The sequence below is a fragment of the Oryx dammah genome, unplaced genomic scaffold (genome assembly GCF_014754425.2).
Source record: "Oryx dammah isolate SB20612 unplaced genomic scaffold, SCBI_Odam_1.1 HiC_scaffold_23, whole genome shotgun sequence".
NCBI lineage: Eukaryota > Metazoa > Chordata > Mammalia > Artiodactyla > Bovidae > Oryx > Oryx dammah.
In genome coordinates, this window is record NW_024070207.1 from 73,700,917 (window position 1) to 73,772,515 (window position 71,599).

At 46.1% G+C, this 71,599-nt stretch overlaps 1 protein-coding gene and 2 pseudogenes across 1 annotated transcript; all 3 read right to left on the bottom strand.

The window, feature by feature from the left end:
* Window positions 1–1,553: 1,553 nt before the first annotated feature.
* On the bottom strand, window positions 1,554–2,216 carry LOC120882036 (annotated as a pseudogene).
* Window positions 2,217–17,185: 14,969 nt separating this feature from the next.
* On the bottom strand, window positions 17,186–45,893 carry FAM155B (family with sequence similarity 155 member B). The gene is made up of 3 exons (XM_040265760.1): window positions 44,969–45,893; window positions 20,420–20,591; window positions 17,186–20,059 (listed from the first exon to the last, which is right to left on the bottom strand). The coding sequence occupies exons 1-3, from the start codon at window positions 45,833–45,835 to the stop codon at window positions 19,674–19,676; spliced, it is 1,425 nt and encodes a 474-aa protein (XP_040121694.1). The 5' UTR covers window positions 45,836–45,893; the 3' UTR covers window positions 17,186–19,673.
* On the bottom strand, window positions 30,356–31,411 carry LOC120882037 (annotated as a pseudogene).
* Window positions 45,894–71,599: the final 25,706 nt, after the last annotated feature.

The following is a 71,599-nucleotide window of genomic DNA, read 5'->3' on the forward strand; positions in this document are numbered from 1 at the left end:
AAGAGTGGTCTAATTTATTGCCTCCATTTCCTCTCCTCTCAGTTACTCCTCAGACCACAGCTACCAGGCTTCTGCTACTATGCTAATTGTACGGGCAATTGTCAGCACAGAAGCCACAGGGGCATTTGCAATCTTTCTTTGATTGGACCTCTTCTCTACACCATTTGTGCTAAGCACTACTGCCTTTTGAAAACCTACCTTGGTTCTCATGATTGTCTCCTAACATGGCTCACCTCCTACCTCTTTGACTGTCTGCTTCTTCTCAGTCTTCATTGCTGCATTGTCTATAGTCTTTTTAAATTAAGTATAGTTGATTTACAATGTGTGTTAGTTTCAGATAAACAGTAAAGTGATTCAGTTTTTATATATACGTACTTTTTCAGGCTTCCTAGGTAGTGCCAGTGGTAAAGAACCCACCAACCAACGCAGGAGATATGAGATGTGGGATCAATCCCTGGGTTGAGAAGATCCCCTGGAGAAAGGCATGGCAACCCATTCCAGTTTTATTGCCTGGAGAATCCCCATGGAGAGGAGCCTGACAGACTACAGTCCATGGGGTCGCAGAGTCGGACACAACTGAAGAGACTTAGCACACACACACACATGATTCTTTTCAGATTCTCTTCCATTACAGTTATTATAAGATATTGAACATAATTCCCCTGTGTAATACAGTAGGTCCTATTATTTATGTATGTTTTATGTATAGTAGTGTGTATCTGTTAACCCCAAATTCTGAACTTTCCCCCTCTACATGCTCTTTCATATGTATTTTTAAGTTGGCATATTTGAAAGTCCTGCCCTTAATCCTCATCGCTTGTCTCTATACCTTCTTGCTTTTGTTGTTGTTGTTCAGTCACTGAGTTGTGTCCAACTTTTTGTGACCCCATGGACTGCAGCACATCAGGCTTCCCTGTCCTTCACTATCTCCCAGAGTTTGCTCAAAATCATGTCTATTGAGTTGGTGCTATTCAACCATCTCATCCTCTGTTGCCTCCATCTCCTCCTGCCCTCAATCTTTCCCAGCATCCGGGTCTTTTTCAACGAGTTGGCTCTTCACATCAGGTAGCCAGTTATTGGAGCTCCAATCAGCGTCAATCTTTCCAATGAATATTCAGGGTTGGTTTTCTTTAGGATTAACTGTCTTGATCTCCTTGCAGTCTTTTGTACTCTCAACAGTCTTCTCCAGCACCACAATTCAAAAGCATTAGTTCTTTGACGCTCAACCTTCTTTATGGTCCAACTGTCCCATCCATACATTACATCTGGAAAAACCATAGCTTTGACTAGACATATCTTTGTCGGCAAAGTGATACCTTTGCTTTTTAATATGTGGTATAGGTTTGTCATAGCTTTTCTTCCAAGCAGCAAGCATCTTTTAATTTTATGGCTGCAGTCACCATCTGCAGTGACTTTGGAGCCCAAGAAAATAAAGTCTGTCACTGTTTCCATTGTTTTCCTTTCTATTTGCCATGAAGTAAGATGCCATGATCTTCATTTTTTGAATGTTGAGTCTTAAGCTAGCTTTTTTTTTTTTTTACTTTTGTTTGCATTTATTCCCGGGCCATAAGTTTTTGTTTCTTCAGTTTTTTCTGAGATATCTTTTTCTTCTGTGCAACCTCTTCTTCTGGTTTAGGAACAATCTGTTCTTTTTCAGTAAGAATCATCTCAATGTGGCAGGGAGAGCTCATGCAGGGGTTGATCCAACCATGAGCTCTGTAAGTCCTGTACCACATCTTGGGGGCTTTGTTCACTTGGGTGTGCCTAATGACCAGAGAACCTACATCTAAGCCCTTAAGTTCAGCATTACTCTCTGCATTTTTGAGCATATGCAGTTAAAAATTCAGCACTCTTTTTGGGCCACCAACCTTGCATCCAGCCCCACTGTTTGGCCTGTGCACACCTACCAACTCCATTGTTGTAATGACGGAATCCAACTCCACTGTTGTGATGATGGAATGGCACACATTGCTTCTTTAAAGTGACATCCTTCAGACACTTGGTGGCTTTTCAGATATGCATACCCTTTATGGCCTGGGCAATTTCATGAGTGTTCTTAAAGTGAACACGAAGATTTGAACCTCTTGATTTGCATGATTTTGTGGGGTTTTCTGGGTCGAGTGAATAGCACACCATTTTTAGAGGTAATCTCAGGCCACTTACCTGGAAAAAAAAAACAACTCAGCTAGCTTTTTCACAATCCTCTGTCACACCACCAAGAAACTCTTTAGTTCCTCTTCACTTTCTGCCATTAAAGTGGTGTCATCTGCATATCTGAGGTTATTGATATTTCTCCTGGAAATCTTGATTCCAGCTTGTGATTCATCCAGCCTGACATTTCCCAGAATGTGCTCTGCAGACAAGTAAAACAGGGTGACAATATACAACCTTGTTGTACTCCTTTCCCAATTTTGAAAGAGTCAGTTGTTCCATGTAAGGTTCTGTTGCTTTTTGACCCACATACAGGTTTCTCAGGAGGCAGACAAGGTGGTCTGGTATTCCTATCTCTTTAAGAACTTTCCATGATTTGTGTGATTCACACAGTCAAAGGCTTTAACATAGTCAACAAAGCAAAAGTAAATGTTTTTCTGGAATTCTCTTGCTTTCTCTATGATCCAACGAATGTTGGCAATTTGATCTCTGGTTCCTCTGCCTTTCCAGCTAGTACATCTGGAAGTTCTTGGTTCATGTACTGCTGAAGCCTAGCTTGAAGGATTTTGAGCATAACCTTCCTAGCATGCAAAATGAGTGCAATTGTCTGGTAGTTTAAACATTCCTTGGTACTGCCCTTCTTTGTGATTGAAATGAAAATTGACATTTTCCAGTCTTGTGGCCACTGCTGAGTTTTCCAAATTTGCAGACATATTGAGTACAGCATTTTAATAGCATCATCTTTTAGGATTTGAAATAGCTCAGCTGGAATTCCATCACCTCCACTAGCTTTGTTCATAGTACTGCTTCCTAAGGCCCACTTGCCTTCACACTCCATGATGTCTGGCTCTAGGTGAGTGATCATGCCATCATAGTTATCTGGGTCATTAAGACCTTTTTTGTATAGTTCTTCTGTGGATTCTTGCCATCTCTTCTTAATCTCTTCTGCTTCCATTAGGTCCTTACAGTTTCTGTCCTTTATCATGCCCATCCTTGCATGAAATGTTCCCTTGCTATCTGTAATTTTCTTGAAGAGATTGCTAGATTTTTATTGTTTTTCTCTGTTTCTTTGCATTGTTTGCTTAAGAAGGCCTTCTTATCTCTTCTTGCTATTTATTCTCTGAAACTCTGCATTCAGTTGGGTATATCTTTCCCTTTCTCCGTTGTTTTCACTTCTCTTCTTTCTTCAGCTATTTGTAAAGTCTCCTCAGACAACCACTTTGCCTTCTTGCACTTATTTTTCTTTGGGTTGGTTTTGGTCACCACCTCCTGTACAATGTTATGAAACTTTGTCCACAGTTCTTCAGGCACTTGGTCCACCAGATCTATTCCCTTGGATCGATTTGTCACTTCCACTGTCATTTAGGTCATACCTGAATGACCTAGTGGTTTCCCTACTTTCTTCAATTTAAGCCTGAATTTTGCAATAAGGAGCTCATGATACAAGCCACAGTCAGCTCCAGGTCTTGTTTTGTGACTGTACAGAGCTTCTCCATCTTTGGCTTCAAAGAACATAATCAATCTGATTTTGATACTGACCATTTCGTGATGTCCATGTGTAGAGTCATCTTTTGTGTTGTTGGAACAGCATGTTTGCTATGACCAGTCTGTTTTTTTGACAAAACTCTATTAGCCTTTGCCCTACTTCATTTTGTACTCCAAGGCCAGACTTGCTTGTTACTCCAGCTATCTCTTGACTTTCTACTTTGGCATTCCAGTCCCCTATGATAGGTGGCACTAGTGGTAAAGAACCCACCCGCCAATGCCAGAGACATAAGAGATATAGGTTTGATACCTGGGTTGGGAAGGTCCCCTAGAGAAGGAAATGACAATCCACTCCAGTATTCTTATCTGGAAAATTCCATGGACAGAAGAGCCTGACAGGCTACAGTCCATGGGGCTGCAAAGAGTAAAACATGACTGAGTGACTAACACTTTCATGATGAAAAGGGCATCTTTTTTTACTGTTAGTTCTAGAAGGTCTTGTATGTCTTCATAGAACCATTCAACTTCAGAATCTTTGGCATTAGTGGTTGGGACACAGACTTGAATTACTGTGACGTTGACTGGTTTGCCTTGGAAATTAACCAAGATCATTCTGTCATTTATGAGATTGCATCCAAGTACTTTGTGGCTCAGCTGGTAAAGAATCCGCCTGCAATGCGGGAGACCTGGGTTTGATCCTTGGGTTGGGAAGATCCCCTGGAGAAGGGAAAGGATACCCACTCCAGTTTTCTGGCCTGGAGAATTCCATGGACTGTATAGTCAGTCCATGAGGTAGCAAAGAGTTGGACACAACTGAGGGACTTTCACTGCATTCGGACTCTTTGTTGACTATGAGGGCTACTTCATTTTTTCTAAGGGATTCTTGCCCACAGTAGTAGATGTAATGGTTATCTTAATTAAATTCTATTCCCGTCGATTTTAGTTTACTGATTCTAAGATGTCGATGTTCAGTCTTGCCATCTCCTGCTTGGCCACTTCCAATTTACCTTGATTCATGGACCTAGCATTCTAGCTTCCTATGCAAATATTGTTCTTTGCAGCTTCAGACTTTACTCTCATCAGCAGACACATCCACAGTTGAGTGTCATTTCTGCTTTGGCCCAACCATTTCCTTCTTTCTGGAGCTATTAGTAGTTGTCCTCCACTCTTCCTCAGTAGCATATTGGACACCTCTGTCCTGGGGGGCTCATCGTCTGGTGTCATATCTTTTTGTCTTTTCATACCATCCATGGGGTTCTCGGGGTAAGAATACTGGAGTGGTTTGCCATTCCCTCCTCCAGTGGACCACTTTTTATCAGAATGCTCCACCATGACCCTTCCATCTTGGGTGGCCCTGCATGGCATGGCTCATAGCTTTATTGAGTTATGCAAGCCCCTTTGCCACGACAAGGCTGTGATCCATGAAGGGGAACTTCTCCTTAGCTAACTTCATACCAAAGAGTTCTCAAACTCTCATTTCAGTCGAGCCTTTTGCCTGAGCTCTAAACCTGTATATCCAGTTGTCTATTGGCTCTCTCTTCCTTCTCCTCCTAGTATTTTACATGTCCCAAACAAGCTCTTAACTTCCCTGAGTCTTCTCCCATCAAACTATGAAACCAGAGCCCATTGTTTCTCAGGTTTACTGGTGATACTATTATCCACTAAGTCTCTCACAACAAAAACCCAGGTGTAGTGTAGTTGCCTAGACTGCCCTCTGCCCCTCAAATCCTATCAATTTTACTTCCTAAATAGCTCTTCAATGTTTCTACTGCTCTCTGCTGCTACCACTTCCGATCTTTACATTTTGCCATAACTAATGATATGGCCTTCTAATTTGTTCCCTTGTCTATTGTCTTGCTCCTCAATGATTGCTTCCCACAGCACCCAGAGCGATTGGATCTTCAGTAGAGTTTTGTTGAATGAATGGAGGTCCAAATTCTCTCTCAAGTGATGCACAAAGCCTATCCCTACTTTTCAGCCTCATTTCTTCTCTTGCAATTTAGTTCTAGCTAGTGAGTGCAAGAACAACGATCTCGTAACAGGGCTTCTGATTCTGAGCTTGAGTGTTCTTTCAGCCATAGCCCAGCTGCTTCCCTTTCAGCCGTGGAAACCCTAAAAGACCTTCTACTTGGGAGCATATAAATACAGTCTCAACTGGAGACAAGAGGACAGGCAATATACCTCCCCTTGTCACTTCCCCTGAGGAAATGTTATGATGTTGGACACACAAAGGAAGGAAGGAGATAGATTCTGTCGAGGTGTAAAGCATGGAAGAATTCAGACCATAATTCTGCATTCATTAACTCACATTCATTTATTCAACAGACATTTACTTTGTGCCAGGCTCTGAAGATACGATGTGGGTTCTCTTACCTTCAGGAACTGGACAGCAATGGGATGTTTTTGACACAGTGGGAAGTGCAAGGGGATGAGCCATTGGAGCACGACCTTGGTAGTGGTGGGGAGTGAGCATGTCCCACATCCAAGACTAATGGCCAGAGGGCTGCTCTAGGATGTGTCCTGGCTCACTGCGGTATCATGACAGCATGGCATCACGAGATGATGGGCAGAAAGGGAGTCATGAGTGTAGAGCAAAACATTATCATTTTAGCCCCTCAATCCTTACTGTAACCACCTCTTAGAGCAACAATAAATCCTATATCCCTGGATACCTTGGATGTGGCCGAGTCAACCTTCCAAGATAGGTGGCAGCATCAACTTACCTGGGGAGATGTTATCGTATGGAACGGAGCCCTTTCACTGAGGGGCAAGTTGCCCAGGGTTCTTCTCAATCTGGGTTTCCTCCTATAAGCTTCTGCCTCTTCACTGGTGACTCACTCAGGAGTCCTCCAAGGAGGATCTTTTGTGTAGAATTTTGGAACTTCTTGGACAGTATTTGAAAAACAATTTTATATACCACACAACTGCTGCCAACATCATTGTTGGTGAAGGGTTGGTCTCTCACACAGTTAATGGCCTGGGAGGAACAGGGCAAGCATATTGAGGCTCCAAAGCTTAGCAGGTGGAGGAATGTCTGTACCTTGACCCTCTGCTTTCTCCCCAGGGGTCTGAGCCAGACCCCTACGCTGGTCTCCCCTGTGCCCCTCCCCTTGGCTCCCACCCTTTCTGGGCAGGGCTGTACCAGACCCAGAAGACACTGCCCCAGGGACTCATAACCTGAACGAGACAGTCCAATTATCTTCAATTTATAGAGCTCAATTGGAGTGAGTTCAGAAAAGCACAACCCAAACAATTAAGGGACCAGAGGGCTCAGCTTCTGGGGCAAGATGAAAGGCAGGAGGTCTGAGGCAGCAGTAGTGGTTTCAGGGGGAGTGGTGACTAAAGCAGAGGGTCCATGGGAATGTCTGCCAGCAAGTGAGCGTTGAAGGGGTCCAACGCCTGGGAGGAAGGGTGTGGAACGAGCAGGAACACGGCAAGGGCTGCAAGATCCAATGAAGGGCAGGCAAGAGGCTCAGCGCTCAGATCCAGCCTTTGGGAGTCAAGCTATATTGAACAAGTAATAAACTTTGGCTTTCTTAGCCCAGGCTCGGGCTTGAAGGAACCTCAGGATGCCCCAGAAAACAGAGCAAGCAGAAGGGTGGTGCCTCTGACAGAAAGAAGCCCACACCTGGAGCCTGTCAAATGCTCAGACCCCATAAGTAAGTCATATGATGGAGAAAATGGTTGAGCTCCAAAGTATCCTGGAGCCATGATCTGTTCTAGCCATGCTAAGATCCCACAGGGAATGATGCTCCTGCTGCTACTGCTGCTAAGTCACTTCAGTCATGTCCGACTCTGTGTGACCCCATAGATGGCAGCCCACCAGGCTCCCCCGTTCCTGGGATTCTCCAGGCAGGAACACTGGAGTGGGTTGCCATTTCCTTCTCCAATGCATGAAGGTGAAAAGAAAAAGTGAAGTCGCTCAGTCATGTCTGATTCTTAGAGACCCCATGGACTGTAGCCTACCAGGCTCCTCCATCCATGGGATTTTCCAGGCAAGAGTACTGGAGTGGGGTGCCATTGCCTTCTCCGATGATGCTCCTAGCCCAATGCAATTCTTAAATTGGATTTTGTATTCCATACTTATAGTAGGCATCACCTAGTACTGGTTGGCAGGGGGCCCTGCTTCTGGACCAGGCTGGGTGATCTTAGGTAAGTCTTTTCCTTTCCTCTGGATCTATTTCCTTTTCTGTCAGACAAGAACCTTTTAAAGCAGCTGAACCTTCCCACTTTTCATGAACTCTTACACAGAACCCTACTATATAAAACAGATCAAAGCAGCGCTTTGTGAATAAAAATGTGTTTAATGGGCTTCCTAGGTGGCTTAATCAGCAAAGAATCTGCAATGCAGGGGACTTGAGTTTGATCCCTGGGTCGAGAAGATCCCCTGAAGAAGGGAATGGCTACCTACTCCTGTATTCTTGCCTGGAGAATGCCATGGACAGAGGAGCCTGGAAGGCTACAGTCCACAGGATCACAAAGAGTCATATGCAACTAAAGAATTAACACTTTCCCCACTTTCCCACTTTTTTATTGAGTTCAAATTTATCTCATTTACCTTATTAGATTATAAATCAATCTGAATTACAGGGCAATTTTGATTAAATTAGTGATTTGAAATAAAGGGTTCCTGTCTGATATCTACCAACACATCCAATGTTTGCAGAACACCTAAAGCACATCTCTAAAGCCTGAGGCCTACGCACAACTCTGAGGGAAAGCCATCATCACCTCAGTTAACCCTCCAGAGTCTTTCCAACTTAGACTTTTCCAGAATCTATACTGTGAGTCTCTAGAAGCCAGGTGCTCTGTCTCCTTTACCTTGCTTCTCCAGTACCTCCAGACCTTTACACTGGCCCAGGGCTTCATGCAAACTTTTGAAAGAGAAAAAGGTAAAAGAAAGAAGTCTGTTGGATCAAACTGGAGACCTCTGGTTGGGTAAAGGAGGGGTACCTTGGTTGGGAGGGTACTCAGATGCAGGTACTCTGCCCACTTTGGAGCTCCCCCTCCCCCAGATGACTGGGAGAAACGCTTTTGGAGAAGTATGGTTTTTAAGTCCTGGTCTTCTGATCATTGCTCTTGCCAACCCATTTTCACTTCAGCTGAAATGCTCAGAAGGCTTCACTTCTAGGTGCCAAGGAGGCAGCCCAAACCTGGACTCCATAGAGGTTGAATAAAGCCAAGCCAACCAGAGTAGATGAGGTGGCCCAGGCAGGAAGGAGCAGAGTGAAACTAACTTAAATACACTTGGACGTGGAATAATGACTGTAGTAGTGACTTTGCCAAGTAGTTTACTAAGCAACGGTGCACTCCATCTGAAGAGGGCCAATTCTGTTCCAGCAGGCAATGGAGGCCCAGTACTATCAGAACTGCTGACATTTTAAGAAGAGAGAAATATGGATTTTATGTGAACATGCCTCAATTAATAGACAATAAAAATAGTAATAGTAACATGTATATAGCACTTGCTATATATCAGGCACTGTTCTAGGTGCTTTAGATACCCTAACTCAAAAATTGCTGTAGATCTATGAGGTGGAGGGCTATGGTGTATCTCCATTTCACAGATGAGCAAAGTGGAGGCACAGAGAGTTTTAAGTAACCTTCCCAGAGTAATACAGAACAAGGGGCAGAGTCAGGAGGCAAACCTGGGCCATGCTCTTAATGACTATCTTCTCACTGAACTTTCATTTAACATTCTTATTAAACCTCTTATTGAGGGAACCAAAGTCAAATTTAAGTACCGCACAGACCAACACTGCCAAACTGAACAAAATGTCTTTGGAAGCCTCTGACTGCAGACCTTGGCTTTAGAGGCTGTCTGGCAAGGCTGGTTCTTGCTTTGTTGGTCCTGTAAACCTTAATGTTCAGAGCCAGGGTGGGTGTCAGCACAGCCCAGGGTCCAGGTAAAAGCCCCTTCCTCTACTTCACTCACACTGCCTGCATTTTCAACCACTCTTGAAAACAGAGTGATGGTCCAGGGCCTCGGCTGGCTGGCTTACCTTTGGGTCCTCAATAGGTCACCAAATGGTGGGTAAAAGGGTGCTGGCACTGGTCTGGGAGATGAAATTCTTGGCTTCTAGTCCTGGCCTTTTGCTTTTCATTTTATTTATGGTTTTCTTTCTTTGGCAGATGGTAGGTGTGAGGGTGGGGCTTGTAGCCTCTCTGAGCCTCAGTTTCTTCATCTGTAAACTCAAAATGATAATCCCTGTTGCACAAGGTTATTGTGAGGAGCACAAGACACTGTGTGTACATGTTCAGTGCAAATGGAAGAGGGTATTCTTAGCAGTAGAGCTTGTTTGGGGAACAGAAAGCTGTCATTTCTTTGGGGAAGCTACCCTGAGATGCAGTCAGGGAAGATGAGCTGCCTCCTCTTATTCTACCCTTCTCAGGATTATGTTTTTGATCCCAAGCTCTTTCATCTATTAGGCCACTTTTAAGACCATGAATGAGCCATATCTAACTCTGGGCACAGATTTCAAGGGCACAGGGCAGCCTAGAATTAAACATCAGTGCTTTGTTTGCCAATACATCTGCCTTTGCCAATTTTCCTGTTCACTTGTATGCTTTTCCTTGTTAATTCCCATGTTTATGTGCCGGGTTCAACAAGGCTAAATTCAATATAGGCATCTCTAGCCTTTACTCACGAAGAGCTACCTATGGTCTTAGCATCTGCAAATATTAAGTTACTCAAGAAGAAACTGCTGAAAGTGAGACTGAACATCATGAGGAAACCTGGTCATGCATGTCATCAACCACTTTGTGAAAGGATGGTGTGCCCTTGTTGAGAAAGAGCCTCATGGACCAGCAAGAGGGGGCATAAAGGAGGGGGCAATGTGGTTGGGAAGGGGGACAGGGAGATGGCAGGAGAGTAGAACAGATCCATGGGATGAGGGAGACAAACAGAAGGGGCAAAGGAATGAACATGGATATGTTCTTATGCTCTAGGGCAGTGGTTCCCAGCCTCTAGTTTCTAATGCCTGACGATCTGAGGGGGGAGCTGATGTAATAATAATGGAAATAAAGTGCACAATAACTATAATGCGATTGAATCATCCCCAAACCATCCCCCTCCACCCCTGCTCCATGGAAAAAAACTTATCTGCCACAAAATCAGTCCCTGGTGCCAAAAAGTTTGGGGACTGCTGCTCTAGGGGAGGCAGGTGCTCCATTCTCTGCATCTCTCCAGCTGTGACAGTGTGATCATGAGTTAAAGCTGTTCAAACAGATGCCTACGGAGCCCTGTACAAAGCCCCACAGAGCCTCCCACTGTGTTCACTTCCCCTTCTAGCTCCTCTTCTACTCAGGGCAGCATACCAGGGGTAGGGCTTTTACTCTCGATGTAAGTTGAGGAGAGGCCAAAATAGTGAGGTCAGTGGAGGGTCTTGAACGCCAGCTTTCCATTTTTCCAAGCAATGGGAGCCATTACATGGGCAGGATGCCAGACTGGTGCTCCAGGAGGCTCCTAGTCCTGGGCAAGAAGTCTGGGCTGCAGGGGCAGGAGGCTGGAGGCAGGGAGGCCTGTTGGGAGGTAATGAGGCACTGGGCAGACAAGGATGGCAGGATCAGTTTAGGATACATAATATACACAGTTATCAGATATCTGGGCCTATAGTAGGGGAGTAGAAGGGGCCAAAGGAGGAGTCCTGGATGAATGATTTCTAGTTTCAGGGGGCCGAGAGGTAAAGCAGGGCTGTTCACACAAACGAGGAATTGGCCCTTTCATAGCTGGGGCCTCTTTTCAACAAAAGGCTATCCCTGCATCCCTGATATCGCTTTAATTCGGGTCTGGCTGGACTGGGTGGCGGGGCAGCTCAGGGAGATGGCTCTATCTCGTCCCTGGGGTCCAGGGAGACTTGAAGACCGATTGGGCAGAAAAGGGAGGGCGGCCCCGGGACCTCACGAGTCCCTGCATTCCGCTCGGCCCCCAGCCTCTGGCCCGCCCGCCTCTGGCCCCACTTTGGCCTGGCGGGTCGGAAAGCCGAGGAGCGCCAGAGGCAGAGGGGGCCCCCGGGGCTGGGGTGGAGGTGGAATGGGGGTGAGGATGGGGCTGGGGCGGGACGGGCCTGGACGTGGAGCAGCGCGGAGGAGGGAGAACTAGGCGGACTAGGAAGAGCCCGCTGGGCAGGCGCCGACGGACCCCCCGCGCCAAGGCCCGGTTCGGCGGTTGCGCCTCCGCCTTCCTGGCGCCTCCTGCCCGGGTAGGAGGAGCCACAGCGCCACCCAGCGGCCAGTGTCGGGGAACGGCTGTTAGGGCTCTTGAGTGGCCCCAGAAGAGGGGGGGGAGCTGAGTGGACCAGGGCCCCCATTCGCTTCGCTCACCAATCCACCAGGCAGGTGGCACTAAGTGAATCTTTCTTCAGGTCAGCTGATAATAATACTCCTCTTAATCTCAACCATCTTCCATGGTCCCCGTGGGCCCCCATATAAAGTTCACGTTTCTTAACGTGACCTTCAAGACTTTCCGTATTTTGACCTCAGGCTGTCTTTCAGTCTTCATCTCTTGCCATCCACTCCACACATTCAAGCACCACTCACTCTTACCCAGATGAACCACTCACCTGCATCAACATCCATTCAGGCAGTGAAGCTTTTCTAAGGCACTGGGGAGGCAGGGAGCAGACAGAAAACTCTTGTTTACTCAGAGCTTACGTTCAAATGAAAGAGAGGCAATGAACAAGAAAGATGATGTATAAACAAGATCATTTCAAATAGTTACCAGTGCTTGATCATGGAGAAACAAGTGGTATGATGCAGTGTCTGGGGGCAAGAAGGGCAGTACCATACCTAGAAGAGTCAGGAAAGGCCTTTCTGAGAAAGTGACATGTGAGCTTAGATCTGATAATAAGAAAGAGTCAGTAATGCAAAAATCTAAGGGAAGAACATTTCAGGCTGAGGAAGGACACATAGAAAGGTCTTGAGACAGAAACAGGCTTAGTGTATCAGAGGAAAAGAAATGAGGCCCAGCGATTGAAGGATACCAAAGGGAGTGTACTGGGGGATTGGAGGTGGGCAAAGGACAGGATACGCAGGGCCCTGTGGGCAGTGGCAAGGGGCTTCCCACAGATTAAGGTGGGAAACTACTGGAAGGTTTTAGCAGGGGAAAGACATGATCTGATTTGCATTTTTGGAAGATCACTATGGGTGGACTATGTGTGTATGTGGGGGCGTGGGATGCAAAGTTGGAAGCAGGGAGACCAGTTAGGAAGTCATTGCAGTGGTCCAGAAGAGAGTTGATGGTGGCCTGGTCCAAATGGAGGTGGGAGAAATTGTCATAGATTCTAGAGGTTTTTTTTTTTTTGTCTTTTTTTTTGTTTTTGTTTTCTTCTAGAGGTATTTTATTATTATTATTTTACTTTACAATATTGAATTGGTTTTGCCACACATCAACATGAATCCGCCACGGGTGTACACGTGCTCCCAATCCTGAACCCCCCTCCCACCTCCCTCCCCGTACCATCCCTCCGGGTCATCCCAGTGCACCAGCCCCAAGCATCCTGTATCCTGTATCGAACCTAGACTAGTGATTCGTTTCGTACATGATAGTATACATGTTTCAATGCCATTCTCCCAAATCATCCCACCCTCTCCCTCTCCCACAGAGTCCAAAACTGTTCTATACATCTGTGTCTATTTTGCTGTCTCGCATACAGGGTTATCATTACCATCTTTCTAAATTCCATATATATGTGTTAGTACACTGTATTGGTGTTTTTCTTTCTGGCTTGCTTCACTCTGTATAATCAGCTTCATTTTCATACACCTCATTGGAACTGATTCAAATGTATTCTTTTTAATGGCTGAGTAATACTCCATTGTGTATATGTACCTAGAGGTATTTTTGAGTGATTTCAGTTCATGAGTTTTCTTCCTGACCAACCCAGAAGTTTCCTGAGGGCACTTTCCCTATCTGAGTGATCTTTGGACTCCCACTCTACACCCCTAAACAGTCTAATCAGTGCTCAGTGTTTAGTGACTAGATCTCTATGACCCTCCGCAGAGAATGTGACAGGAGGGAATCACAGTAAGATCGAAACTTTGGCCTAGGGCAGAAGTTCTGGGTCTCCTTTCTAGTTACTCTGATGCATTTCTCCCTTTTTCCTTCTTTGTCCCTCAGTGTCTTCTAAAAGAATCTAAGAATGTTTTTGGAGGGAAGGAGAAGCAGGGATTATGAGTTCTTCCTCTGCACCAGACACTGTACTTAATGCTATCACATATACTACTTCATATGCTAATTTATTTAATTTTTAAAAAATTTATTTAGTTTTTATAAAAACATCTAACCCTATCCATTCATGTTAGAGATAAGTAGATCTGGGAACACGTGTATACCCATGGCGGATTCATGCTGATGTATGGCAAAACCAATACAATATTTTAAAGTTAAAAAAAAAAAATGTAGGCAAACGAAGGCTAGGATATTAAATGTAAATGAAAAATAATATTAAAAAGTTTTAAAAAAAAAAGCCCAAAAAGGAAAAGTGACTTTATGAAAGGTAAAGTCATTATTAGCACTAAATATTCACTAATTGAGTCCTATACATAAGTCCCTCTGCCTCCATTTCATAGCTTAATACTGTTTATCCAAACCCATTATGCTAAGGTCTTTTTCAGCCTCTTGTTAGTTGCTAGTATTATGCAATGCTAATGAATTTCAGAGTGAAACTGCAGGTCTTGAAAAAGATTCAGGGTTTCATGAAGACAATGAGAGTGACATAGAAGACAATCTCTAATGTCATGTAAAGTCCTTGAAAATGGGATTTGGCAGAGATAGACCAGTCACTACCACTGTCAGAAAAGAAAATTGACCTGGGTAATGACAGGATCAAGGCTTCAAAGAGAATGATTTAACTCATAAAGGATTACAGGAGGTCCTAGGGATAACTGAAGAAGCTCTCCAATTTTGGAAAAACAAAACAAAACTTTACGATTGTGTGGCAAAAGTCAATATTGTATTGTCATGCACTTTGGGCAAGAAGACTGTCATCCCCCAATGATTGATTCATTCTTTGTTCAAAGAATTAGTGCATATTTGCAATTATTTACACTTTTTAAATTTAAATAAAAATGTTTCTCACCTTTTCATTTTATATTTCAAGATAAAGTCACAGTCAAACCTTTTCTTCCTTTTCCCCCTCTCTGTCGTGAAATATTGGTCCCCACTTCAAATGGACTCATTGTAAGAGGCCTTTTTCTAGCACCACTTATCTGAGAATAACAAGGACTTCATGTAGCCCCAATCATCTCTTCATCCTGTGATTGGCATGCCTGGCTGCACATTAGAACCTCCTGTAGAGTTTGTTAAACAATACTGAAGCCGGGACCCCAACCTCGACTAATTCAATCCGAATCTCTGCTGGTGAGCCCAGAGTGGAAACTCTCCAGGTGATTCTGCAGCATGGCCAGGGGTGTGACTGCTGCCACCTCTCCTGCACGGGCTGAGACTGTAAGAGACTAAGGCTGCCTACAGTTGGACTGCTCTGAAGGGAGCGCACCAGGGCCCAGGCCCAGGATGAAGGAGCAGCTGCAGGGCAAAATCCAGGAGTCAAAGGGCTGGGAGGGCTGGAAGGGTCACTTCTTTGGCAAAGCCGTTGTGCCCTTCACTCTCTTGGCAATGTGGGTACATAGCCTCCCCCAGTCTCTTGCCTTACTTTCCTGTGCTTTGGTCATGAGAGCCTGGCTCCCTCATGGACATGTGGTGAGACAAAAACTTGAATGTTATAGTAAGTTGCTGAGCACGGTTGCTGAGCACATGACATCATGTTATCTTGTGGACCAATAACATGACTATGTGTTGTTACTGCTGTATGCCCAGCACATAGCATGGTATTTGACTTATAGTAATTCCTTGATAGGTATGTTTTGAATGAAAGAATGACTAAGTCGAATACAGGCAGGATGTGATAAGTACCATGATTCAGGTACAAAGTGGTGTAGAAGTACAGAAGAGAAGAGAGTGTTTAGCCTGGGAGAAAGGGAATAAGGAAGTCTTTGTAGTAGAGGTGGCATTTGAGCTGGACTTTGAAAACTAGCTAAGGCAGTGATGGGTAGAGATGGAGCAAAGACAGCCTGGTCAGAAGAAACCATGTGAGCCAAGGACAAGAGGTGAGAAGGTGCAGAGCTCATTCAGTGAAAGGTGTATGGGATGGGAGTGCTTGACAGTCTCAGACTGGTTGGATGGGAATCAGAATCCAAAGAGCCCTGAAAGTCTTGCTAGGAAGTTTGAACTTGATTCTACAGGCAATGTGGAGCCATCTGATGTTTTTGATCATAGGTGTAATATGTTCTCTTTGGGAAGATTAGATGTGTACTTTACCACAGCAGTTCTTTCACAAAATATTTAGTGTGCCTCTTAAGTGCCAAAGCATGTAGTGCTGGGGAAGATGGATCAGAATCAGAGCAATTGAATAAGAGATTAGTTGGGAGGTATTGTAGTAGACCAGGCAAAAGTTGCAGAGGGCCTGAAGTGGCTAAGTGGGGAGGCAGGGGTGGGAAAGAGGGGATGGATTTGACACATCACACCGGAAGAGTTGACAGAACTTGGTGACTGTTTTAGGTGGAGGTCAAGGAGAGAGTTGAAAGACTGAGACTGATGACAATAATAATGACCCATAGTTCAGCAGCTCCTTCATGCCAGCTGTTGTGCAGAGCCCTTGATATCTATCATTTAACTCTCACAATAACCCGGCTAGATAAGGACACTAAGGCTCAAGGAAGTCAAGGAACTCATGCCAAGTTGTGAACTCGGAGTCCAGAGACTGCACCCTAAACTCCGTGCTCTGCTGCTTTCTGGGGGAGTTGGGGGACTTGGGTTTTCTCAGTGAAGAAATTCGGCAGCTCAGTGAGGACACCAAGACTCTCTCCCAGGTCGCACTCTCCCCTGGCCTGGGTGTGTGAGAATGTGGCTGTGGGGGAGGGCTCTGTCCGCTGCCTCTCCTCTGCTACCTGAGCACTTTCCCAGCTGGGATGGGAAGATGGGCCTGGTGAGGTGGTGCAGGAGAGATGAGGCTGGGAGACTAGGAAGAAAGGCTGCCATGAAGGTGAAAAACTGCTAATCCCTAGGCCATGTGGGGCCTGCATATTTAGCCCACAGAGAGGTATGTGGGTTTTTTTGTTTGCTTTAGACTTGAGCCAACATTTCAACATTCAAGGCTTCACATAAAAATCTCAAGTCTTGATATCCCGTGAAGAATGAGATGACCTGTCATCATTGGGCCCATATTCCCACAAGTCAGTCCCTGACTTGAGCTGTCCATGTAGACGCCTGCACCCTGCACTTGTCACCACTTCCAGCCTTGGTGTCTGTACTTCAGCCCAGCCTGGCCCACTTCCTTCACTCACACTTATCTGCCTGATCCCTGCTGGAGGTTGAATTTGGACTCCCTTCTCTAGAATGGCCTGCTACAGAGGTTACTCTTTTTTTCTGAGACTTGAGCCAACAAGCAGCAGGGCAGAGGGGTCAGCATCTCCTGGTCCTGCCTCCTCTCCAAGCCATAGACTTTTTCCTCCGGCAATTTTGACGCCATGGAACAAAACCATGAAGGGAGGGTTATCATCAACTCTTTACCATTTATTTCTTTATGGGGTTAAACAAGAGCAGAGAGGCCTCTGCCCCACAATGCAATAAAACAGAAAGCGGTACACATACAGACTCTCACCGAAACACAGAGGCAGGGGTAGGGCAACAAGTGAATCATAGCCAGGTGAGGGAGGAAGCGATGGGGACTACTAGGAATCCGACTTGGAGACTCAGTCATAGGAACTAGTGCAAGAAAGTCCTACTCATGAAGCACAGTGTAGAAAATGGTGTAAGAAAGTTGCCCAGCTCTGCTGCCTGTGACGAAGGGCAGAGGCAGCTGGAGGGGTGGTGGAAGATCTGGGCAGTGGGGTGGATGGGGACAGTCAAATGACTTCAAAGTGGAGTGAGGTGCCCCTTTCCCCTGCCACTGGGCAAGGCCCTGGGCTGGTCTGAGCCAGGGGTCTCCTGGGCACTTGGTGAGGGGGAAGAAAGGGTGGAAGTCTCCAAGGGTCCATTTCCTGGGGCCCTAAGGCCTCCCCTTTACTTCCCAGTCCCTTTTCCCCTCTTGAGGATGCAGAAATTAGAAGGCAGTACCTAGGGTCTCTCACATCTACAGAAGCATCTCTGGAAAGGAGCCAGCACCTCTTACCCTCCCCAGCTGAAAAGAGCACTCTAGGGATGGGGTATGTGGCTAGGCCTGAAATGCTGAAGGCCGAACAGGGAGTGTGTGGGCAGGGCACAGGGCTGGGGGTGGGTGGAGGGACACGCTGTGAGAAATGGGAAACCTGGCATGGGAGGGCTCTGCAGTCTCACAAAGCCTATTTGGGGACCCTGCTGAGGCCCCTGAATGATTCCCTCTCTACTACTGAGGTCTCTTATTTATCCCGCAGCCAACCAATTCCAGCTATCCCCCTCTTGGTTTTGCCTAATGCAGCTCCAAGTCCACCACCACCCACCCCGCACCTAACTCACTGGCATCTCATCCCAGACACAGGCCCTTCTGGCACTGAAAGCCACCTGGCCTGTCCCAGAAACATAGTTGTGCCTCCCTTTCTTGTCTGTGCCTGTTGGTTTGTAGATGTCCCAGGCCTTCCACTCCCAGGAGATCAGCACGAGGCTGATGGCCCCCAAGGGTCTCTGCCTGCCTCTTCTCTCGTGCAGCACTGTAGCCTGACTAAACACTTCAAATCTCTTGGCCAAGGGACCACAGCACATTGTCTTTATCCAGTGGGTCCTCTTGCCAGTTTCTGGACTTTCTCCAGCAAGGGGCAAAGGTTGCTGGATTAGGGGACCCCGCTATAAGGTGAGGAGCAGTCTGGTGGTTCCACAATTAGGATAGTAACCCATGGGGTCAGGGATCGGAAGGGATAAATACTCTTTGGTAGGCTGGGAATGGGGACAGGCTGGGGATGGGGAGGCTCATCTCTGGAAAGCCCTGGGGCAACACCACCAGGGTTTCCTTCATGGAGGCCTGGGCTAGGGTGAGTTGGGGGAGTTTGGGGACCCAGGCCAGGCCTGACCCTCTTGGGCTTAAGTCCCTCCTCCCCGTGGAGATCAGAAATGGAAACATCTTTGGCCCCAAGGCCAAGATCTCCAGGGCAAGAGTGGCCCTTGGGAGTATGTGCACCTTCTGTAAGATATGGCCCTTCAGACAGTGGCAGTCTGACCGTGTGCCCTCAGCCTTCTGTTTCAAGGCCCAAGAACCCAGTCCCTGTGCTCTTTCCCCAAAGGGCTCCTTTTGCAACCTTTTCTGATTTGGGGCCGTGTCCTTGAGCCTGCCTCAGCACTGATCATCTGCTTCCCCAGGGCCAGGTGGCGACAGGCCATTCAGCCATCTTTTTAAGCCCTCTATGTTCCTCTCTCCTCTCCACTCCCGCCCTCCACTATTCCTATCACCTAGGGTGCTGGGGCACAGCTTAACTGGGGCCCCGACCTAGGCGCAACTGCATACACCTCGTGCCCCAGCCTGGTTCTTCCCTGTGGCGCCCCCCCCCCCCGCCATGGGACAAGGGGCGCTGGAGCGTGAGGAAGGCCACTGCATCGTCTGCCATTGCCTGTAGGAGTATGGGCAGTAGGGAATTAAGGATCGTGGCAACAAAAGGAATGCAGAGGGGGAAAAGAGTTTCTCCCCTCTGTGCCCCCCAACATTCCCTGCAGGGCCAAGACCAGATAAGCAGCCTTCTTCCCTGGGGTCAGGGCTCTCAGTAGGGGTGGGCATTTCCAGCCCCCACCCCCTCCCCTTTTCTTTTGGCTAAGCTCCATATATGGAGCCTGGGGGGTCGCCTGCCGCTCCTGCCTTTTTCTCGCAGATGAGTTTTGCAGTTTCCTGGGGCCCTTTGGCGGCTCTGTTGGAGCTGCTTTTGGGGTGGGGGTTGGTTGAGGGTGATGTGTGATCCCCCATTTCCCCCGCCCCCCACCTGGTCCTACACCTCCCATGGGAGGGGCCCCCTCCCCCTCCCCCTGGGGGGGCTGGAGTTGATGTCATTGCGTGGTGGAGGTCTGATCTCCCTCCCTGTGGTCACTCTTCCCGAGCCAGGCCCTCGTCTAGGGCAGGCAGTGCCTCCAGGCCCGGTCCCCCACCACTCTGGCTGCTGGAGAAGGTCACCATGGTATGCAGGAGCACAAGGACAAGGATGTAGAGCCGGATCCTGCTGGGGCTGAGGCGGGAGCCCCCAGAAACCGGCAGCAGGGAGGGCTTGTGGCCAAGACGGCCTGGGGGCTCGTGGCGGGGGTGGTAGTGGTGGTACTGTTGGTGGTAGTGGTGGAAATAAGAGTGGTGGAATTGCTGGTGGTGGGTTTTGGGGGCTTCAGACTCCTTGAACTTCTTCTTCTCCGACTCACAGGAGACCCACTGCACGTCACAGCACTTGGTTTCTGGCCGCTTTGGTGAAGTATCCAGCAACCCTGCCAATGGATAAGGAAGGCAGGGTGGGGTGCTAAGGGGGCTGCTGGCTATGCCTTTCTGAGAGAGGTGATTGTCAAAGCTGGGGCTGCTCTGGCAGTCCTGCCCAAGACTCTTCCCCCTGTCCCTTAGTACCGTCCCTTTCTGGACACTATCTTCCAGGGACCCCAGATAGTTTCTCTGGGATAACTCCCTGGCCCTATTCTACTTCATCCCATCCCCACCTGGGGCCTCACTACCCACTCCAGCAGCTACTAACCTTCCCCTAACCCAGCTTCCCTGTTGTTCTCCCCGACCACAAGCCTAGCCTGGTGCCTGCCTTGGGCCCCCACCTCCGCCCTCTCCCAGGGCCCTGTCTTTACCTGTACAGATAAAGCCAGGGAGCCCTCCGTATACCATTTCCTCATTGTCAGGGAGGATAAAGGGGCACCGGGTCTGCACCTCCAGGCAGTATTGCTTGCAGGGCACCCAGCGCTGGCATTCCTGCTGGGTCACGCTGAAGTATTCTGAGCACAGCCAGGCCTTGTAGACAGCCTGTGGGGAGAGGAAAGAGCGTCAGCCCAGGTGCCAGCCCCTTCCGGCGTCAGAGGAAAGTGATGAGGAGGGGTGTACCTGTAGTCTGTTGGGGGAGGGTATTGTGTGCTTACTAAGCCAACCCTAAGATCCAGGGGCTGGGGAAGAAGGGTTTGGGTCAAAACCACTACCCCCTACCCCAAAATCTCACATTTCATAGCCAGAACTCACAGTCCCCAGTCTGTAGTAACCGAAGACTCTTAATTTATTCACTGGTAAAATCACAAAATGACTCCTGTATCTGAGCTGGAAAAGGTCTTACCAGTCATCCCAACCAACTGCACCATTTTATAGCTGGTCCCAAGAGATGTCCTGACTTCTCTGAGGTTACTTATACTGAGGTAAATTTCACTTGCTTTAGATTCAGCAAACATTTCTTTGGCTGATGGTGTTAAGTTTCTAAACTCAAGAAAAGAGATGGAGAGGATAATTTTTGCTCTATCTCATTAAGGTGTTGTGTGGATCAAATATTATGACATGTATGAAAATGTTTTGTAAATTCTATAGCGCAGTACCAATGCGAGGGGTTATTTTCTAATAAAAACAGGAATCTGCCTTTCTAAGCACCAGATGTGCCTTCAAGCTCTACTTAATCCATGCTCTGTCCTGTTGGCTTCGGCCTTGGAGTGGAGCAGACACCACATTTATTTGCTTCAAACTTTGCTTGGCCATTTCACTTCATGTGTCTACTTTCTGCCCCTCATCTAGCCCTCTCCTACAAGGCACTGGGTCCTAGCTAAGAAAGGTTTCCTGCACTGTACTCTTTGGCTATCATCAAGATCAGAGTTCCTCAATGGTGACACTCCTGACATTTTGGACTGCAGGATTCTTTGTAGTGTGGGCTGTTCTGTGCACTGTAGAATACTGAGCAGCATTCCTTGCCTCTACCCAGCAGTTGCCAGTCACATCCTCCACCTCCCCATTGTCTCTGTCCATTGCCAAATATCCCCTGAGCAGGGTGGGGGGCCAGGGACACAAAACCATCTCCCATTGAGAACCACTGATCTAACTTCTTGCTCCTGAAAGTGTGGACCTGGACCAGCAGCATCACCATCACTGAGGAGCTTGTGGAAAGTGCAGATTCCCAGGCCCTGCCCCAGACCTGACAAGTCACACCTGCATTTTAACAGGATGCCCAGAGCCACGCCCACATCCAGTCCCCATGTCTTCAGCCGCTCCTTGTAGCGATGGCTCTCTGACTTCAGTGTGCCTCAGAATCCCCTGGGATACCTGTTAAATAGGCAGATGGCCCCCTCCAATTCAGCTTCGAGAAGACTGAGGAGGGCTCAGGAAGCTGTCTTTGGAGCAAGGGTCCAGGTCGTTTTGCTTCCAGAGGCCTTTCCACCACACTCTGAGCAACATGGTCAGAGCTTCTTACACAGACATTAAACATGTACACTCAAATGCAAATAACTCCACTGTGAACCTGGACTTTGGCAATGTAACCCCACACTGGTCTTTTCCAAAGTGGGGTCAGGGGTGTGGTGGTGGGGGATGGTGGTAGTGGGTTGTGGTGCAAATTATCCTCCTGAGGAACACGGCTTTGCTATCTCACTGGCCTCTCAAATTTAACATGCCCTAAATCTTAAAATTCAGTTCCTGTTTTCTTTTTTTTAACTCCAAATCTGCCCACACCACTAAGTCTTGACCACTTCAGTTAAGTGTCACAACCATGCGTCTGAATATTCAAGCCAGAAACTTGGGTGTCGGCCATCATGTCTCTCTTAATAGGCATTCCCACACACAGTCTATCAGCAAGGCATGCCAAGTCTCCCTCTATGTCCATGACTCTGTGCAGGCCACTGTCATCTGTCACCTGCATGACAGTCTCCTATGTGGCCTTGCTGCCTCCACTTTTGCTCTTTCCAATCTACTGTTTACACAAGAGGGATCTCAATATGACATTTGATCATGTTACTCCCTTGCTTCATATCCTTCAATGCATTTAGAATAAAATCCAAACTTTCAACCACAGACTTCAAATTCCTGCAAATGTGGCCTCTGTCTGTCTCTCCAACCTCATTTTCTACCTCTCCCTTCCAGCTCATCATGCTCCACATGCTGAGGTTTTCTTTCTTTTCCTTGAACATGCCCTACTTCTTCCCACCTTGGGGCCTTGGCACACACTGTTCTCTTGGCCTGATATGCTCTTGATTCCCTATTTCTGGTCTGCCTGAGTCCTTCTCAACTTTGAAGCCTCAGTTCAAATGTTATCTCCTCAGAGCCGGCCTTTCTGACCACTCTGGCTAGAGAGTGCCCCCTCATCATTCTTTTCCTTAACTGTTTCTTTGCCACAAGTAGGAGTTTGTCTGCATCCTTGTTTTGTTTTTCTGTCAGCCTCACTAAAATGTGAGTTGCATGAAAGCAGATGTAGGCGTGTCTTACTGACCATTGTGTACTCAGTGCAATATATGTAAAAAAACACAACTGTTAATGGAATGAACCAGACAAGTATATGAGGACATGTCCCTACTCTCAGAGAAATTTCGGTTTCATCTAACTTGAAACTATGGCACATTTTCTATGAGAGAAGTTAAATCACTGGCCATGGGAGGGAAGCAAATAGGAAAGCTGGGAAAGATTTCAATAAGGGGAAAAGAGTTGAGCAGGGATTCAAAGTACGAATTTAGATGGGAAGGGCAGAGATGGGACAGAGACAAAAGGGCATTTTGGACTGAGGCAACAGCTTAAGCAAAGGTACGGACGTGAGTGCAATGTACAATGTGTTGGAAGAACAGAGAATGGTTTTGTATGAATGAAATGCAAAGGATACCAATTTCTTGTAAATGGACATTTATTTCCAGGTTTTTATTATCACAAACAATGCTTCAGTGAATAGTTCTATACACATCTCTCTTAAATACTTGTGTTAAATTTTATTTACATAAACTCTTAAGAGTGAAATTATTAGGATAAAAGGTTTGTGCAATGGAGTGAGAAGGGAGTGGAAGGAGGATGGAAAGGGACAAGTAAAGGTAAGAGGCAGGGGAAGAGGGAGCTGGAGTGGTAGGAGAGGGGCTCAGGGGTTGGAGAGCGTGGTAGTGGGGTCAGCAGTACCTGGGAGCAGGAGAGGAAGAAAGAGAGGGCAACAAAGAGTGGGGAGATGGAGGGGGAGAAATGGTGGTACTTGCAGGATAGGAAAAAAAGGGTTGGGGAGGAAACAGGGGAATGAGAGATGGAGGATATAAGGGAGGCAGATAGGTATGGTGAGGGTAAGAGAAGATGAAGGGTAAGAAAGAGTAGGGGATAGTGGTGAGGTCCAGGAGAGGTGGAAGAGGGCCTGTTAAGAGGAGAGGCAAGAAAGGAGTAAGAAAAAGGGTTTAAGAGCCAGCATGGGAATATGGAAGGTGAAGAAGATGGGAGCAGAGGAGAGCTGAGATAAGAAAGAAGGATGAGAGCAGAAGGATACGGGGAAGAAAGAAAGAAAAGACAAAAGGAACTCCATAATGCTAAGGGCCCCAGGACCTCAGAGACCCCCCTCCATCCTGTTGGCCCCAGAGTTCCAAGAGAAATCTCTCTGTCCACAGCCTCTTCCTCAATCTCTACAGACTGGACCCAGAGTCTACCTCCACCCTCACCCTGGACTGTGTGGAACAGCACAGTCCTCCACCACTGGGGTTCAGAAGCCCCCTCGGGATTCTCCCTGGGCGATTCTGGTTCAATGTTCCTGCTTCCAGGTGAGGAGGTTGCAGTGGAGGGTCAGCCCTCCTCCCAGGAAACTGCAATTAGCCTAACAGCAGGCACTGGTGGCTGGCACTCCCTGTCTCTGCCCTAGGAGAGAGGGAGGGAGTTGAGGGAGGTGAGGCAGGGAGAGGGGTGGCCTGATTGTGGGAGGGAGGCCTTTCTCCTTAGTTAGATGACCCTCCCTCAAGCCCCACCCCCAGAGTCACCATGGCAACAAGTGGGAGAGCAGATTGCCTGAGGAAGACACCAGGCCTGTGGGTGGCAAGGCAGGAACAGGCAAGGAACTAGTGAGGGGAATGGAGGAAGGGGCTGAGAGGTAATCCAGTTCCTTGGCTCAGCAGATGGCCAGCTGAGGTCACTGCACTGGTCCACATGCTTTAAGAGGGGCTGGGGTCCTTCTCAGATGAAAAGTCTGGCTTTCAGGGCAACCACCTGCCTTAGTCTCTGCAGCCCTCTTCGCTAGACAGGCCTAAGTCGCTTGCCTCCTCTCATCAGTGTTAGGACTGAGAGAGGGGATTGTGTTGCTTAGGCAGCTGCAGGGGTCCTGGGCATTCATCCACAAGGAAGGGGCAGAGCTGAGAGCCAGGTTCGAGACCTGTGGGGCTGGCTGGAGACGGGGCATGCAGGGCAAAGGAAGACATGTCTCAGAACCAGACAGCAGTCAGTTGGGAGACCCTTGGAGATCTTTTGCTCGTTTCTCAATTCTGGCTGCATACTAGAATCACTCAGTCTTTTAAAAATGCTCCTGCTTGGCTCACATCGCACTCCAGACCAAGCAGTTAGAATCCCTGTGGGTGGAACCTACAAATCTAGAGTTTTTCAAAACAGCTCAGGTAATTTTCATATGCAGAGATCTTAGCCTTGCTTTATTTTATAGCTGAGGAAACTGAGGCTCAGAAAAGGGGGGAAGGACTTGTCTACAGTCACACTAAATAGTGGCAGAGAGAGGAACTTGAAACCCAGTTTCTCGACTCCAGCTCCAGGGTTCTTCCTACTGGACCATCCTATCAGTGACTGCATTCTAAACTCAGGACACAGGTGTGTGGGGAGGGGAGGACAGCTGAGGAGAACCAGGTCTGCTCTGGGCTTTTCTTCAAACTCCAGCTCTGGCAGGAAAGGCTTCTTTATCATGCCCTGTACACTGTGCTTAAGCATCCTGGACCCTTGAAGTAGCAGCAGACGATGGGTGGGGTGGAAGCTTTGACCTGGCAGTGCCCTCTTTTTCCCACAGAAGCCCCTTCCCCATGTCCAGCAGGCTGCTGCTGGGCTCACTCAAGTTCTGGCAGATACACCAAGTTGCTATGGGAACTGGGAGGGGAAGGAAGCAGAGAGTGACTAGAGGGAACACCAATTAACCCAAAAAGGAAGCGGAGAAGGCTATCCCACCCCTCCTCCCGGCTGGGCTGTTAAACCACTCTTGAAATGGGAGCGGGTAAAATGAGAGGGATCCCCACCCATCCTGGGCTCTGCAGCTGCTAGTTTAGGGGGGAATTGGAGGACCTAAAGAGCCTTAACTTCCTGCTCCCTGGTGTGCAGCCCTGTCCCAGGCATTCTCATTCCTATGCTCTTCTGGGAAGAAGCAGGTGACTTGTCCAGGCCCCCAGGGTGCTGCGGGAATGCACACAAGTGTGTGTATACATACACAGCCCACAGCCAAGACTCAGGGCCAGAAGGTTTAGGAAGAGGGAGGCCACCCTGGACTCCTTGTTTTGGGGGCCAGAAAACCCTCCAGAAAGGAGACCTTCAGTTCCTGCCAACCAGAAAGGTGGCAGTTTCCTTCTTGGATTCCAACTTGCTTCCCTCCCTAGGGCCTGTTTTCCCATCCAAATACTCCCAATAGACCTTCTCTTCATCATTGCTGTTGTCCTAATGCACCCCTGGGACACTTGGCCAGGAGCTGCAGCTGCAGAGACTGTGCAGGCAGAGTGGCAGTCTGGGCTGGGCTTGGGGATGAAGCCCACAGCACACAAGTAAACCACCCTGCCCCTAGATTTTACCTAAGGGGAAACTGAGGCCCAGAAAAGGGATTAGTTTTAGCCAACTCAGAAACATGCAAGAAATCAACTATTAATATAAAGCCAGGACTAGAAGGGAGTTACTCTGATGACTAATCTGATGTCTCTTTGCACTGAGTCCACACCTAGCATTGTGTGAAGGACCTCCGTGGGCAGGTCTGAAAAGAGCCACGTGCCCCTATTCCTGATTCTGGGCTTTCAAAGAGTTGGATCAGAACAGGGTAAGGTTAAAGTCAATCTCTCCAACCCAGGGGAGGGAGATAATGGACATAACTCTGGGAGTAGTTCTTTGGGACTGGCAAAGTCAGACTGAGATTAGAGGCATTACAGAGCGAATGCAGGTGGGTGACATGGCTTTACTTAAGTGGCTGTAAAAATAAGCAATAGCTTTCCTGCTGCTGAGAATGAGCAGCCATGAGTCAGAGTGGCCTGGCCTGGCCTGGAGGAACGACAGGGGAGATAGCTGGAGAGGTATATAAGAACCCAGAGCCAGTGTAGTTCCAGAGGGGCCAGTTACCTCCAAGCCTCTTAGGCCACCTGCTCCAAGACCAGGGGCAGCCTGGTTAGTGCAGAAGTGGTGTCCCTGGTGCAAGAGCAGCTCTCTGAAGGAGCATAGATGACCCATATCAATCAGGTGAGCAGAGGAGGCAGGTTCATGACCGTGCAAGAATGGAAAGGACTGTGACGATCATAACCCCACCTCCCTATCTGCTGTTGGAAGCTCCACTCCAACATCACTGCCACATCGTATGCAGCTACTGACTGTAAACCTCTTGTCGTAGCGCACATTCTCCTAGGGAAGTCCGTACCTTCAGACAGCTCTCGCAGTAAAGAATCCTTCTCCTTTGAGCTGACATGACGCCTCTCTGTGGCACTGCTCATGGCTCCTGCTGGCTCCTCTGGGGCCAGAAACTTCCTGTCTCCGTGCCAGCCCTGCAGGAGGTATTTGTGAACTTCCTTGAATCAGGTCAGCTCTTCCGATGCATTTTTTTCCTGCAATGATCACTTTTTGAACATGTTTGAGTGCCTGGCACTGTGCTGGAGAGCTAAAGATGATAGAGTTAGGGAAGACAAGATTGCTATCTTTAAGGAGCAGGAGAGACAACCTTGTGTATCAATCATTAGAAATCACTGCAATAAGTAGTATGTACTTGGTACAAGTGATCCCATAAAGGGAGGAAGGATCAACTGTATTTTGAGGGGTGAGGCATGAGAAAATATCTCCATATGGGAGAGGCTAGAGTTGGGGCTTGGAAAAAATGAGTTGAGGTTCACTGGATAGAATATGGCAGGAGTAAGTGCACTTAAAGCAAAGGAATAAGCAGGTATAAAGGCCTGGGGCTTTGAAATACTGCCAGGTTCAGACACTGTTGGTAGTTCAGCATAGTTAGAGGGTACAAAGGGGGCCATGATGGGAGATCAGGTTGCAGAGGAAGGCCATGCCCATAATATCATAATATATTATGATATGTTCTGGATGCCAGGCTTCATCCTGTAGGCAACAGAGAACCTTTCGTGAATTTTAAATAACTGCTTTTTAAAAGACTGCTTATCACTTCTATGACTAACTTTTTAGATTTATGTTCCGGAAATGTGGATGATGGATTATAGGCATCAAGACTGGAGGTAGAGAGATCAGCTAGGAGACTACTGCAAACAATCTGAGTGAGAGATGATGGGGGCCTCAAGTGAAGCAGTAGCAGCAGAATTAAGAAACAGAGAGAAGGGGATGGATATGAGAAGAGATAAATTAGGGATATGGGGATTGAGGGTGAGGAAGGGGGTCAAGATGACTACCAGGTTTCTTGTTTGGGTGGCAGGATGAATAGTAGTTTCATTCATTAAGGAAGGGAAAGCAGGAGGTGAAGTAGATTTAGGGGTCAAGAATTCAGTTTTTGTTCATGCTGACTTTGAAGTATAGGTCAATATATACTAGGCAAGGTAGAATGTCAAGGAGGCAGTTGGACATAATGGTCTGAGTTCAGAAGGAGGGTCTGGGCTAGAGATAAAGGTTTAGAAGTTACCAATGGTTAAGGAGTTAATCTTCAGGAACATAGTAGGACTATACTTTCCCATACCTTTTGAAATTAGCTATGGCCATAAGACTTTGGCCAATGAAATGTGAGTTGAACTGACCTGGATTACTTCTGGGGAGAAGCTTTAAGAAGCTGGAGTATGATTTGCCACATTCTCTTCCCTCTGCTGCTGACTGTGGAAGTGATGTTGAAATGGATCTTTTACTAGCCTAGGTCTCTTGGTGACCATCATGAATAGATGCTCCCTGATGACCTGTTTTGGACATGTATTATGAGCAAGAAATAACTGCTGTGATAAGCCTCTGATATTTGGGAATTCCCTGGTGGCTCAGACGGTAAAAGCATCTGCTTGCAATGCGGGAGACCTGGGCTCGATCCCTGGGTCAGGAAGATCCCGTGGAGAAGGAAATGGCAACCCACTCCAGTACTCTTGCCTGGAAAATTCCATGAATGGAGGAGCCTGGTGGGCTACAGTCCATGGGGTCACAAAGAGTCAGACACGACTGAGCTACTTCACTTTTCTTTCTGTCACAGCACAACCTAGCTCACTCTGACTTATAAAGCAATGGTGGAAGCCAAAGAAGCAGAGGATGTTGCCTAGGGAGAATGAACACATAGAGCAAAGGACCAACAGTGGATCCCTGGAAAACATTAACATTTAGGGGGTAGGTAGAAGAAGGGAGTATGATGAAGATGAGGGGGTGGTTAAAGAGCTTGGAGAAAAAACAGAAGAGACTGGCATTCTGTAAACTAGGGAAGGAAAGTTTCAAAGAGTAAGAATGCTCAGCAGATGAGGACACGCTGGCAGTTTCATCATGGTGAGAGCAGTTTCAGTGGAGCAGTGGGGACAGAAACCAATTTAAAAGGGAATGTGAGGGAAGAAAAATGGAGAGAGCTATGTGTACACTACTTTTCCAAGAAGCCAAACTAGTTTTTCAACTATTTTGGGGGATGTAGTTTCCATTTCTGTTTTATCCTGGTTGTTCCTATTCAGACAAATTCCTATTTTTTTTTCTTTTTTTTAAACAAATTAACTTTATTAAGTTACCGCTTCAGTCCTTACATTGATTTGTTTACAACAATATCAGTTTGAAATACATTATTGAAAGTGAATTCACACAATAAATAGAAAATAAGGATGCATGGTGCTGTAGACATATCAACCAACTTATCTTCATTTATTGTCCATTGCTATAGATAAAATTTGACACTGATTCAGCATTATTAAAATAGCAGTCAAAGGACTGGGGAGAGGGTTGCAAACAAAGAGAAAAGTAGCTTAAAACTCTGGACCACTCAACAAAAAATTATTTATCTGGAAGCTAAACTCAGTTTAACATTGAATTATCTACACTACCCATAGGAACAATTTAAAAATAAGAAAGGTGCCAGGGAACCTTCATTAACAATATTTTTAAGTCAAAGTTTTACTTTATCTGATGATCACTCAATATCCTAAGCCATGAGGCAGGCCCTAAAACAATAAGTTATAAATAGTCTGAATTTAATAATTTAAACATGATATGGTTAATATTATACACACTTCATGAGTATCTCAACCAGCCTCTTCATGTGACATGATAATTAAAAGGTTTAAATTTACAGTTTTGATTTCTGTTCAGAAGAGTGATATCGGTATTCTGGCAACAGTGATGACACCCCATTATTATAAATATGCTAATATACATATTAGTCTGAATTAAACTTGATTAAATTCTACATACACGTGGTTCCATATTTCAAGTGCAAATTTTCAATGGTACAAGTTTATAATCAAAGCTGGGTTTGACAAATGCTTTCTGACTTCCCTGTTGGCTCAGATGGTAAAGCGTCTGCCTACAATGTGGGAGACCTGGGTTTGATCCCTGGGTTGGAAAGATCTCATGAAGAAGGAAATGGCACCCCACTCCAGTACTCTTGCCTGGAAAATCCCATGGACAGAGGAGCCTGGTGGGCTAGAGTCCATGGGGTTGCAAAGAGTTGGACACGATTGAGCGACTTCATTTTCTTTCACTTTTTCTGACTTCTAAAAGCAAATGATGAAAGCACTTCCTAAAAGTTAACAAACTAGCTGCAAGTAGGTGACCACTTTGTTTTTTTCTTTATGTGCGATGAACTTCATGAAGCATTAATTCCCGAAGTATATTTGTTTCTGGACCATACAGCTTACATGCTCTTCTTTCAAAGGCAGACACCATCTGCTTTACAACTTCATTGAAAAACCATGTGGCCAGCTGTGGTAGAAGTTTGCAAAATTCAAGAGAAATTGAAAAAATCCAAAGTACAAGTTCTTGGGTAGCCAGGAAGACCTGGACTAAAATGCCAAACAGTCTCCAAATGATTGAAGAGCTTCCCATCAGCACAGTATGCCTTTACCAAATCTGGTTACACTAAGGTTACTACTGATATATAGTGCTCCACTGCAGGTAGAAACCCAATTTTTAATCATGTTTTGCAGTATTCAGATCTCCTTGATATTACATCTGGTTTTTTGCACCAAGGAGCAAAATGCTTATTATCCTCCATTCCTAATACTACATCATACATTTCCTGCATAGAACATCTTATAATTCTCCTCTCTGAATATTCTTTTGTTTATTAATGGTGCAGTAATTCTGAAGAAAGTTCTTGCACATATCTCCTTAGGCAAAACTGAAGTGTGTAGTGGAAGAGTTCTTCTCATCAGTATACCACAGGGAGCTAAATATCTCACATTCTGCACAGGCCCCTATGCTGGAGCCGGGGCTCTGACTGCTACAGCCAACTTTGGACAACATCCCAAGACCACCGTTTTCAGGGCCCTCTGACTGGTCCAAGCTGCCATGCCATCATCATTTTCTGACAAGTTCCTATTTTCCATGTCCCTTGCAACTGAATGCAATCCCTAGACAGAGTTTATCAACAGAGTCAAGTAGAAGTATCAGCCCTCCAATCATAGAAGCTCTGTTTCTGTTAATACAGTCTAAGAACACATTTGCTCTCTGGGAGACTATACTGTATTCTTCTGATAACCTAGTGGAGATGGAGGGAGGAAGTTCTGCCTAGAGTGTGGGATCAAAGATATAGCTTAGATCAAAGTCCCTGGAAGGCGCTCAAGCCTTCTGGTGAGATATCTGAATAAATTATTTACATTCTTGGGACTGTAGGCTCCCTGAGGACAGGGGTTGTATCTTACATATCTATGTATTTCCCTCAGGACTTCACAAGGAACTAGGTGTACAGAAGAGATGCTTGCTAAGTGCTTGAAATCCAAGCGCTTAAAAGCCAAGCCTCCAGCAACTAGTCCAGACTAGAGGAAGGTGGAGATCCCCAAGAAAAGGATGGAAGCAATGGGTTATGTAATGTGTTACATGAATTTTACAGATTTGATGGAGAAATTGGGAATGCATTAGCAAAAAAAAAAAAAAATCATAGAAAACTAAGCAAATAGGGGTAAAAAAGAGGCAATTATTAACTCCAGGAAAACAAGTTGGCCAAGGAAGAAAATATAATCACAGTATTCTACATGAGTCAGCTATGAACAATATTTATAATCCTAATAATATAAATATGGAATACTGTTAAAACCAGAAATTATGGTATGACAATATTGGATATATATGAGAGGAGTGTGCATACGGTGTTGCTGGTAGTAAGACAGCTAAATCCCCCTCTATAAAAAGTCAGTACATATTTAAATCAGAAAAAAATCAAGAAATAATAAAATTGGCATACTATTTAGAGATGGGAGGTAAATACCAGAAGAAACAGCTAAGAAGTTTAGAAGTATTTGACTCTGAAGAATGAGGCTTAGGGTTGGAACAGAGGGCTTCTGCTTTAATTATAAGCATTGAGATTGCTATTTATTATTTAAAATATATTTTATTATATATAATTTAAAAGACAGATGCTACAAGGATATATATGTATATATGTGATAGATATACATATGTATATATGTATATGTGTGTATCTTCACGTGCAGATATTTCAAACAGAAAAGTCAAAAAATATCAGTAGTATTTGCACATCATGAGAAATGTGACAATAAATATCAGAAGAAAAAGCTAAGTGTTTAACTGAAGATTCAGTATATATGTGTAGCTTATATGTCTTTTAAAATTATGAACATATATTACTTTGATAAAATAAAATAAGAATATAAACTAATATGCAGCCATGAACTTCAAAAACAACAAAACAAAGTCCCCAACACTTGACCTGATCAACCTTACCAGACTCAGCCCCAAAACCCCAGGTCCTAGTGTCTAGTCGTGGATCATCTATTCCATCACCACCATGGGCTTGGGCCAGGTTAACAGGCCAATGAAATTAATGAGTGGTCCCATAGCCAAAGAGAAGAACTAGTGTGAGAGGAGGGGAACTTTGGTGGCCTCTGTACCCAAGCGGTGCAGGCTACCACCCACAGAAATGGTACCACTGTGACACTGACAGCCATAGCTTCATTTGAGCTGCACACAAATGTGCTGGGCATGAAATCCCACTGCCCACTCACAGGCATGCCTGTCTGCCACACGTTGCTAATCCTGGGCTCAGGCTCAGGCAGGTATCTCCAGCTTCCTGCAGGTATTCTGAAACCAGCTCCTTGCCCTTACCTTACTTCCATCCTCAGACACAGGACCTTGCTAAACAGATGACAGGCTGGGGAGAACAGAGACCTAGTGAAAGGACCTGTCAGTTGTGCTTGGTCTCTGAGGGTGAGGGAAATAAAGGCTTTGGAGTCTTCCCATCTCTGGCTCTTCCCTCTCCTACCTGAGTATATCTCTGTGTTCTCACTCACTAGAATCTATCCAGTTGCCTTCTGGCTCCTAACTTTCCACCTCCACACTGAACATGTCACCTCCTGCTCCCAAATTACCTTTTGACTAAGGTCCGTCTAGCCAAGGCTATGGTTTTTCCTGTGGTCATGTATGGATGTGAGAGTTGGACTGTGAAGAAGGCAGAGCACCAAAGAATTGATGCTTTTGAACTGTGGTGTTGGAGAAGACTCTTGAGAGTCCCTTGGACTGCAAGGAGATCCAACCAGTCCATTCTGAAGGAGATCAACCCTGGGATTTCTTTGGAAGGAATGATGCTAAAGCTGAAGCTCCAGGACTCTGGCGACCTCATGCAAAGAGTTGACTCATTAGAAAAGACTCTGATGCTGGCAGGGATTGGGGGCAGGAGGAAAAGGGGATGACCGAGGATGAGATGGCTGGATGGCATCACGGACTGGATGGATGTGAGTCTGAGTGAACTCCGGGAGATGGTGATGGACAGGGAGGCCTGGCGTGCTGCGATTCATGGGGTCACAAAGAGTCGGACACAACTGAGCGACTGAACTGAACTGAACTGAAGGGAAAGTGTTGTTGATCTCAATTGAGTATTAAGCAGTCATTTAGACTAAATACATCTAATTAAGGTGAGAATAATAATAGCTACCATTTATTAAGTGCTTACTATATGCCAGGCTCTGTTCTAAGAAACTGACATTTATTAACTCATTGAATCCTCATAACCACCTCCTGAGATGGAGACATATTTACAGGTGAGAACAGGAAGGACCAGAATTTAAATAGCTCATCCAAGGCCACACAGGCAATAACAATAATGATGGCTACCATTTCTTGAGCACTTTCCATTTCATAGGCACTGTGTTCTTGAGAGATTAGCATGTTATATGTTATTGAAACCTCTCAATGACCCTATTTCTTAGTTTTGAATTCAAAGAAAGTGAGGTTCCAAGAGAGATGAAAGGTCTGAACAACTGTTTTATGTAGTACACAGATTTTGAGCCAGAATTTGAAGTCAGGTTTACCTGGACTTCAGTGTCCAAGCTCTTATATATGATATTGCCTCTTGGATGGTCCCTCCATTTCACTATGACCATTGAAGTAATTAGCTTGTTACTCAAATCTTTTTGATGGAATTTCAGGTCAAGTTGGGGAGAGATTTCTAGGACTGGATGGGAGAGTGATTTTCTAAAATCTGTGTATGCAGCTCATTCCTGATATAAGTTTTCTTTGTAAGGGGGTGTGGGGTGAAGAACATTCAAGTACAAGGGGCTACAAAAGACCATTTCCATTCCTCCATCAAAGCACTCCCTTTCCTCTTTTCTCTAAATGTATGCATGTGCACAAGCACAAACACACACATACACCCTGGGAGTGTTGAAAAGAGGCAACTGCTCCTGCTTTAGCAACTGGTGATGGGAAGGCAGCTGTCTCCTTGTAGAAAGGTCTTCTTGTCTTTGGACATGAGATTTCCTGTCCTAGGTCTTATCATGTAGGGGCTCCTGGAACTGCCTTGCTCTAGAAGGCTCCAAAACCAGAGTTCATTCCTTTAGAAAGGTTTCAGGGCAGCCACACACTCTACCTAATTGCTCTTTCCCCCCAGTTTGCTCTGTAAATATTCTTCATCAAAAAGCCTTTGCTCCAGTCAGGTAGTTAGCCAGAGCTGGGTTCTGCCACTAACTGGCTGTATGAAACTTAGACAAGTCATCTGTAAGGAGGGAGAGACTCAGTCACTAATTTGCTATGTGACTGCAAGCAAAGTACTCTCTCTCTCTGAGCCGCAATTTGTATCCAAGAAGATGGTCCCTAGGGAGGCAGCATGTATAGGGAGAAGACAGGGTCAAACATCTTTAACCTCAAACAGTCCTGTGGTCAAAGGTCAGGTCTGCTCTCACTAGTTATGAAACCTCACACAAGTTACTTAAATTCCCTGATCTATACTTTCCTCATCTACAAAATGGGAGATAGTAAGAGCATATATCCTTAACCTTTCTGCAAATAATGTCTGTAAATCAACTAGCACAAAGCTTTACCAATAGTAAAATTACACTAGTACAGATTGGGTAGTACCATTGCCTTCTGGTAACTAAATCACTGGATTTGACCTGAATTCAAATTCCAGGTCCAACTCTTACTAGCTGGATGACCTTGAGTTAGTTACCTAACTCCTCTGAGCCGGTCTTCTAAGTAAAACAGGGATAAATATATAGGCAAAGACAGACGTAAAAATTAAGTGAGATAAAGTATATAAAAGTGCCTGGGATAGTTCCTTTTCTTCCAATGCACCCCTTTCAGCTCCAAGAGTCAAATAATAAATGAAAAAAGAAAACTGCCATAAATGTAATCAGAAAAAACTCATTAATACACATAAAAGAGTACATACAAATCAATAATAAAAACATGAGACATAAACAGACAATTCACAAAAGAAGCAATACAAATGGCCCATAAATAAGAAAAACAAGTGTTTGACCTAAGGAATGCAAATTACAACCAATGATATACCATTTTTAGCTCCAAATTAATAAAGTTTTAAAAAATATGATACTCAAAACTGGACAAGAGTGGTAAATTAGTCTCACATTTTTGGTGAGGGTTTAAATTAGAATCACCCTTCTGGAAAGAAATTTGGTAAGAAAGAAATTTGTATGCCACAAGCTTTAAAAAGGTTAATACTCTTTGATTCTGTAAGACTCATCCCGAAAGTTCATTCTGCAGAATTAATGTATATGCTTTCAAGTGTATGCAAAACAAGGGAAAGAATCATTTTGTTTACAAATGCTGATGTAAGCTCAGAAAGGGGGATGGAAGGATACATACCAAATTGTTAACATCAGTGGCCTCAGGGCAGTAGGACTGGGAGAGGAGGGAACAGGAAGATTATTAAATATTTTTTTATAAACCTCTGTATTGTTAGATTTGGTACAACGAAGGTGCATTATTTTGTGATTTAAGAAACTTATCAAAGTACAGAAATAAGAAAAAAATGATTGAGGTAGAAAATTTATTAGAAAAAGAAAATTGTAGATGTGACAAAGACTTATGGACAAAGTTATCCATCACAGCATTATTTATAAAAGTTGAAGGTAAATACCTAATAATAGGGAACTAGGTAAATAAATTGCACTAAATTCATGGGATGGAATATTATATGCTCATCAAGAATGATGTTTGTGGGAATTCCCTGGTCTCCAGTGCTTGGGACTCTGTGCTTTCACTGCCGAGGGCCCAGGTTCGATCCCTGATAGGGGAATTAATCCCACAGGCCATGTGGTACAGCCAATAAAAGAAAAGAATGTGGTTTGTGAATATTTAATTACATGGAAAGATACTCAGTATAACTTTAGCAATAAGTTAGAAAGACTAGAGTAAAAAACCTAGATGATTTCAACTATGTTAAAAATATATAGTCACATCCATTAGGATGGCTACTATCAAAAAAAAAAAAAGGAAAAGAGTAAGTGTTGATGAGGATGTGGAGAAATTGGAACCCTGTGCATTGCTCATAAGAATGTCAAATGATGCAGCACTGTAGAAAGCAATATGGAGGCTCCTCAAAAAGTTAAATATAGAATTACCATGTAATCCAGGAAGTTTAGGTATACAACCAAAAGAACTGAAAGCATGGGTTCAAATAGATATTTGTATACCAATGTTCATAACAACATTACTCATAAGAGCCAAAAGATGGAAGGAAATGAAAATATAGGTCCACACAAGAACTTGTCCATGAACATTCATAGCAGTTTTATTCATAATTGTCCCAAAGTGGAAACAACCCAAATGTCCATAGAGATGAATGAATTTTTTAAATGTGGTATATCCAGACAATGGAATATTATTCAACCATAAAAAGAATGAAGTACTGATACATGCCACCACGTGGATGAACCTTGAAAATGTTATGTTAAATGAAACACGCCAGACACAAAGGACAAAAAGTATATATGATTCCACTTAAATGAATTATCTAGAATAGTCAAATTTATAGATGGGAAGAAGAATAGAAGTTACCAGGGGCTGGGGGAAGAGGAATGGAGAGTTATTGTTTAATGGGTAAAGATTTTCTATTTAGGATAATAAAGACATTTTAGAAATGTATAGTGGAGGTGGTTGTACAACATTGCAAATATACTTTAATGCCACTGAACTGTATACCTAAACATGGTTAGAATGGTAAATTTGATGTTATGTATATTTTACTACAGTAAAAAACTATGCCACAAAAAGACATATTGGGAGGAAATACACTAACATTAAGAACATCTCAAGGACCCTTTTCAAACTGTTATATTTCTATTTTCAGAACATTTCAAAGATCATTTTTTTGGTAATTGAGAAAAAAAGTTTTTTTTTTTCTCTTTTAAGATTCTGAGTCTATAATAGTTCTGAAGGATTAACCTGGTTGGAAGTTTTAGTTGAGTTCAACACTAAGCAGATATGCTCACCTTCCACAGATCAGCCAGGTAGCCATGCTATCTGCTGGAAACCAAATACAGAGACAGGGAACAACAGTAACACCCACCACTGCCACATGTCCTTCTCCAGGCAGAGCTTGGTGAGTTTGCACTTCCTTCTACCTCTGAGAGAAGCTCAGCCATCCTAGGCCAGGGCTCACCAAAACCCTGGCATGGGAACTGTGTGTCCAAAGCCCAGAGGCTCTGGGGTAACAAGGTCTCATCATTTTCTCTCCCAGCAAAGGCTGGGCAGGGCTCAGGCCTGCTTAGGGGCATGTACTCCTCTCATGCTCTGGTTGATCCTTCTAGCAGATTTGGGTTGAGAATATAGTAGATACCTCCCCTCTAGGCAAGAGGAATCCAGCTCTTCCCATCTCCTTGGAAGAGCCTTTAGAAATAGAAGGGAGCAAACACCTCCCTTTCTCATCCTCTGTCACAGTCCCAAGAGGATACCAGTGATTATCACTGGGGCTCAAGGACGAGAGACTGGGGTACTGAACCAAGACAGTGCTGGCAGGTCCCCACTTTGGATCCGAGCCACTCCAGGGGCTCCCTACAAGTTGGCAGTAGGTGTTGCTGGATCCCCTTGCACTTGGTCAGCTTCTCACTCCAGTCTCTCAATAGTCAGCTGGGCATTGCCTCTGATAGCTGGAGGGAGTTTATTAAGAATTTCTTTGTACATATGTGACTGGGGAAACAATGGACGTGACTGGGGAAACAATGGACAGACCTGGGTTTGTGTGGCAGTCCTCCCACCTTTTAGCTATGTGACCTGGATGGGTCCCTTTCTGTCGATGAACCTCAGTTGTCACATTTGTTAAAAGGGGATTATAAGAGTACCTCCCTGCTAGGATGACTGTCAGAATTAACTGCGTTCATGGACACACATAAAGCCCCTGGCATCTCCCAGGCACTTGAAAGCTGGCAGTTTTCTTTTCCCCCTTCTCTTTCTTCTTTGGTGCCAGCCTGCCTTTGCCTTCTGGCCCAGAATCTTGTGGTTCAGGTTCCAGCTCCTTTTTCCAGAGTCCATTCAAACAGGAGCTTTGGCCCTGGCAGCACCTGTTACTCCATAGTAACTTCTTCCTTCCCCAGGGCCAGCTGCAATTCACCTGGTACCCTTGCTCTCCCCTCTCAGCACCTGTCTGGCTCAAAAATTCAGGCTTTTCTGAACCCCCTTACATGCCCAGGAAGAAAAGTCTGGTCCAGCATCACTGCACACACCCTGGTTTGCACCCCTGTAACCATAGGAATAACACATCTGTTCCCAAGAGGCCTCCCGGGTCAGCGTCAGAGAATGGTGCTCCTGGAGGCCCACATTTGTCTACCCTAGCCTCAGAAGCTGCCTCTGGCTTTCCAACAAACACCTACAGCTGGAATCCACATGTGGTTGAGATGTGAGCTGGGGGCAGGGAGGGGCAGGTCTGATTCCCAGGGTGCAAGGGCACACAACAGGTAAACAGCCTCACAGGGTGGGAGCATAAAAGACTGCCCTGAGGGAGAAGTTTTTCTAGGGCAAACTCCCACCCTCGAGTCTAAGGTGTCCTACAGATGCACCCACACACTGAAGGGTGGGTGTGCCCTTTCCCTGAGATACTGATGCTGCAGGAGGAGACCAACACACACCGACGTGGCTTAGAAGCACCCTCCTGTGCTTGGATGTGTTAGGAGACCCTTGGCCCTCCTTTAGTCTAAGCCCCACCGGCACACACTGTCTTCCCTTTCCTCACCCTTCCCTCCACTGTGTTCAGCAGACTCTTCCAGCCAGACCAAGAGATGGATGGGAGGCTGCTGGGTTCCCTTCCTCCACCTAATTCCCCCCACCCCCACCTTCAGGAGATACCAGTGTATCCTTCCTGGAGGTTCCCGTTGCTATGGTGACTATAGTAGTCAGGCACCAGCCTGTGGGAAGGATGGGAAGTTGCCATGAAGAAGACTGTGTGTCTGTGTCTATGTGTCTAAGCATGTGTGCACATGTCCACCCTGAGTGGGGAGGAGAGAAGGCAGGAAGGTGAAAAAGAGCAGTGAGGGAGAGAGAGGACAGAAGAGGGGACCAGAAGATCAAAGGGGGCAGGAAGAGGGATGGGGATCAGAGAGGCAAACAGTCAGTGGGGTGTGAGGGATGTGAGGGGTGAGGGGGCATGGAGGTGACAAGGGCAAGAAGTATAGTGCTTAGGGGATGAGGCCAGAAGAGGATCACAGTGGGGCAGGGTAAAGGTTGGGGGAGTGTGAGAGACAAGGGGAATGGAGCAGGATGGGGGATGGGAGAGGGCTGGCTGTTAGAAGGGAGCAGTGAAGGGCGAGGGGGGAAAGGAAGGGGTGGGAGCAGGTGGGGGTAACTGTGGGGAGAAGTGAGGACTAGAGGAGTGTAGGTGTGGGGATAAGAAATAGAGAGTGAGGTGCAGGTGTGTTTGGGAAGGGTCTAGGGTGACCTTCTGCTTCTCTGGTGGCTCAGACGGTAAAGAGCGTAGGAGACTGGGGTTTGATCTCTGGGGTCAGAAACATCCCCTGGAGAAGGGAATGGCTACCCACTCCAGTGTTCTTGCCTGGAGAATTCCATGGACAGAGAAGCCTGGGGGATACAGTCCATGGCGTCACAAAGAGTTGGATACGATTGAGTGACTAACATAGGGAGACCTTCTAGCAGAAGGTTGGGAAAATTGTGCGGTCCTTGGTGTATGGATAGGGGATGTTGGTGGTGGGTCAGAATTGGGGGGAATGTGGGGGTTGGGAATGGGGTGGGTCAGGACAGGGGTGAAGGGGTTCAGAGTGGTGTGGGCAGCAGGAGGCCACTTTCCCATTCCCACATTTACGCTCCTACATCCTGTCCGAGCTACAAACACCGCCTTTTCCCTATCGCTGGCTCTTCCCAGAAGCCCAGTGCTCCTGTCTGTGGCCAATGAACTTCCACGGATCTGGATGCCCCTCCTCGAAGCTTTGCCATGGTTCCTAGGAGCCTGCTTCTTGACTGACCCTCCCTTCCTTCCTTACTCCACCCCCCACATGTGAACAGGTTCTCTGCCTGTAAGAAACCTGGATCAGGGAGGCTGACTGTGGGGCACTGTTCCCGGCCTGCAAGCTTGGGTGACAACAGGGACCACTTGCCAACTTGGGGCTCCTGCCCTTAGCCCAGTGCCCTGAGCTTCCTGTTCGCAGCACCGGCATTAGCCTGGGAGTCCTGATTGGTAGGAAAGCTGTGGCAGGTGGGAGGAGAGAGGAAGGCAGGGAGGCAGAAACAGCTGCCAGCCCCTTCCCCTGCTTGTGGGTGTTAGGCCTCCTTCCTGGCCCTCTCCATTCAATCTTGCTGCTGAGGGAGCAGCCTCTGTTCACGAGCCTTAGCTCTGAGCTGACACAGACCTCAGAGGTGGCTGGTCCAACCTGCCCTAATCTGGAGTCAGTCATCTCCACAGCATTTCCTCCAGGGGTCTGCCTGAATCAGCCTAGACCTTTCCCCTGGAAGCAGGAACTCACCTCCTCTCAAGGCACTCTGTTTCTTCTCTGGAAGGAAAAAACTGTTAACTGAACAACTCTGACATGCCAGGTCTAGGTACTGTGCAGATTTCTCATTAATAGTGAGCTCACAGGGCCATTCTGATGAATTAGCTCCATTTTACAGATGAGAAAAGTGAGGATGAGAGAGCTGAAGTCCCTAGCTCAAGGTCACATGGGTAATACATAAAAGAGCTGGGTTTGAGCCTAGGACTTTCTAACCATGAAGTCCCTTTGGGGTTAAGCAGGACATGCCTCTTCTTTGGCACCCCGACAACTCTTCTGAGGTCTGAAGTCAGAGACCACACCCTCCTGAGTCTCCTCTTCTTCTGGTGAAACAGCTCCTTCAACTATATCCAGGAGAACTTGGGTTTTAGCCTCCTCCTACCTGCTCAGGGTGAGACCCAGAACCAAACATACAACCTGCCAGGTGGGTGTGGGTCAGTCTAGAAGAAAACAGAACCACTGCGTCCTTCCCTGGCCCTATGGCTAGTGAGAGAGCTGAGCACCGGCCTTCTCTTGGGCTTCTATCTCCTCCTGGATCAGAGCTATGAGAGGAGGTCAGGGTTTTGTTCTCATCTTCACCACTGTCCCCATCAGACTATACTGAATTTAGAAGAGGGAAGGGGCAGGGATGAAGGAAGAGGCAATCAGAACCAGGCAGGGCCTGGCAGGGTTGGGAGATGGAGAGGGTTGGGGGAGTGAGGAGGTGGTCCAGTAACTGTAGGCAGGGCCAGGAGGGCCAAGCAGAGCGGGAGGCAAAGGCTGAGGGGGTACCTGCACAGGGAGTTAAGGGAGGGGTGGAGAGTGGCCCTGGGGCTTGGGAGAGGCCAGGGTGGGGATGGGCATCAGCCTAAGTTATCATCGCCCTGCTGTGCGAGAGGAAGTCAGTCGCACATTAAGGAAATGTCGCAGCTGGTACTAAATTGGGAGGTGTCACAGGCAGCAGTGAGGACAGGTATGATGTGTGGGGCCCTGTGTGGCCCAAAACAGGGGCAGACACTGCAAAGGGAGAGAACAGGGTTTCTGGGGCTGCCCGGGAAAGATCTGAGATACTCGGGACAGGCCCCTGGGGACGGGGGGGTGGGGGGGGTGTCACCTGGCCCTGGAGCAAAGTCTCCAGGTTTGGTTTCCAGCAGCAGAAGAGGCCTCCTCACCCTGGCCTGGGGCTGTGGGCTTTCCACCCTGGAGAAGCTTGGAGGACGGGGCATTATCTCCAAGGGGTCCCATTTGGGGGAGGGGCTGGGCAGGACGGCTTGAAGCTGTAGGCCAGACTAGGGATCTGCAAAAAAGGTCTGGGATAGAGATGGGGCACTGGGGTGAAGCGAGAGAGGCTGCAGGAAGGAGGGGAACAAGGCTGTCTTTTCCTGTAGGGCCTGTAATACAGCTGGAATTGAGAGGCCTGTGGGTGTAGGCCTCAGCGGAGGGAGAGCACATCCTCGGAGAGGGTGGGAAAGACAGGAAGAAAGCCATGGAGCTTGCACTGCCCTTCTCCCGGCACAGCAGGCAGCAAGAGAGCAGGCGGAGTTCACTTGAGAGTGAGAGAGAGAGAGAGAGAAAACAAGGAGACAAAGGAGAGCAGGGAGGACCCAGGCCACTGTGGACTAGATAAGACACCACGGCCAAAGCATGGGCTTAGCACCAACACCATGAGGGTTAGAAGCCTGGTACTCCTGCTCGTTAGCCAAGTGGCATTGGGGTAAACTGCTTGAGCCTGCACCTCAGTTTCCCCATCTGTAAAATGGAGCTAATGATGCTGGTATTACCAGCCTCCCCAGGCAGTTGTGATCTCATAATATATGTGAGAGGATAAAAACCCTAAGCAGGACATCACCATCAGACGTTCTATTATTCCTACAAAATATTATCAGCTACCTCTTCCCACTTCAATTTCACAAGTCTCAGGATGTGGGCAGAGCCTGGGTTATTGTCCTTGTTTTATGAATGAGGAAACAAAAGCTTAGAGAAGTGAAGTGACGTGCCCAAGGTCACACTACAAACAAGTGGTAGAGATAATCAGGCCTCCTGAATCCAAGAGACCAGTTGCTTTTCTCCATCAAACTGCCTGGTAAAAATAATCAATGGGAGGGGTTATTATTTAGTGCCACATCAGACAGAGTTTGAAGCCAACCGTGACCTAGAGAAAAAGAAAACCCCATGGGAAAGTTGTGGCATGGTCTCTCTTTTATCCTGCAGATTGTGGGAAAGAAAATGTCAGGGCCATGGGGTCAGAGTGAAGACCACAAAAAGACAGACATCCTTTATTCCACTTGCTAGTGGGCTGCATCCTTCTGTTTGTACTGAGTGTGTGTATCTGTGGCTGACATCAAGGGTGTATGTCTATCCCTATGTGACAAAATGTGTCCTTTTTTCATGTGACGGTACTGCTGCCTGTGTGTCTCTGAAATGCTGGGGAGATGTGCATGTGTATGACACCATATCTGATTCAGTGGCACTGTTTGTGGGTGTGCCGACCTCTCTCCATCTCTGTGTGACTTTGCCTGGGGTGGTGGTGCTGTTTGGCAGTGTGTGCATGTCTATCTGTCTGTACACCTTTAAGAAGTGGAATATCTCATTTGGTAGTGTGAGTGAGGCAGTGAGTCAGCTGAGGCTGAGGGAGGCGGGAGGGAGACTGCTAGGTTACGAGAACAGGAACAAGGAGAACAAGAAAGTGAAGTCAGGAGCAAGGAGCTACCCCTTTCCTCCCCAACCCCCTGCTCAAATCCCTAAGGAGCCCACCAAGAGCTTGGAACCCGGCAGAAGGCCACGGTGTCACGTTAGATGGAAAGGGGCACTTTCCTCCCCTCCCCAAAGCCTCAGAGGGAGACAAGCTAGGCTGGGAGGTAACCGTCTTCCTCTCAGCACCCAGTTCTAGGATGGGTGAGGCCAGCACCCCACCTGGCCTCCTCTTCACTTGACCCTTTGACCTTGCTGTTCCTTTTCCTTTCAAAGGCAGGCCACCTGGCAGGCTGCACGAACAAAGGAGCAGCACCATGTCCCAAACGTTTACAGCCCCCACACACTCTGTCCAGAATGACCCTGCTCAGGGTCAAGAAGTTTCTCAACACTCAGCTCTGCCCCAGGTGCATTCTGCAGCAGCCTCGCCTCTCCTCTGGACGCCTGTCCCCAACAGCTAGAAAGCCAGCTTTTCCTCCACTGCCACCCCAGCGTGCTGTGAAGGCACCTGAGACTTGTAATGCACCAGCCTCCAGTGACCCTCTCACAAGCTGCTGTGCCTGGCTCCCAGCTCATTCTCTTGTCGGTGGAGAGGAGATAGCAGCTTCCTTTCTTGGGAGAAAACGGACACCCTGGGGCTCCACTTGCCTAGGCTCTGACCAGCCATCTCAGGTCATATAAGGTCAGCAGTGTGCTGTGTCCCACGACCAAGCGCCCCTCCCCTCACCCACTGGCAGGGGCTGAAGAGTGAGGGTTAGATGGCAAATATTCTCCCCCCCACCTTTGGCCTTCCCCTTGTAGCAGCCAGTCCCAGGACTTTCCATTCTAGCCCAGGAAAGGAAAGGGGCATCGCTGGCTAAGGAAGGGGGCTGGAGGAGCCAGAGCCCTCTTTCCACCCCTTTGCTGACTTGCCCCACCCCCCGGAACCCTTCCCGCCTCATGCGGGGGGCGGCATGCAAGAAAGCCCTTGTCCGATGGTGCCCAAACCCAGAATCAATAGAAGTTGGCCAGGTGGTTACCTGACCCAAATCCCTGAGGCCCCTTCTCCGCGGAGGGTCCCACAGTAGCACTACCCGTGGCCCACTGAGAACGGTGGGGGTGATGGGAGGCGGTCGGGTGGGTAGAGGGGGAAACCTTTTTTCTCCCGGTTCCACCGCCACCGTTCCCGCCGCCAAAGCGGCAGCCGTTGTGGCCGCGGACGCCAGTCCCTACCTTACAGCCTTTCGTGCAGGACCGGATTGAGTACTCTTCTGCCTGTAAGTATTTATGCAGCACGAGGTCGAACTCGTCATATTTTTCCTGAGCATGTCGGTCGAGCCGCTGGTACGCCTCGATACAGTTGCTACACACCTCCCAGGCCCCGGAGCCCGGGCTAGCCACCACGGCCAGCAGGTCCCCCAGCAGGTTGTCCAGGCTGCAGTCCAGGCTGTCGGGGCGGTCCATGCCCAGCAGCAAGTCCCAGACCGTGTAGGTGTCGCAAAAGGAAAGAGTGAAGTTCCGAAAGTGGCCTTTGAGCAAGTTTTTTTTGGCGGTGGGGAACTCGGCCGGGGCACGGGAAGGGGAGTCGGGGGGCCGCAGAGGGGGCGCTGGGGTAGTCGGTTCGAAAAGTCTCTGCAAAGATTGCAATTTGGTGCAAGCTGCGTCCAGCCCCGTGGGTTCTGGGACGCCGCCGCAGTCCGGCCCGGGACCGGCGGCGGCGGCGGCGGCTTTGGTCAGGTTGCTGTATCGCGGGCCGCAGGTGCCCGGGGGCGCGCTGGGCTGGCCGGGAGGCGGCGGCGGCGGCAGGGGCAGCACCGCGCGAGGAGGCACCGGCTGCCGCTCCCGGCCGGTCCCCCAGGGCGGCCGCATGGCGCTGCTCAGCTCCCTGGCTCGGGGCCGGGCCCCCGCGCACAGCCACAGATGGTCAGCGAGCAGCACGGTGAAGAAGAGCAGGGACGCCAGGGACAGTCGCCATCGCTGCGCCCGCTCGGAGTCGGCGCAAGGTTTGTCGCTCGGCCTGGGAGCCCAGCAGCAGCAGCAGCAGCAGATAGTCAGCGCGGCGGCGTCTTTTCCGGGCCACATCCAAGCGCCCCTGAACATATTTCAGGGGGGTCCGGGCTGGAGGGAGCAGGCGGGCGCGAGGCCGGACGGCCGTCTCGGGCGGGCGGCTGCGCGCCGCTCCGCGCTCCTCGGCGCCGTCCAGGCTCTACCTCGGGGGCTGCATGGCGAGGCAGGCCGGCCGGCCCGGGGCCCCGCTCAGGCCGGAGTGGCGGGGCGCTCTCGCGCCCTCCTCGCGCCCGTCCCGCGCTCCCTTGCTCGCCGCCCGGGCGCGGCCGCCCGGCCCGCTAGGCACTGCCCAGCGTCCCGGCGGGGGGCGGTGCGGGGCACTGGGGCGGTGGCGGCTGAGGCGGCAGCGCCGCACTCCTCATAGTGTCGGGCCCCTCAGCTGCTCCGAGCTCAGCGCCGCTTCACTCCGCGCCGGCGGCCGCCCGGCTAGCACTCCGCTCCGGCCGTCTCGGCTCGGCGCAGCTCTGCGCCCCTCAGCGCCGCCGTGCGGGCCCGGTCGCCGCGCTCCGCTCAGCTCGCTCGCCCCGCGCCGCTCCGCTCGCGCCCGCCCGTCCGCCCGCCCGCCCGCCGGCCGCCCGCTCCGCACCGCTCCCTGCCTCGCTTGCGCCCTCCTAGGCCCGCTGGCCGGCCCGCTGGCCGGCCCTTCGGGCTTCGCTCGCGCTCTGGCTGTTCGCCGGGGCCAGTCCGGGGCCAGCTCCGCTCCGGCTCAGCGCCCGTCGTTTCCGGAGTTCCGGCTCGGGCGGGCCACCTAGCTCTCCGCGGCGCCACAGGCGCCGGACGCCGACGCGGGGCTTTACTTAGTGCGCCTCTAGCTTCCGCCTCGCGTTCGGACCGCTGTGGCGGCAGCCGAGCGGCACGGCCCCGTGGCTCCCGCTGGCCATGCCCCCTCAGTCTGTCGCCATCTTCCGCTGTGCGGAGAACACCTTGAGAGCCCGTGTGCGAGTGTGTTTGGGGGGGAGTGGGGCGGAGAAAGAGCCACGAAGAGGAGGAGGGAGCGGGACTGGGGCCCCGACTGCGCCTGCGCCTCAGGACTTTCGCCCCCCCCCCCCGCCCCCCCCAGCCGGCTGCAGCCTGTGCTGTTTGGGGATGTTTCCAGTCCACCCCCAACTCCATTCACTTCAGCGCCTCCGTTCATACGCCCGCTCCCCGCGTGCACACGCCGCACGCTGAGTCCCAGGCCCCGGCGCTCCCCCTCCCCCGCAGACCTGGGCGCCCGCCTTCGTCCCCGTAACGGCCGCTCACTGCCCCCCGAGGGCTAGGGGACTTCTGAGGGTGATTGTTAGAGGCAGAAAGCAGGAGGCAGCTTCGTAGCCTCTCTGCCACCCTGGGTCGCCGCCCCCGTTCCCGTGACTAGGCGACGCTGGAGCCGGCTGCGGATCGGACCAGTCCCTTGTCCCTAACTCCGCTGTCGCCCTCGCTGTCCTGCCTGAGGCCAAGGCGGCCTCTGGTGCTGAAGGACAGCTCCCGGCTAAGCTACCGCAGAGGACAGAGCTTGGAGAGAGTCCTGGAGGGGCAAGACAGTGGGGAGTAGCGATGGGGTGTCGTTTCTGCCCTTAGTAAGATTTCTAGCAACCTCTCCCTGTCCTAGCTTCCTGGCTCCCCCTACAGACTGCTGAGAATAGCTGAGGGAGAGTTAGGGTAGCTACGCCGCCAGGATGGAACCATGTGCTTGGGGCCCTCACAGTCACATGGCACTAGGAACTCAGACGTACAAACGTCCTGCCGCGCCACTAACCTTGTTTGGATTCCACCAAATCTCAGACTGAGCTGGTTGTTTGCTTCCTTTTCTCATTGCCTCCTACCCCAGTAACTCCCACCTCCAATTTTTGATCAACCACTACCAGCAAGGATTTGTTAGTATTAAGAATACTAACAATAAAGAAAATAGCCTTTGTTGAGTGTATACTAGGTGCTAGGCACTTTATATTCATTATTTCATTTAATATTCACAACAGTCTAAGTACATAGGCATTGGCCTTATCTTCAGTTGTATATGAGGAACCTGAGATTTAGAGTGGTTAGGTTGTCTAAAGTCACACAGCTAGTAACCAATGAAGCCAAGAGAGAAACCTCTAGAGCCTTCAACACTCCAGTTAAGTCCTGGAAAGATAAATGGGTGGAAGATGGTCTTACATTCAAGGAAACTGTAGTCTTCATGAGGAAAATATAGATAAGACATATATTTTGGTTATTGGGAGGACTCGTGGACTAGAGACTTGGGTTCAGGTAATGTACCACTGCACATGCTTTGTGCCCTTTAGAGAGTCCTCTTTCTCTCTCTGAGTTTTGGTTTTCCCGTGAGTAACATGAGGGGATGCCCAGGGCTGAATGAGATGGTTGGGCATCATTAGCATTACTCAGAGGTGGGCTTGGATGGATGCATGAAAGGTTTCTGGAGGAGGGAAAATTTGAGCTGGTTCTTAAAGAAGTAGCAGAATTTGAGTGGGTGGGAGGGAAGGGCATATAAAATAAGAGGATGCAGGTGAAAAGTCTCAGGGATGAGGAGGAGCTTTGTATGGTTGTGAAGCCACAAGTGTGACAATTTGGCTGTATTAGTGGTGAGAATTTGTGGGGAAGAGAGTAAAGGAATATGAGACAAGGGACAAAACTGTCAGGTGTTTGGGAGGCTTATTCAAGCATTATGCTGCAGACTAGGTAGAAGCCTGATGTGGATCAAACATGGCTCTGCCCTGGAGATGCTCACAGTTGAATTAGGGAGGCAGAATTTTAGAGAAAGAATTGCAACCCAGTATAATAAGGATAATATGCAAGACAGAGAGAGGGCTCCCTCCTTAGAGGGAGGGACTGATCAACTCTGCCAGCATCCGTCAGAGATGATTTTGCACACAGCCAACTGACTCGGGAAGCATTCATTCATTTATTGGGCTTCCCTAGTAGCTCAGATGGTAAAGAATCCACCTGCAATGCAGGAAACCTGGGTTTGATCCCTAGGTTGGGAAGAGCCCCTGGAGGAGGGCATGGCAACCCACTCCAGTATTCTTGCCTGGAGAATCCCCATGGACAGAGGAGCCTGGTGGGCTACAGTCCATGGGGTTGCTGAGTAAATGAATTTATTTACTCAGCAAACATCTACTGAGGATCTGTTCTATTCCAGACACTGTACTAGGCATCAGAGACACAGACAGCAGTACAATATATGTCTTGGGCTGAGGGAGTTTAGTCCAAGTCTTAAGAAATGAGTAAGAGTTGGCTAGACAGATAGGAGAGAAGGATGTGAAGGATGTCCCAGGCAGAGGGAATGTCATGTGTAAAGGCCTAGGAGCAAAGCCAAGAATGGCATGCTCAGAAACCTGCAAAGTAGTTCATTGTGACTAGGTGTGAAATGGGAGCAATGCCAAAAATGAGGCTGAAGATTTGGCAGGAGCCAAATTATGAAGGGCCCTGGGTGCCATGCTAAGTAGTTTGGACTTTATCCCAAGGGTACTAAGCACCATGGGAGAGGTTGAAAGGTTTTCAGCAGGAGGTGACACAATCAGGTTTTCATTTTTAGAAGATTGATTTAGCTGTAGGATGGAGACTAGGTTGGGTGGGGCAGGGGGTGGGTTGGGAGGACTCAAGGCAAGGAAACCGATTATGAGACTGGTTAGTAGTCCAGGTAAGAGGTATTGAGGCTGAACAAGGCCAGCAGCAGTGGGAGTAGAGATAAGAAATGCATCTGGGAGGAAAATGACAGGCATAGAATTGAATGAACCTAGGACTGGCCTGGATATAAGGAATCAAATAGAGACAGGGCTTGAAGAAGGAGGATGAAACCAAAGGGTCTGAATTAGTGACATGGGCACAATTGCCCCTGCCCACCTAGGAACTATCTTTCCAGAGCCATTCTTTGTTTAGTCCTTGGAGGGTTCTGTGTTCTGTTTAAAAAAGGCTAATGGCTTACCGATACCCAGTTCACAGATGATTGGCAGGACCGCAATGATTGACATTCTTGAGTGCCAATGAAACAGCAACACCAGGCCTAGGCTATCAGCTCTGAGCACCTCTGGAGCTTTCTGTGAGAAGTCACTCAGGCAAGACTCCCTCCCTTCTGTCCAGCACAGACAGGGTGAAAAGTGTCTCACAAAGGCCCATCTATCACAGGGACGCAATGTAGCAATAACTTATCCACACAGTACCCAGTGCACACAAAGGAGAAGTGGTAGCACATCAGTGGTCAGAGGGAGTTCTCCTGCTCTAGATGACACAAGAAATTGGGATGGGGAAGGGAAGGCATTGGCCTCTAATCAGGCCCCTGGAACAGAACAGCCTTGTGGGTGGGGTGAGGGGCTGGGGGGTGGCTGCTGCTCCCCAGAGCTGGTGGGTCCTGGCCAGCCTTCTTCCCAGCCCTTTCTCTACACCTGCTCCCAGGTCAGCAGAGTCTAAAGCCGGAGGATGAAGGTGGATCACTTCTGAGGGGAGCCCAAGAAGAGTGATAGAGTGCCTTCAAACTGGGCAGGGGAGAAGACAAGTTGGAGTAGAAGGAGGAGGGAAAGAGTTTTTCCATAGTAAAATTCTGAAAATTAGGCAGGAATAGAAGTGGGATCCATTTAAAGAGACTAATGTGGTGACACAGGGAAATTTTTGTTAAGCTCAGATCTTAAAAGGGCATGGGCAAAAGATGAAAATGAGAGCCCATAATTAAGGGTGAATTGAAGAACGCTTAGGAAGACTGCCAGGATGGCTAAAGCACAACTTGAGCTAAAGCTTGTCAGGTTTTGCCTGATCCCACTTTCTGTCCCCTTCTCCCCTCCACAGTTGGACAAATTTCCCTATCATCTGCAGGCTATACCTGTCCCAAGACAAGAAGAGTTGAAGTTACCCCACTCTGTGCACTGGAATTCAGGAACAAGTAGTCCCTTTGCCACAGGTCTGAGTCTGATCTCAAGTTTTCACTGAAGTTATCTTATTGTTCAGTTCTGATCCCTGGCCTTCTGTCTCATGTTCTATGTCTGAGTCCCCCAACCTGACCACCAGTCCCATGTTAAGGCCTAGGCCCAGTCATGCTCTTTTAGTTCACCATCTAGGGAGAGAGTCCTGACCCCAAGCCCTAACACAGTGGCTGATGTCTTACTGATGGATTCCTTTAATCCTGTTGCCCACTTGAATTTATAAATATCTAAATGCCTCTAGTCATGTTTACCTTCCATTTGGATCCCCAATTTTCCTATACTATAACCCTAAGTCAGTTAGGTGTGCTTTAGGCTAGAAATTGACAACTCTACAACAGTAGCTTAAATAGATAGGTTTCTTTGTCTTATGCAACAAAATTTCCCTGGGTACCTGGCCCAGGGATGGAAGGGAAGTTCAGAAATGCCATCCAGACCCTGGCTTATTATCTCCACCATCCTTAGGGTCAGCTTTCATCTACTTGCTTTTTGTCTCATAGTGACAAGACAACTGCTGTCACTCTGGACCTCCTGTTTATAGTATAGACAGAAAGAAGAGGAAACATTCACAGGGCAAGATGGCTATGGACAATGGAGCTTCTAGAGAGGCTTTACTTTTTTATTCAGAATGGAGCACTCTACCCAGTGATATCTACCTACATCTCTTTGTCTAGAACTGTGTCACATGGACACTTCTAGCTACAAAGGAAGCTGGGAAATCCAATACCTTTAGTTGGACACATTGCTGCTCCAAGCAAAGTTGGGATACTGTAAATGATCAAGAAAGAGAAATCCATACTAAGTAGGCAACTGGAAGCATCTGCCGTGAACCCCAACCACCAACTGCTTGCCTGGACCACCTTTCCTTTTTTAGTAAATTCTGCAGATAAAAATTCCTCACAGCAACTACAGCTGGTTTGTTCTTCTAGCATAGGGTAGAAGAGACCTGCCTGGTTTAACAACAGCATGCGTGAAAAAGACCTTGATTTGATTGTAAAGTCAGTGCGAGCCAACAGAGTGATGATGCTGCCAAAAGAGGTAATTAGATTTTAGGCTGCATTAATAGAAATATAGAACCAGAACAAGAGAAAAGATGGTTCTGCCCTTCTCTACACTTGTCACATCCCACCCAGAGCACTGCACTCCATCCTGGATATCCCCTTTAAATAAGGATATATGACAAAGTGCAGAGTGTCCAAGGTGAGTCACTAGCCTGGTGCACCAACAGCCACATTATATGAGGAACATTTGAAGGACCTGGGGTTATTTGGTCTAGAGGTAAATAGACCCAGGGGGAAGGCTCAGAAGTAGTTTTTAGAGTTAGGGTTCAGAGCCAGGGATGTTATACCAAGCAGGGTAGTATCAAGAGATTAAGTAGGAGAGAGAATCAGTAACAATAAAAATAAACATTTATATAGTACTTATTTTATGTCCTAGGTACCAGTCTAAGCATTTACATATATTAAGCCACTTAATCCTCTATGACAACAATTCTGTGAGATAGGAACTGTTATTGTCTCCATTTTCCAGATGATGACAGACACCTTAAGTCACTTGCCTAAGATTACTCAGTTAGAAAGTGGCTGAGGTAGAATTTGAACATAAGAATTCATGCTCACCTTACCTCCTCTTTGAAAAGGGTTGGTAATTCTGGGTAATTTCTGAGATTTGAATACCAGAGACCATTTGCAGCTTGCTTGATTGTTCAGCTGTGGTGAGTAAGTTGGCACAGATGGGGCAGAGAGATATAGGGTGCCATTTGAAGACCTCCAACTCAGGGGATTCCTCTTAGATACTTTGATAGCTTCTCAGTCCAAACCAAGAGAAGTAAATGTCCATATCTTAGCCCAACTTGGGCTTTCTCTCTTGCTTCCAATTTCTAGTGTGAGGAATCCAACCTCAACTCTAGGAAATTGACAGAGTGACCTCACCGTAGATTCTTCCACTGCTGCCCACAATGGTAGAGATGGTCAGCCACCTCTACCCTGGGGCCTGCAGCTCCTGCAGCTGCCACAACCCAGGCCAAGAGACCTGATTTTCTGGCCACCAGGCCCAGAGTCTGATAACTCCTCATAGACACTAAGAGTAAATCCACCCTGATCCACATTTCCTGATGTCATCAGTTCACTCCCAAAGTGTAAGCCTCACGTCTACCCTCCCATTGAATTTCACATTACTATCAGAGTAGTGATAGTACTACTATCCAATCCATTCTTCCAGTTTTTCTTCACTTTCCTGAGTTTTCCACTAGAGCCTTCTTGACCAGCTGCTCTCTAATCAGCATTCTCAACCTCTTTTACCTAACAGAAACCTAGTTCTACCCAGAAGGCTCTGTTTCCCCTGCTGCTTTCTTATGTGAAGGCTGCTTGGTGTCTTGTCCAGTACCTTAGGGTCAGGAGGTGGGATAGATACCTTCCTTGTTCCCCACTACTACTTCCAGCCCATTAGCTTTCCTCCCTCTTGTAAAAACTATAGCTCTTTTGAGACTCACACCATGTTGATATATCACTCACTCCTTTTCATTGATGTCATGTACATATCCTCCATAGTGGGTTGAAGTCCTAACCCCCATTACCTGTGAAGGTGATCTTATTTGGAAATGGAGCCTTTATAAATGTAATCAAGTTAAGAGAAGGTCATGCTGGATTAGGGTGGGTCCCTGACTGGTGTCCTTATTAGAGAAGGGAAATTTGAACACAGTGACAGGCACAGAGGGAAGATGGGAATGTGAGAACAGAGTCAGATATTGAAGTGATATCTACAGGTCAAGTCAAAGGATGCCAGGGATTGTTGACCATCACCAGAAACTAGGAGAAATGCATGGGATAGATAATCCCTCAGGGGCGCTAGAAGGAACTGACCCTTCCAACATCTTGATTTAGGGCTTCTGGCCTCCAGAACTGTGAGAGAATAAATTTCTGTTGTTTTAGGCATACCATTTTGTGGTAATTTGTTGGAGTAGCCCTAGGAAATGAATACATCCTCTTTCTCAGTGAAGACTTTGGTTTTTGTCTCACTGGTTTTCTCCCCACTGCAAATCTTGTCATCATTCTAAGGAACTACATTGTCCTTGATGATTCAGCCATCACTTGGACCTCCTGCTTCCTAAACATCCTCATCTCTTCCACTCCACTTGAGCCACCTACCTCTATTGTCACAAATTGGGTCTACTCTACTATAAATCAGCAATCTCAATCAAGCAATCGATACTATTTCATAATCTTACTAGATACTCAGTTGTTTTAGTACCTCTAACACTCCAGAATGACTATTTCAAATCTTCTCCACTCTTTTCTTAAACCTCCAATCCTTGTGTCTACTCTCTCGCTACCATAGCAGATGACTATGAGAGATAATATCATTTACTTTATCAAAAGATTGCTCACTAGGTAGAGCCTCCACTTCCCACATTACCCAATCAACATCTCTGTAGGACTTTTCCTCCTGTAACAGTGGAGGAGATGTCTGTTCTTCTCAGAACCCCATTCCTTCCACTGGTATTTGTAGCCTTTTCCTGCCCTCCTTTTCACACTATCAACAGTCTCTTTTCTCATCTATTGTTTCAACCTCTTTTTCTCCAATGGACCTTTCTCAGTAGCAGGTAAATTTTTCCCATCTTAAAAATAATGTCCCCTCAACTCCACACTCTTCTGAAGTTATCAGTCATTATTCTCCCCTGCCAAAATAAACTCGAAAGAGTTGTCTACATTAACTTTTGGCCTACTCCAAATATGCCTCCTCCCCATCACCCTGAAAGTGGTTTCACTCAGGTCACCAATGAACTTCATGCCATTAAATTTAAAGAGTTCTTTAAATTATTATCTTCCTTAACATCTCAGTGGCATTTAACATTATTGATTGCTTCTTCTTTGCTGAGATACTTTCTCCCATTAGCCTCTTTTCTTTGTTTTTCTCCTACCTCTCTGAGAATGCCTCATTGGTTTCCTTTGGGAGCTCATTTTCCTCTAACTGGCTTTTAAATGTTGGAGTTCCTCAAATCTGCATTATCTTCTCCCCTTATACTCTTTCTCTAGGAAATCTCATCCATGATTATGGTATGTATCCCATTTCTATATCCCTGCTGAGATGACTAAAACACAACTCAAGTTCAACACATCCAAGACCAAACCTAGGATCTCTTCCTTGAGATCTTTCCTAGTCCATATTTGGGAAGACCAACATTTTTTTACATTGAGGATTGCTTTAGGGGGTGGTTAGAGATTCTTTAACCTCCAGGACTCTCTCAGTTATGTCATTCACTGACAACCTTGCTTCCAATTTTCATCTTTCCTGCTTAAATTTAAAGCTATTTCCTCATGTTCCTCCTAGTAAGGTTAGTAGTACACTGCCCTAGCTATTTCCAAAGAGTTCTTAATAAAGGTTATTGTTGTGGGCTGGATATATGTCCCCACATTTCACAGTACAGAGAATTGAGGTGCTGTCTGTTTTATTGTATGTGGGTTACTTTTGGTATTCAGATATTAAGGGTTTTGTAAGATTGAACTGTTGTAAAACCATGAGGGTCAAATCCATGCCCTCAGTGTAGGGGACTGGTTCTCACCTGAACTGTGGACTAATAAATGGTATCTATCATAATCCTGAGGATCACCTGAGAAAGAAATGTATTTGTCAGAGAGGGAACCAGGACTGAGGGGGAGGCCTCTAGAAAGTCTGGGAATAAGGTTTCTGTGGTATTGGCTGGGAGGGAATTTAGCCCTCAAATGCTTCCTCAATGAAGTTGGAGGTGAGTGGTCTACCCTGTGAACATGGGCCAGGGGCAGAGAGGGAAGGAGCCTGGCCTCTGATCCTTTGGAGTTTGAGTGTAGTACAGACAGAGTGTGAGTCCCGGAGAAGAGTTAGCCATGCTTGGCTCAGAGATGTTGCTGTGGAAGCTGGGCTGTTTGGGTTTCTGTCATTGCCCTGTGCTTCCCCCTGAATACTTGAGGAAGCTCTTCGTGTAAATGCTTCCCACTGCCTCTGCTGTGCCTAGGAATACCCAAAGATTGGTTTTGTAGCCCTCTTAGGCCAGAGTGTTAAAAAGAGAGTGTCATATGCCTGAAGCTGGGTATATGGCAGCAGGTTCAATGAGAAAGAGGCAGAACCCTACCATGGGGCCCACTATGGAGGTCCTGGGAGTGAGCACTTCCCTCCTGCTTACCCTCCTCCCCAAGGTCATCATTGCTCTAGTCTGAGAGACTCTATGTTCTGTTTTGCCAAAGGAGTGACAGTGGTAAGATCAGAGTGAGACCTAGGGCCCTGAAGGTAAGGGAGATTTAATAGACCAGAGTTGGAAGGCAACCACAGCCTCTTTCCCATGCTCTTTTCAGTGCATAATGAGGGAACTGGTTTCTTTATTCACTGGGTACTTTCTCATGGTTTAACAAGGGACCTATCTATACAGACAAGTAGATTTTCCAGTTGGCATTGGGCAGATGGGGCCCATCCAGCACTGCTCTTTAGATCTTCTCTGAAACCAGTCCCCTAGGCTGGGCAAGGCCTTGGTCAAAAGGCTCCCAGGCGGGATCCAGTGCTGATTGCCACAAAGTCTCCCTCTGCAGTTTCTTGTGCTGTCAAACCTAGTAAAGGTGGTGAAATGAGGCCTCCATCCTCCACAACTCAGTACCAAGTCACTGCCTGTTTCATCTGACACCAGCAGAGATGAATATAGAAGGGAACTGAGTGGAGATTGTAATGCAACAGACCTGGGCTGAGCCCTAGAGTCCAAATTACCTTGAATGCTGCTCAATCTATGATCTGGGACCTTGAAGGAAGGAAGGTCTGGATTTCCTAGACTTGAGCTTTTCCCCCAGTTCCTCCCACAACCTGCTCCTGCACTGATTCTGACTGGGGTCCACATCCTGGCATATGCTGTGCTTTGGCTCTGTAGCTGTCCTGTCCCCTGGAGGGTCTGTGATTCTCCTCCTTAGTTTTGGGGTATGGCACGGTAATTTAAGCCTTCCTGGGTGGCACTAGTGGTAAAGAACCCACCTGCAAATGCAGGAGACTTAAGCCACGTGGGTTCAATCCCTGGGTTGGGAAGATACCCTGGAGGAAGGAATGGCAACCCACTCCATATCTTGCCTGGAGAATTCCATGGACAGAGGAGCCTGGTGGGCTACAGTCCATAGTGTCACAAGAGCTGGACATGACTGAAGCGACTTAGCACTCGTGCATGCACAGTGATTTAACAGTTACCTCTTTCAGCTGACCTTGTGAGCTCTAGTCTATGGCTCCCACCCTCTTTGGGAAGCAGCACATTGTAGTAAAACCAGTACAGACTTTGGAGTCAGGCAGACTTGGCCTGGTTTTGCCTCCCAGCCCAGCACAAGCCATCAGAGCCTATCAGTTTCCTTATCAGCAAAATGGGAAAAATAGCTACTTCATAAGGCTTTTGTGCAGATAGAATGTCATGATGGCTCTGAAGAGTCTGCTGTATGGCCCTCAGTATGTATTAGTCCACCCTGAACAGTTCCTTGAAGCACAACATGCATGCATGCTCAGTCATGTCTGCCCTTTTGCGGCCCCATGGACTGTAACCTGCCAGGCTCCTCTGTCCATGGGATTTTCCAGTCAAGAATACTGGAGTGGGTTGCCATTCTCTTCTCTAGGGGATGGTCCCGACCCAGGGATTGAACCCATATCTCCTGTGTCTCCTGCATTGGCAGGCGGATTCTTTACCACTGCGCCACCTGAGAAGCCCCCGTAGCACAAGGTAGGTATTTCCTTTTTGTCTCTCCTGGTGTCTTTATTCTGCTGCTTGAGACACTAGCAGGTTACTAAGTCTGGTTCTTGGCTAAGAGAAAATGCTGTGTATATTAGAGGCTTGTGGGCTGGGTGCTTGTCTTCATGCCCCTCAGGATAAACATCCTCTGAGATCCAGAGAAAGGGAGCCTCCATGCCCTTGCTGCTCAGGTATGAGTGGGAGAAAGGTGTGTGAAGGGGTGTTGGGGGAAGTAATTCCCACCCTCAGGATAAATAATGCAGAGGGAGAAAGCCTCACAGACCTTCTAGTGGGCATCTCAGAAGGGAGTCAGGAGATAGAGCACAACCTCTTCAATCTCAATCTCCTCAATCTGGGAACTTTGGAAAATGGAAACTTCGCCAGTTGCTATTCATTCCATTGCAATACTTACCAAACCTAGTATGTGCAATGTGTTGCTTCTGCTCTGTATTGCCTTGGTGGTAACACAGGAAAGGAGGGACTTTCCTGGTGGTCAGTGGTTGGGATTCCGCCTTCCAAACAAGGGGATATGTGTTCGATCCCTGTTTGGGGAACTAGGTTCCCGCATGCTGCGGAGCAATTAGACCTGTGTGCTACAACTGAGACCTGACACAGCCATATAAATAGTAATATTTTTTAAAAAAGACAGAAAAGGAAAGGAGACTGAATCCCTAGGTCTTCAGGAAGGAAGCCAGTGGGTCTCTTGGAGTTGGTATGAAGTTCACACATAGTTTGGGAGCTTAGGAGGAAAAGCATGGGAGAGGCTTCCTTCTGCAAGGTATCCCTCAGAGAAGCTCAGCACCTTCAAGGGTTGGTCTAAAATCTGAGCCTGTTTATTCTATCAGCTCCATGGTCTTTTGAACCCCTTTGGGGCTCTGATATGTCAGTTAGCAGTCTCTCTTCTCCTGTTCTGAACGCTGAGCTTGGTTTTGGACTCTCCCAATAAGGACCTATTTTTTAGGAGTGCTTCTGGCTTTCAGCTCATCTGCAGGATGTGGATGGCCAGTGTCTTCTGAGTTTAGTAATGAATTAAGCTAGAACTGGTTACCAAACTCACCTTCTTCCCCAAGAAATCACTGATGATTCACTCTTTTGGTGTACCCAAGGGGAAGGTGAAACTCTAGGAAGAGTCCCTGCATTGCCTTCTTATGTCTCGGTACCTTAAATTTATGGACCTTAAAAGTAAGAAGGTGGCTTTTCCAGGCCAGAGAAACCAGCATGGTTTCCCAGCAATGATATGGAATAAAAGTCATTGCTAGAATGATCTGGGGGAGAAGTTGAAGCAGCTGATCAGAAGTTCTAGGCTCACTCAGCTCAGCCTAGAATATCAGAAGTTGGAGAATGTTTCTATGTGAGAGTCAGTTAGGGAGGGAGAGATTTCTGTGCACAGATGTAGTAAGTTTCGTGTGTGCTCAGTTGTGTCTGACTCTTTGCGACCCCATGGACTGTAGCCCACCAGGCTCCTCTGTCCATGGAATTCAGCAGGCAAGAATAATGGAGTGGGTTGCCATTTCCTTCTCTAGGGAATCTTTCCAACCCAGGGATCGAATCCACTTCTCTTGCATTTCTTGCATTGGCATGTGAATTCTTTACCTCTGTGCCACCTGGGAGCCCCACAGACATAGTAAGGACTGAACTAAATTATTTGCAAATAACTGCCCTCCTCCTTTACCATGCTTTGGACTTCTTTATTGTGGTATTTTTAGTCCCCGAGGCTGCCCTACTGTCCTGGAGCATTTCATCTTCTCTAACTTCTCTGGTTGCTCTTTGGGCTGACTCCATCCTCTACATTGGATTCCATATGAACTGGGCTTCAGGGAGTGATGCTGTCTGGGCATGGCTCCATGCACAGGCACAGATTCTAACCCAGGAGTTCTGAGTCTAGGCTAAGGGCTCTATAATTTGGCCTCTGCTGCCCCCCCATGGTAATTGAGGTTACTTTTCCTCACCTGAGGTGACTTGTGAAATAAGGCTGTCAGATCTCCAAACTGCTGGCTGCTTTCCCTAGCTCCTTATGGCTTTCTCAACACTCTCTGCAGTGCTGCCAAGAACATGGCTCTCAGTTGGGGCAGGAGAAAGACACAACTTGGTCAAGTCTTGAGACTGGTAAGTCTCAGACCATCACTGAGAAGCGCTGCTGCTCACTTTGGTCTGTACCCAGACTTCCTCCGTCAGAGCTCTTCTAGGGATATGGAAAGTGAATGGAGAAACAGGGTGTTCAAGACACTGGGAAGGTTATAATTCCTCTCAAAGCATGCTCAGTCTCAAAATTATCAACATGAAGCCCCTTAAGATCCCCAAGCACCCATCTCAAAGTCTATCACAAGTAAGTATTCTCAAAGGCATCCTAAGTATGCCTTGAAGTTAACTTACAAGTCATGACTTAGCTTCTATCATTCTTTGCCAGGTAGCTCTGATAGGTCAAACATGATCCAGAACCCAGCTGGCCCACCTCTCACTCTCTGGGCTCTGCACACCTTTGGACATTAGGGCATGGATGGAAGAGGAAGCAGACTCTTTTATCTGATGCAAAAGATGTAGGCTTCTCCATGGACCTCAGAGAAATATCCCATTGCTCTCAGAGAGAGTACTGCTCTACTCATTGAGCCAGAAAATGAGTTTAAAGCCAAGCCTGACTACCCAGACAGAGATAAGAAGGTTTGGAGGGGTTTATGCCTCTCTGAATATGAGCTGGCAGAGTAAGGATACCACTCACCTCTCAGCTTAAGAATTAGGTGGGAAAGGGCTCCTGGAAATATCAATAGATGTAGCGACTTTCATCTTGGGCTCTAAGTCCATCCATCAGTAAGCTGGAAAACTGCTGCTCATCTTTACTTTTGGCTCCTTCCTTCAGGTATTCCTTATACAAATCCTTCCTGTATCCAAGACCCTACCCCATCCCAGAGGAAGAACTTGACCTATCTAGGGGCAAAGTTAGAGATCTGGAGTTATAATAATAAAGACCTCTAGGCACTTTATATGTATTATTTCATTAGTCCTCATAAAAATCTTGTGAAAGAAGGATCACAGTTCTTTTTTACAGATGAATAAACCAAGGCTCAGAGAAGTGAGATTGCCAGTCTCACAGACAGGTCTTGGAGAATTATCTGGTTTTTAAGCCAGATTCTAATAGAATCTGCCACATTTTGTTGTTTTAGATCCCTTCCTCTTCCTTACCCTTTGTATCCTACTGAATGTCAAATTTATAGATTTTACTTTAAATAGCTTCTATGTCTGCTCCCTCCCCTCTCCCTTGCTCTCCTTCCTCTTGTCTCTTATATTCTGTCTCAATTGAGATGAAATTTACATACAGTGAAATGTACTTATCCCAAATGTAATAACTCAGTGCATTTTTATGAATGTGCACATTGTATTTTTACCACTCTAAATCAAAGTATAAAACATTTTTATCACACTTGAAAGTTCTCTCATTTCTACTTTCAGTTACTCCTTGGCCCCTGTAGGCACCATGCATATATTTTCTGTTACTGTTATAGAATTTCATATAATGGAATAACAATATATACTTTTTAGGGTTCTACTTGTTTTGGTCATATAATGTTTTTATATTCTACATGTTATTGTGTTTATCAGATACTTTATCCCCCTCTTTTTGGAAACAGCTTTATTGAGATATAATTCACATACCATACAATTTACCCATAGAAGTGTACAGTACACTGATTTTCAGTATATTCACAGAACCATGCAACCATCACCACACCGATTTTAGAATATTTTCATTAACCCAAAAAGAAACCCTAAACTCTTTTGCCACCACTCTCCAGCTCCCGTCCCTACCCCCAGCCCTAAACAACCATTAATCTATTCTGTTTCTCTATAGATTTGCCTATTATGAACATTTCCTACCAATGGCATAAAATGTTTTTATTGTGACTGACATCTTTCACTTGGGCTTCCCAGGCGGTGCTAGTGGTAAACAAGCTGCCTGCCAATGCAGGAGACAAACAGACACAGGTTCAATCCCTAGGTCGGGAAGATGCCCTGGAAGAGGATATGGGAACCCACTGCAGTGTTCTTGCCTAGAGACTCTCTTGGACAGAGGAGCCTGGTGAGCTATAGTCCACAGGGTCACAAGACTGAAATGACTTGGCACACACACATGCATCTTTCACTTAGCATAATGTTTTCAAGGCTCATTCATGCTTAACATGTATCCATAAGTACTTTATTTCTTTTTATGGCTAAATAACATTTCATTGTATGGATATACATTTTGTTCATCCATAATGCACATTGGGTCTGTTCCTACCCTTCAGCTGTTCTGAACAATGCTGCTATGAATATGCATGTACAAGTCTTTGTGTAGACATGTTTTAATTTTTCTTGTCTCTTAAGGTAACCGTGTGTTTACATTTAAAGCAACTGCCAAGTTGGGAAGGTCTAAATTTTTCCTTCATTTTTGAAAAACAGTTTTGTTGTATATGTTTCTTGGTTGATAATTTTGTTTTCTTTTAGCGCTTTGAACATGTCATCCCACTGCCTTACAGTCTTCATTATTGATTAGAAGTTAGCTGCTAATTTTATTGGGGCATCTTGCATTTGACAATTTGTTTTTCTCTTACTGCTGTCAAGATTTTCTCCTTGTCTTTGTCATTCAACATTTTAACTATGGTGTATCTGGATATGGATCTCTTTGTCTTTATTGTATTAATACTTGGAGTTTATCAAGCTTCTTTGATGTATGTTAATGTTTTTCATCAGATTTGGGAAGTTTTCAGTCATTATCTCATTGAGTATTTTTCTGTTCTTTTCTCTCTATCCTCTCCTGGTACTCCCATTACATGTATGTTGCTGTATTTAATGGCATCTCACACTTCACTGAGGCTCTGTTAATTTTTTCTTCTTTCTTTTTTCTCTGTTTTTCAGATTGTATAATCTCTAGTGATTTATCTTCAAGTTCACAGATTATTTTTTCTACTAGCTCTAATTACTCTTGAACTCCTCTAGTGAATATAAAAATTCCAATTATTACATTTTTAGCTTCAGAGTTTCTATTTGGTTTTCATAAAAAATAATTCCTACCTATATATTAATATTTCCTGTTTGATGAGACTGCCAAAATAGCTTACTTTACATTTTAAATCATAGTTTATTTTAGTTCTTTGAACATACCTATAGTAACTGTTCTGAAGTCTATCTGCTAAGTCTGACATCTGGGCTTCCTAACAAGCAGTTTGTATTGCCCCTACTTTATTTCCTGTTTATGGGTCACACTTTCCTATTGTTTGCACATCTTATAATATTTTTTTTGAAAACAGAATGTTTTAGATAATATATTGTAGCAATCCTGGATACTGATTCCCCTGTTCCCTGGGGTTTATTTTTATTGTTGTTTGCTTGTTTTCTTGGCTGTGGTTTAGTGACTTGGCTGGACTGTTTCAGTGATACCTGTTTCCCCCACAGTTTGCTGCCTCTTCTGTCCTCAGAGGCACAACCTTGGACAAGTGCACAGTCTCCTTGAGTACCTGGGATGGGCTTCCTCTACTGGTATCCCACCCAGTTGTTAGCCTCAATTAATTGCTAGCTGATTAGTCTGTTGATTGTGATGATGCCCTGGGGTGTGAATCACTCCATGGTCTGATCTGATTAAAGTAGATTTCCTTTGTAGAAGCAGAGTGTTACCAATGTTTGTGGCTGCTCAGATCCCACATAAACTCTGTGTCTTTCTGTTAAACTTCTAGATGGTATACTATTTTACTTGTTGCTTTGAGTATTCTGGAGCTACTAACTTCCTTTTAGTTGTTTACCATCAAGGTGTCCATTGTTTTGAACAACAGACTTAGACATGAACTTCCCATACTCTATTCCAAGTAATGTCAGTTCCTTTGAGGAGGGCTACAGAGCCTTCTGTTTAAAATGTTTTTAAGTTTTAGTGAGATCTAATTGACATACAGCATCATATAAGTTTAAGGTATACAACATAATGATTTGACTTACATACATCATAAAATTATTACCACAACAAATTTAGTGAATATTCATCACCTCATATAGATACAAAAATAATAAATAGAAAAAGATGTTTTCCTTGTGATTAGAACTGTTAGGATTAAGTCTCTTAACAACTTTCATCTGTAACATACTGCAGTTCAGTTCAGTTCAGTTCAGTTGCTCAGTCATGTCCGACTCTTTGGGAACCCGTGAATCGCAGCACGCCAGGCCTCCTTGTTCATCACCAACTCCCGGAGTTTACTCAGACTCACGTCTGTTGAGTCCATGATGCCATCCAGCCATCTCATCCTCGGTCGTCCCCTTCTCCTCCTGCCCCCAGTCCCTCCTAGCATCAGAGTCTTTTCCAATGAGTCAACTCTTTGCATGAGGTGGCCAAAGTACTGGACTTTCAGCTTCAGTATCACTCCCTCCAAAGAAAGCCCAGGGCTGATCTCCTTCAGAATGGACTGGTTGGATCTCCTTGCAGTCCAAGGGACTCTCAAGAGTCTTCTCCAACACCACAGTTCAAAAGTATCAATTTTTCAGTGCTCAGCCTTCTTCACAGTCCAACTCTCACATCCATACATGACCACAGGAAAAACCATAGCCTTGACTAGACGGACCTTAGTCGGCAAAGTAATGTCTCTGCTTTTGAATATGCTATCTGGGTGGGTCATAACCTTTCTTCCAAGGAGTAAGCGTCTTTTAATTTCGTGGCTGCAGTCACCATCTGCAGTGATTTTGGAGCCCCCCAGAATAAAGTCTGACACTGTTTCTACTGTTTCCCCATCTACTTCCCATGAAGTGATGGGACCGGATGCCATGATCTTTGTTTTCTGAATGTTAGCTTTAAGCCAACTTTTTCACTCCCCACTTTCACTTTCATCAAGAGGCTTTTTAGTTCCTCTTCACTTTCTGCCATAAGGATGGTGTCATCTGCATATCTGAGGTTATTGATATTTCTCCCAGCAATCTTGATTCCAGCTTGTGTTTCTTCCAGTCCAGCATTTCTTATGATGTACTCTGCATAGAAGTTAAATAAGCAGGGAGACAATATATAGCCTTGACATACTCCTTTTCTTATTTGAAACCAGTCTGTTGTTCCATGTCCAGTTTTAACTGTTGCTTCCTGACCTGCATACAGATTTCTCAAGAGACAGGTCAGGTGGTCTGGTATTCCCATCTTTTTCAGAATTTTCCACAGTTTATTGTGATCCACACAGTCAGTCTTTGGCATAGTCAATAAAGCAGAAATAGATGTTTTTCTGGAACTCTCTTGCTTTTTCCATGATCCAGAGGATGTTGGCAATTAAATCTCTGGTTCCTGGGCCTTTTCTAAAACCAGCTTGAACATCAGGAAGTTCATGGTTCAAGTATTGCTGAAGCCTGGCTTGGAGAATTTTGAGCATTACTTTACTAGCGTGTGAGATGAGTGCAATTGTGCGGTAGTTTGAACATTCTTTGGCATTGCCTTTCTTTGGGATTGGAATGAAAACTGACCTTTTCATTTCATTGCAGTAACATACTGCAGTGTTAATTATATTTATCATGCTGTACACTACATCTCTGGGGTGGCAAGAGTTGGACATGACTTAGTGACTAAATCACCACCACCATACGACATCTCTAGTATGTATTTATCTTATAACTGAGAGTTTGTACCTTTTTACTGCTTTCATCCAATTTCCCGTCTCCCCACTCCTGCCTCTAGTAACCACAAATCTGATCTCTTTTTTTCTATGAGTTTGTTTGTTTTTGAAGTCCTGTTATGCAACAGTTATTAGATATTTCTATACATTTCAAAATGATCACCATGATAAATTTAGTCACCATATGTCATTATACAAAGATATTACATATTTATTGACTACATTCCACACTATATTTCATACCTGTGACTCACTGATTTTGTAGTTGGAAGTTTGTACATCTTAATCCCCCTCACCTATCTCCCCTCTCCCCCCACCAGCAACCATCTTTTTGTCCTCTGAATCTATGGCTCTCTTTCCATTTTGTTTGTTATGTTTGTTCATTTGTTTTGTTTTTTGGATTCTATATATTATATCCATGTTGTTGCAAATGCTAGATTTCATTCTTTTTTATGACTTAGTAAAATTTCATGTGTGTATATCTACCTATTTATCTATCTCACATCTTTATCCACTCATCTGTTGACGGACACTTAGGTTGCTTCCACATCTTGGCTATTGTAAATAATGCTGCAATGAACATAGGAGTGCATATATCTTTTCTAATTAGTGTTTTCATTTTCTTCAGATAAATACCCAGGAATGGAATTGCTGGATTGTATGTTAGTTCCATTTTCAGTTTTTTGAGAAATCTTCATACTCTTTTCCATGGTGGCTGTACCAATTTACATTCCTATCAACAGTGTATAAAGGTTTCCTTTTCTCCACATTCTTGCCTACATTTGTTATTTATTGTCTTTTTGATGATAACCCTTCTGACAGGTGTGACATGATAGCTCATTGTGTTTTTGATTTGCCTTTCCCTGATGATTAGTGATGTTGGGCATCTTTTCCTGTGCCTATTGGCTATCTATATGAATTCTTCAGAAAAATACTTATTCAGATCTTTTGCCCATTTTAATTGGGTTTATTAATTTTTTTGATGTTGACTTGTGTGAGTTCTTTGTATATTTTGGATATTAACCCCTTATCAGATATATAATTTGAAGCTATTTTCTCTCATTTGGTAGGTGGTGTTTTCATTTTGTTGATAGTTTCCTTCACTGTGCAGACGTTTTTTAGTCTGATCGAGTCCCATTTGTTTGTTTTTGATTTTGTTTCTTTTCCCTGAGGAGACATAACCCCCAAATATTACTAAGACTGATGTTAAAGAGCATACTGCCTATGTTTTCTTCTAGAAGTTTTATGGTTTCAGATCTTACATTTAAGTCCTTAATCCATTTTAAATTTATTTTTGTGCACAGTGTGAGAGAGTGGCCCAGGTTGTTTCCTTTGCATATAGCTATCCAGTTTTGACAACACCTTTTATTGAAGAGGCTATCTTTTCCCCATTGTATATTCTTTCCTCCTTTGTTGTAGATTAATTCCCCTTGTAAGTGTGAGTTCTCTGTTCTTATGGTCTGTCTCACTTTGGGTAGAAACTCTTTGCCCTTATATACGAGTTAAAGGTGGGGGCAGTGGCCTGATTCTTCTGCTTCTGTGATGGTACTGCTCTATGAGCAAGGCTCACAGCTGAGATAGTAGCCCCTTTTGAACTTGCCCCTTAACCCTGTGAATAAGCTGGGTACATGCTTAGAACAATTTCCAGCCCCAGTGGATCCAGGGTAATTTGAAGCAGGGACGGAGTCAGTGTCCTAGGAATTAATTGCTTAAAGATATAGAGGGAGATTAGAAAGAAATAGTGTAGTAGGAAAACTAGTGGAGAAAAAGAGGCTGAATAACTTGGTTTACGTGGGATACCAATAAAGCTTCGAGACAAGAAGCTTGCACCACCTACGTAGGCCACTGGCGGCCACTTGAATATAGGAGGGTGCCCTGCCTTGGGCTCCCTCTCGTGTGGAACTTAAAAGCCAGGGCAAAATTAGCAGGCTTGGCGAGCACCCACACTCCAGATGGGAATTCAGCCAGAAAAACGGAGAACAAGAAAGAATGACACGGGGGAATCAGTCTTTCCAGAAACTGATCCGATTTCTTTATTTTCAGGTTTGCTTGTATACCTTTTGTTACACATAGAGACAAATGGAAATTTTAAAGTCATGCGGGGGTCAGCAGTCCTGACCTTTATCAAAATCAGGTGCTTCACATAAATGTATACAAAAAAGGTCTTAGGGGTTTTACATCATCTTCTGGCCATGAGGCCTGCTTACATTTTATGATCCTTTTTTTTCTGATAATGGTCAGTCAGCCAGAAACTTATTTTCCAGGGGTGACTTTTCTTAAACCAGGTACCACCCTCCGAAGGTACCAGATAAAGTTGCATTCCTATAGGGTGAGGGTGTAGGGGGTTACAATTAAGAAAGGAATTTACTTAGCCTAAGGTTAACATGATTAATCTTAAAGGTTAATACTTATTTCTCCTATATGTTAGTTATATATTCATTAACATGTATAAGGGCAGGGGATTTAGCAGCAAATATTGGCTCAACAAATGAAAAACCCTTCACCAATATAATTTCTAATCAACTCACTATACTATACTAATAATTTTCTAACTTCTCAAAAGAATCTGTATTTAGAAAGTTTACAGCACCTTGTGCCTCTCACGGTTGGGAGGCTGTAAACAATCACATGTGGCTGGATGAACCTGTACTGATCCGATTATCAGGCAGGCTAGATAATCTTCAGAGGAGTTCGTAAGTTGAAACACTCTTGTCACGCCCAGGAATTTTTATTAACTGGAGCTGTAGGTTAACTCCTTCTCCGAGAGAGGTGATGGGGGAGAGCCCCCCGTAAAGTCAGAGGTGTAGGTGAGAGCATAAAACAGTAAAGTGGGCAGACTCTGGTTTTGGGGGTAGATGCTCGGGAACAGGGGGTTTCCTGAGGCTTGATCCCGCCTTTGCATATGCCGAAACCTTCTTCCTCATGACATTTGCCATGGGCGGAGTTCCTCACACTGGCTCCCAGCACCTTAACCCTGTGAATAAGCTGGAACAAGGGCATTTGGGACCCAACTTTCTCAACCTATCATGCCTGGAGTCAAGTTTCTGTCTTACCAATGGAGATTGGGTTGGGGAAAGGAGACTGGTCCTCTTGGCAGTGTTTGACCAAAGTAGAGCTTCTGAAATATGAATCTTGGAGAAATGAGACTTGCCCCTCCAAAGATGAAACCACAGTGCCAGACTGGGAGGTAGATGAAGAGAGAGGCTTCTCTTCTTGGCCGCACATGACTGGTATGAGAGCTGGGGTGTTGATAAGGGAGTGTGTCATGACTCAAAGACCACAGACTCTCACTGTCACACCTTTTTTTGAATAGATGTTTCTATGTTTGGGGTACATGCTTAGAACAATTTCCAGAGACTTTAAATGGTTGTTTTAAAAATAATCTTCAGCAGTGAGATTGGTTTTTCTCTGGGGAGAGGACTTGCAGCATTCCTTACACTGCAATTCTGGAAGTCAATATCCTTTATTCCTTTTTATTGCTGAATAATACATCATAAGAATATATCACATTTATTGTAATTCTTTTAAAATTAATCTTATTTTGAAATAGTTGTAGATTCATATACAGTTGTAAGACATACAGAGAGAACTCATGTACCCTCTACCCAATTTGCCCCAAGGGTGACAGCTTGCCTAACTATAGTACAACATCATAACCAAGATATTAGTGTTGTTGTAATTCACCAATTTTATTCAGATTTCCTATGTTTTGCTTGTATTCGTGTGTGTGTGTGTGTCTGTCTGTCTGTCTCTCTCTGTCTGTATGTGTATGTGTTTAATTCTATGCCATTTTATCACACGTGTTAGGTATCAACCTCCACAGTTAAAACATGGAACAGTTCTATCACCCAAGGATCTCTTATGTTTCTTTTTTTTTTTATAAACGTATCCACTACGCTCCTTCCTCCATGCCTCTCTCTAATTCCCGATGACCACTAATCTGTTTTTTAACTCAATAATTTCATCATTTCAAAAGTGCTATATAGATGGAATCCTACAGTATGTAACCTTGCAGGGTTAACTTTTTTTCACTCAACATAATTGCCTATAAATTTATCTAATTTGTTTTTTATTAATAGTTTCTTCCTTTTTATTGTTCCACAATATGGATGTACCAGTCTGTTTACCCATTCACCGGATGAAGGATATCTGGATTGTTTCTAGTTTTTGATGATTATATGATATTATGAACATTTGTGTTCAGGTTTTTGTGTAAATAGAAGTTTTCATTTCTCTTGGATTAATGCTCAAGAGTGCAATTGCTGGATCATGTGATCTTTATTTAAAAAAAGAAACTATTAATCTACTTTTCAGGGTGATTTTACTACTTTACATTTCCATCAGTGATGTATGAGTAATCCAGTTTCTCTGCATCCTTGCTGCTGCTGCTGCTAAGTCGCTTCAGTCGTGTCAGACTCTGTGCGACCCCATAGATGGCAGCCCACCAGGCTCTCCCATCCCTGGGATTCTCCAGGCAAGAACACTGGAGTGGGTTGCCATTTCCTTCTCCAATGCATGAAAGTGAAAATGAAGTCGCTCAGTCATGTCCAACTCTTAGCGACCCCATGGACTGCAGCCTACAAGGCTCCTCCATCCATGGGATTTTCCAGGCAAGAGTACTGGAGTGGGGTGCCATTTTCCTCTCCCTGCATCCTTGCTAGCATTTGGTATTGTCACTATTTTTTATTTAAGTCATTTTGATAGGTGTGTAGTAATAATTCATTATGGTTTTTTATTACCATTTCCCTAATGATGTGCTTATTTGCCCTTGTATACAGTCTTTAGTAAAATGTCTATTCATGTTTGTTGCACATATTCTAATTTGATTATTTGCTTCTTTAATTATTGAGTTTTGAGAGTTCTTTATATATTCTAGGTATGAATCCTTTGTCAGATGTGTGCTTTGCAAATAATATTCCCAGTCTTTGTTTTTTCATTCTCTTAAAAGTCTTGTGCAGAGCAATAGATTTTAATTTTTTATGAAGTTCAATTTATCAGTTTTTCCTTTTACAGACTGGGCTTTTGATGTTTATTTGTGATATGCCTTGGTTTGGATTTTGTTAGAGTTATCCTTTATGGTGTTCACTCAGCTTCTTCCATGGGTAGGTTTATGTATTTCACTAATTTTAGGAACCTTCAAAGATTACTTTTTCAACAATTCTTTCAGTTGCATTCTCTTCTCATTTGGGAACTCTGATGAAAAGAATGTTGGATTTTTGTTTAGTCCCTCAGGCATCTGAGATTCACTTTATTTTGTTCTCAATCCTTTTTGTTTCAGTTCATCAGATATGGTGAATTCTATTGACCAGTCCTCAAGTTTACTGATTTTATCCTCTGTCATCTCCACTCTACTATTGAGCCCATGTGGCAAGTTTTGTATTGTATTTTCCAGTTCCATAATTTCCATATTTTGTAGCTTCCATTTATTTTCTGAGATTTTCTGTTTTTCACTTTTTTTCCGTGAATGTGTAACTGCTTGTTGAAGCATTTTTATGATGGCTGTTTTATGATCCTTGACAGATAGTTCTAACATCTGATTCATCTTGGTGTTGGTGTTATTTGATTGTTTTTTTTTCCTTGTTCATGTGATTTTTCTGGCTTTGATTCTTCTTATGAAGAGCCAGATGATTTTTATTGTATCTTGGACATTTTGACCATTATGTTGAAACACTGTGGGTCCTATTTAAATCTCTTATTTTAGCAGGCAGTTCATCCTGTTTAGGTACAGCACACTGGTCCTGGCCTACTTTTGTAGGTTCCGGTTCCAATGATAATTTAATTTTCATAGCCTTTGCTATTATCTGTTCATCTCCTTGGTTTATCTGGTGCTGCTTGGGTTCTCATTGGTCTCTGCAGAAGCACTTTTCTCAAGTCAGACTACCTAGTGCATGTTGATGGGGAAAGGGATTCTCTACAGGGAAGAAGGATGCTTCCTGGTCTAAGCCACTTATGTTGGGGTCTCCCTCACCACTGGCCCTGCCTCTCACTTATTTTGGAGGGACATCTCTGACTCTGTGGGAGAAGGAGATTTCTTTCTGGCCAGGTGCTTCTTGTGGCAGTATTACCCTCCTGTCTGTGGGAGATTGAATGGCTTCAGGCCCAGATGACTTGTTGCAATGGGATTTTCCTTGTTGGTACCCATGAGCTGCCATATTCCATGTCCCTGGTTGGGGCAGAGGAGTCTCAGGCCCATGGGTACAAATAAATTTGCAGGCCTAGGTCATTTGTTATGGTGGGGTACCCTGTGCTGATACTGTCTGGCCACATATTGTCTCTCTGTGGTGGAGGAGATTCTTGGATCTGGTGTGGAAGGAGAAACTTGTTCTGGTTACTTATTGTCAGAGGTGATCCCCGTTAATCTCCCTTGCCAATGTTGCTAAGATCACTTGGGGTTGTTACTGGGGCTCTTGTTCCATCTGGGGAAGAAATGAACCTACCTGGTTTCCTTGTGTTACTAGATTGGGGGTCAATTATGATAGACCTGGGTCAACATCTGTCAGGCAGGAGATTCTTAGATGCCCTGCTGATGTCCCTTTCCTGAAGTCCATGGCTCTCTAAACATTTCATTGTCATCTTTCACAGTTCT

What these genes read in the sequence shown, in the direction of transcription:
- FAM155B (XM_040265760.1), bottom strand. Translation starts at nt 45,835, where the DNA reads ATGTTCAGGGGCGCTTGGATGTGGCCCGGAAAAGACGCCGCCGCGCTG. An exon ending in CCTGCACGAAAGGCTGTAAG is followed by an intron (nt 20,592 to 44,968) that starts GTAGGGACTGGC and finishes CTCTCCCCACAG; the next exon opens with GCTGTCTACAAGGCCTGGCT. An exon ending in CCCTGGCTTTATCTGTACAG is followed by an intron (nt 20,060 to 20,419) that starts GTAAAGACAGGG and finishes ATCCATTGGCAG; the next exon opens with GGTTGCTGGATACTTCACCA.